The following is a 72089-nucleotide window of genomic DNA, read 5'->3' on the forward strand; positions in this document are numbered from 1 at the left end:
TTATATATGCGATTCCAATCCTTATGAATTTCACTTGGAGGGTAGAACTTAGAATAAAACCGGGGCACAATATCATTCCATTCAAGAGAATCCCCAGTATCCAGTAATTTATACCAATACGCCGCTTTACCAGACAGCGATAAAGAGAATAGTTTCTTCCTCACTTCATCCATAGCAATACCTGCACACTTGAATAAACCGCATAATTCATGTAAAAACAGTAAATGATCACCGGGATGAACAGTTCCATCCCCTTCATAGCGGTTATCCATAACACGTTCAATAATTTTCATAGGTATTTTATATGGTATCACTTCCTCACCTGGCGCCTCATCTACTACCGTTGCAGTAGTAGTAGATTTCCCAAATAGAAATTGAAGAGAAGATCTCTCCATAATGACTTATAGCAGCAGGCAGAAATAAAATCAGCACAACAGTAAAGGTTTTCCTTACCAATTCCACTTACCAATAGCGCTTCACTCCCCGGCAACGGCGCCAGAAAATAGTCTTGATGACCCACAAGTATAGGGGGTGTATCGTAGTATTTTCGATAAGTAAGAATGTCGATCCCAACGAGGAGCAGAAGGTGTTGACAAGCAGTTTCGATGAAGGATTCACTGTAAATGCTCACAGACAAGTATTCAGGGGGTTTTGATGTAACAGTTGAATAAAGTACGAGTAAGTAAAGTGCGAGAGTAATAATTGCAGCGAGTGGCCCAATCCTTTTTAGCACAAAGGACAAGCCGGTTTGTTTACTTATAATGACCAAACGTTCTCGAGGACACACGGGATTTTAGTCTAGTGCTTTCGCTATATACGGCTAAATAATCTTCATTGTTATGATAAGTGTTGTGTGGGTGAACCTACGCTAATGTACCGCCCTTCCTAGGACTAATACATACTTGTGATTATACCCCTTGCAAGCATCCGCAACTACAAGAAAGTAATTAAGAATAAATCTAACCACAGCCTTAAACTCTGAGATCCTGCGATCCCTCCTGCATCGATATACCAACGGGGGTTTAGGTTTCTGTCACTCCGGCAACCCCGCAATTAGCAAACGAATACAAGATGCATTCCCCTAGGCCCATAAATGGTGAAGTGTCATGTAGTCGACGTTCACATGACACCACTAGAAGAATAACACCACAACTTAAATATCACACCATTGAATATTACTCAACCATAGTTCACTACTAACATTTAGACTTCACCCATGTCCTCAAGAACTAAACGAACTACTCACGAGACATCATATGGAACATGATCAGAGGTGATATGATGATGAATAACAATCTGAACATAAACTTGGTTCAATGGTTTCACTCAATAGCATCAACAACAAGTAGAGATCGATACCGGGAGAGTTTCCCCTATCAAACAATCAAGATCAAACCCAAATTGCTACGGCGGTGACGGTGTCCAGCGGTGGAGACGGCGGTGATGATGGTGGAGATGATGATGATGGTGATGGAGATGATGTCCAGCTCGATGACGGTGACGATGGCGTCGATTTCCCCCTCCCGGAGGGAATTTCCCCGGCGGATTCCTGCCCGCCGGAGAGCTCTTTTCTCTCTGGTGTTCTCCGCCCCGCAGAGGCGGCTGTAACTCTTCGCGAGGTACCCTCTGTGGCTTAGGTTTTCGGGACGAAGGATTTCGCGAAGAAAAGGATGCGAAAGGGGTCGTGGGCCCCCCAAACCACATGGCGGCGCGGCCAGGGCATGGGCCGCGCCGCCCTAGGGTGTGGGCCCACCCTGGGTCCTCCTGGCCCCTCCTTCTGGCTTCCTTCGTCATCTTGAAAAATAGAATTTTTGGTATAATTTCCTCCCACAGTTGATCTTCCAAAATATTGCGTTCTGACGGTGCTTTTTCCAGCAGAATCCTGGCTCCGGTGCTTGATCCTCCAATAATGATGAAACATGCAAAATAGATGAAATAACATAAGTATTGTGTCCCAATATGAAATATATCAATGAATAACAGCAAATTATGATATAAAATAGTGATGCAAATTGGACGTATCAGCTGCCTACCGTCGTCTTCAACGCCATCTACTTCGACCCGTCGTCCCTGTCGTCAACAACGTTGTCATCAACAACGTTACTGCTGCGACATCATCTGCTACACCTCCACCGCCACCTCCACCAGATCGGTACGTGCGACATATCTCGATCTGTTTAGCGATGGATGTTGTACTGTTTGCTCTGCTACTGTTCATGTTGATCACTACATCTAGTATGTTTGAGTTTCACATGTTAGTAGTTACTGTCGTCATGCTTAATATTCTAGAATTAATCATGGAAATTGTGCCTAATTATCCAACAATCCAAAAACCTAATTGTAGGCAATTTCCTGAGTTAACAATGGCTGGTTTTTTCGATGCACTGAGGCCGGATAAGTTTACCGGTGTGCACTTTAAGAGGTGGCAGTATAAGGCCATGCTCTGGCTTACTCATCTGAAAGTGTTCGAAGTTACTGATGGTTTACCTGAAGGAACTATATCTAACCAAGATCAGAACAAGTTCAAGGAAAACAATACTCTCTTCGTCGGATGCGTTCTGAGTATTCTTGCTGATCGTCTGTGTGATGTGTACATGCACATAACAGATGGTAAAGAGCTCTGGGAGGCACTGAATGCTAAGTTCGGTGCAACCGATGCACGATGAAGCGTACATCATGGAGAACTTCCATGACATCAGGATGGTTAACAACCGTTCTGTTGTCGAACAAGCTCATGAGATACAGTGCATTGCGAAAGAGCTTGAACTCCTTAAGTGTGCCTTACCTGACAAGTTTGTGGCTGGATGCATCATCGCTAAGTTGCCCCCTTCATGGAGGAACTTTGCCACAACTCTCAAACACAAGAGACAGGAGATATCAGTTGAAAATCTGATAGCATCTCTTGATGTTGAGGAGAAAGCTCGGGCTAAGGATAATACTGAGAAAGGAGAGGGTCAGTCTAGCGCCAACATGGTGCAGAAGAAACCCTACAGCAAGAACAAAGGGAATAACAAGCCCTCCTTCAATAAGCCTATGAAGACTACAACCTTCAAGAAGAAGAAGATGATAAACAAAGCAGATCTGAGCTGTTTTACATGTGGAGAGACTGGCCACTTTTCTAAGGACTGTCCAGAGAGGGCAGACCGCAAGAAAAAGGCGAGGCAAGTCAACACGGTGACCGCTAGCAATGTTGATGGGTACTGTAATCTCTTTACTGTTCTTTCGGTATTTCAATCTCCATGTTGGTGGATTGATACAGGTGCTAATGTTCATGTGTGTGCTGACATATCCATGTTCACTTCTTACCAGGTCGCCCGGGATTCTTCCGTCTTGATGGGGAATGGGTCACATGCTTCTGTTCGTGGTGTTGGCACGGTAGATCTGAAGTTCACTTCGGGAAGATCGTGCGGTGAGGAACGTGCAGCATGTCCCTACTATGAACAAGAATCTCGTTAGCGGCTCCCTTCTATGCAGAGATGGGTTTAAGGTTGTTTTAGAGTCGAATAAAGTAGTTGTTTCCAAGTTTGGACAATTTATTGGTAAAGGCTATGAGTGCGGAGGCTTGTTCCGCTTTTCGCTTTCTGATTTCAGTAATAAGTCTGTGAACCATATATGTGGCAATGTTAGTGATGATACCAGTGTTTGGCATTCTCGTTTATGTCACATTAATTTTGGTTTAATGTCTCGGCTACCCAGTTTAAGTTTAATTCCGAATTTCACCATTGCCAAAGGTTCTAAGTGCCATAGTTGTGTGCAATCAAAGCAACCTCGGAAGCCTCACAAGGCGGCCGAGGAGAGAAACTTGGCACCTCTAGAACTCATACATTCTGATCTATGCGAGATGAATGGTGTGTTGACAAAAGGTGGAAAGAGATATTTCATGACATTGATTGATGATGCGACTAGATTTTGCTATGTTTATTTGTTGCGAACTAAAGATGAAGCTTTAGACTACTTTAAAATTTATAAGGCTGAAGTTGAAAATCAACTAGAGAGAAAGATCAAGCGTCTTAGGTCGGATCGTGGTGGCGAATATTTTCCTAAAATCTTTGATGAATTCTGTGAGGAACATGGCATATTCATGAGAGGACGCCTCCCTATTCACCCCAATCAAACGGGGTTGCCGAGAGGAAAAACCGCACGCTGACTGACTTGGTGAATTCCATGTTAGCCACTGCTGGTTTATCAAAGGCATGGTGGGGGAGGCTTTGTTGACTTCATGTCATGTCCTGAATAGAGTTCCTAACAAGAATAAAGATAAAACCCCTTATGAGGAGTGGGCTGGGAGAAAACCATCACTTTCGTATTTGCGCACATGGGGATGTTTGGCGAAATTCAATATTCCAATTACTAAGAAGCGCAAACTTGGACCAAAGACAGTGGATTGTATCTTTCTAGGTTATGCTCCTCGGAGTGTAGGATATAGATTTTTAGTAGTTCAATCCGAGGTACCTGATATGCATGTTGATACTATTATGGAATCTCGTGATGCAACATTTTTTGAGAATATGTTTCCTATGAAAGATATGCATAGCATTGCTAGAATTTCTACTGAGATAATTCCTGAGTCCAGTACATCTAATGAGTATTTTGAACAATCACATGAGAATTGTTCTGAGAAGGATGACAATGAAGCTCCTAAACGGAGCAAGAGACGAAGGATTGAAAAATCCTTTGGTGATGATTTCATTGTGTACCTTGTGGATGATACTCCCACGTCCATTGCAGAGGCATATGCATCTCCAGATGCAGATGACTGGAAAGAAGCTGTCCATAACGAGATGGACTCGATTCTTTCTAATGGAACTTGGGAGCTATCAGAACGACCCCATGGATGCAAGCCTGTGGGCTGCAAATGGGTGTTCAAGAAGAAGCTAAGACCTGATGGTACTATTGAAAAGTACAAGGCGCGGCTTGTAGCGAAAGGCTACACACAGAGAGAAGGCGAAGATTACTTCGACACCTATTCACCTGTCGCTAGACTTACCACCATTCGAGTACTACTATCCATGGCTGCCTCCTATGGTCTTATCGTTCATCAAATGGACGTAAAGACAGCTTTCCTTAATGGAGAGTTGGAAGAGGAAATCTATATGGATCAGCCTGATGGGTTTGTAGTAAAAGGTGAAGAAAGAAAGGTGTGCAAGTTGCTGAAATCTTTATATGGCCTGAAACAAGCACCTAAGCAATGGCATGAGAAGTTTGACAGAACTTTAACTTCTGTAGGCTTTGTTGTTAATGAGGCTGACAAGTGCGTTTACTATCGCCATGGTGGGGGCGAAGGTGTTATACTATGTTTGTATGTAGATGATATTCTGATCTTTGGTACAAACATGAGAGTAATACACGAGGTCAAGTCTTTCTTGTCAAAGAGCTTTAATATGAAAGATCTGGGAGAAGCTGATGTGATTCTGAACATCAAGCTGATTAAGAATGAGAGTGGGATTACTCTAACGCAATCTCATTATGTTGAGAAGATCTTGAGCCGGTTCGGCTATATTGATAGCAAGTCTTCTCCAACACCTTATGATCCCAGTGTGACACTACGCAAGAACCGGAGGATTGCCATAGATCAATTGAGATATTCTCAGATCGTTGGCTCACTCATGTACTTAGCGAGCGCGACTAGACCCGACATCTCTTTTGCTGTTAGCAAGTTGAGTAGGTTCATGTCAAACCCGGGTACTGATCATTGGCATGCACTTGATAGGGTCATGCGCTACCTATGTGGTACAATGAGTTATGGGATTCACTATTCAGGGCACCCAGCTGTGCTTGAAGGATATAGTGATTCGAATTGGATCTCAGATGTAGCTGATCTGTATGCCACAAGTGGGTATGTATTTACCTTTGGAGGTGGCGCAGTATCATGGAGATCTTGCAAGCAAACCATATTGACGAGGTCAACTATGGAAGCAGAACTTACTGCTTTAGACACAACCACTGTTGAATCAGAATGGTTGCGTGAGCTCTTGATGGACTTGCCTGTGGTTGAAAAACCTGTTCCGGCAATCCTTTTGAATTGTGACAATCAAACTGTAATTGTCAAAGTGAACAATTCTAAGGATAACGTGAAGTCATCAAGACACGTCAAGAGACGTTTGAAGTCTGTCAGGAAATTGCGAAACTCCGGAGTAATAACTGTTACATATATTCAAACAGACAAAAACCTGGCAGATCCCTTTACAAAGGGACTATCACGTAATGTGATAGAAAGTGCATCGAGGGAGATGGGTTTGAGACCCGTTGATGTTACACCATAGTGGTAACCCAACCTTTGTGATCGGAGATCCCGTGAATTAGGACCTGGGAAGAACAAACTAGTGGTTTAATTGAGGAGAGTATTTTGTAACCCTCTCTATGTGAAGATGCACAACTCTCAATTGCTGTAAGGCAGGTTGGCAACAAGCCTTAATGTGTTTATGTTGGCTATATTAGCAAAGATGCTGTCCTACAGAGCATTCTTGAAATAACACACCTATATGAGTCTGATTGTTAAACGTCGCAATCTATGAGATTTGGGTGATCTCTAGTAAACTCATGAAGAGACCACGAAGTATGACGCATATGCTTCACCCGCGGGGTAGGCTACTGGCAGCCATGTACTGGTCATGACTTTGAGTGAAACCATGTTCACGCAAAACTTGCAATTCAAGGCTTAGTCCATTGTTCAAGTGTGAATGGATGTAGCTTAAGGTTCTAGGCAGAAGTTCAACTTAACAGTCTCCGCTGAAACACTGGTATATAAACAAGCAGTGAGTATTGGTAAATCTCTAAATGGGATTTGAGATCTGGTGGGGGATTGTTGAAATATTGGGCCTACACTTAGTGGCCCATACTATATTTCAGATTTTCCTATAAATCTCAAAGCCCACATAGTGGAAGCCTTGTGAGTTTGAGCCCAAGTTGGTGGCAGCTCACTAGGGAGTGGCAAGAGGTGGGAAGTTTAGTCCCACATGGAAAGTTGGGAGGAAGTTAGACCACCTTATAAGGTGGGTTGTTCCACCACTAGTAAGTGAGTGAGAATAGGAGTGCTACACGCGCGCGCTCCTCCTCCTCCTCGCTCGCTCGACTCGACTCGACTCGACTCGACACGACACGTCACGTCACGACGCGCGCGCCGCGCTCGTGGTGAGTGGATTGAGCCTCGAGCCGAGACTTTCCGAGTCCTAGATGGACGCGTCGCAGTTAGTCGGTTCGGGTCGCTCCCGGATCGTGGGCTATCTGTAACCGACTCGAAACGTTCGTGCGACGTGGGCGTGGCCCACGTTGCCTAGGGTTTCCCGAGCCTATATAATCTCTTGCCCGGCTACCGCAGAATCATACTGAATACACGAGTTAGGGTTTCCACCTCTCTCCGCTTGCGCCGCCATCGTAGCCTACTCCATCCCGCGCGCCGACGTGCATCGGCGAACGGGAGAGCAGGTCTCCGGAACCGCTCGTCCTTGCGATCCTGTACGGGAGAGGGCGAATTAGGTTTTTGGGAAGCGCTCTGCGCGACTGCTCAAGCTCTTCATCACGGGTCGCCTTCCGTCCAAGTCGGGCGGTGCTGCCTACCGTCGTCTTCAACGCCATCTACTTCGACCCGTCGTCCCTGTCGTCAACAACGTTGTCATCAACAACGTTACTGCTGCGACATCATCTGCTACACCTCCACCGCCACCTCCACCAGATCGGTACGTGCGACATATCTCGATCTGTTTAGCGATGGATGTTGTACTGTTTGCTCTGCTACTGTTCATGTTGATCACTACATCTAGTATGTTTGAGTTTCACATGTTAGTAGTTACTGTCGTCATGCTTAATATTCTGGAATTAATCATGGAAATTGTGCCTAATTATCCAACAGCAAATAGTGATGCCTGATGCAAGCTTGCAATTGGCCGCTGGTTTGCCTCTTTATTTAATCGGCTACATTAAGGAGCACACAGCGGGACTAGATTTGTTTTCAATTGGCTCAACCCACTTTGACGAAAAATTTGTTCGGCCAATCGTTGCACACCTTGGTCGCGGTGCAAAAACTTAGAGGTCTAATAAACCGGGACGGAGGGAGTAACATTATTGATGGACCCTGAACAATATTTATGGAGCGACTAGAACAATTTTGTATCACCGCAATACAAAATAAAAGTTAAACATTTAACAAATTCTACAATCAATATAAGTATATAACCAAGTTTTATGGTGATGTATCTAGGGGAAAGTGAACGAGACTTCATAACAAATCAATCTTCTTTGGACATATCATTTGTAGTAGGTTGGGGAGGAAGAGGGTTGTAAGGTGGAGGGGCACGGATTCCCCATGGGCGCCACCATCGATCTACCATATGGAGAGGCTCGTAGGTGGGGGCAGGGATGAGAATTTGGGCAGCGTGGGGTGGACTCGACGAGCGCTATATGGCGCGGATGGTATAGGCAGCCACCCACGAGTTACATGAGGAGGGACGTCCAGGAGCGACACCTCAGTGCAGTGGAGCTTGATGGAGGATAGAGGAGAGCTAGTTGGTCTTCCATGTTAATTTACCTTGCAAAGTGTTTCTTATGGTCAACAACGGTGCATGGAGAGGACCACGGTGGGAGGGTGCCATCTATCTTGGGCATGAAGGGGGTGTTTATATCGTGAGTACTATGTGTCAGCCTCATGAGACGTTAATGGTAAAATTTTGTGTTGCGTGAAAGAAAACGAAACAGAGAGGAGTTTGGGGAGGCAATCGCACAGCACTCCAGGGCCGGCCGTATGCTCTTTATATAATGGTTCAACAGATTACATCTTGTACAACACGAATGACAGCTAACTAGGATAACTACGTAAGTCTATCTCTACATCCGAACTCGTTAGATATTAACAACTAATTTGGTTAGCAACTAACAATATATTCTAACACCCTCCCTCAACCTCAACTGTCTAACAGGTTGAGGTTGCGCTTACACCATTGAAAAGCTGGAAGTGGAAGAGGTTTGGTGAAGACATCAGCAACTTGATCATTGGAAGAGATGAACCGAATCTCCAGTTGCTTCCGACAAACTCTCTCTCGTACAAAGTGAAAATCAACCTCAATATGCTTCGTACGAGCATGAAACACCGGGTTTGCAGAGAGATAAGTGGCACCAATATTGTCACACCACAAAACTGGAGCTCGAGACTGCCGAACACCAAGCTCACCAAGAAGAGATTGCACCCAGATAAGTTCAGCTGTGGCATTAGCAAGTGCTTTGTACTCTGACTCAGTACTAGATCGGGATACTGTAGCCTGTTTGCGAGCACTCCAGGCGATCAAGTTACCACCAAAGAAGATAGCATATCCCCCGGTTGATCGCCGATCATCAACATTGCCCGCCCAATCAGCATCAGAAAATGCAGACAACAAGTCATTGGAGGCAGGGCGAAGCAACAAGCCAGTAGACATGGTGAACTTGATATAGCGAAGAATCCGTTTGACAGCAGACCAATGACTGTCACGAGGAGCATGAAGATACTGGCACACACGGTTGACAACAAATGACAGATCAGGCCGTGTGATGGTGAGATACTGGAGACCGCCAACAATACTGCGGTATAGGGTGGCATCATCAGGTGAAAGGAGCTCACCATCCATCACAGAGAGTTTATCTGAGGCAGACATGGGTGTATGAGCAGGTTTACTTTTAATCATACCAGACCGTCGAAGAAGCTCAGACGCATACTTCCGCTGAGACAACAAAAGACCACCAACAGAGGGACGAATAACCTCAATACCAAGGAAGAAATGAAGCACACCAAGATCCTTGACCGCAAATTCAGCTCTCAACTCCTGAATAAGTGTATCAGGGGCATGTGGGGATGAGCTGACAACAATTATATCATCCACATACACAAGCAGAAAAGTGACCACCTCCTTACGTCGAAAGATGAATAACGAAGAATCAGCAGTCGATGCGGCAAAACCAAGTGTGCGAAGGACAGAGCTGAGACGAGCATGCCAAGCTCGGGGCGCCTGTTTAAGACCATAGAGAGCTTTCTCAAGACGACACAAGTGATGAGGTTTGGATGGATCTTCATACCCAGGTGGTTGCCGCATATACACCTCCTCCTCGAGTACTCCATTAAGGAAGGCATTCTGAATGTCTAGTTGACGAAGATACCAACCCTGAGAAACCGCCAAGGACAAGAGCAATCGAATTGTCGTTGGCTTTACCACTGGACTAAAAGTATCATCATAGTCCAGTCCTTGACGCTGCTTGAACCCTTTCGCCACAAGACGAGCCTTATATCTCTCTATAGAACCATCTGCGTGGTATTTTACCTTAAATATCCATTTGGAGTCGATGACATTGACACCAGGAGGTCGAGGTACAAGCTGCCAAGTCCGATTCTTCAGCAACGCATCAAATTCTGCGTCCATTGCCATGCGCCAGTGCGGCACGCCGAGAGCAACGCGATAGTCACGCGGTTCAGCGCTTGCGGTGGAGATGGCATGTGCCATGCAGCGAGCAAGCCAGGCCACGGTTCCGTCCGTACGCGCACGCGGACAACGAATGTTGTTACGTAGCCTCGTAACTGGTCCAGATGGTGGTGCAGGGGACGCTGTCTCAGTTGGTCCAGATGGTGGTGCAGGGGACGTTGGACCAGTTGAAGACGTTGGCGCAGTCGGTCTGGACGACCGGGAGAGCTCACCAGGTGATGGTGGCTCGTCTGGATAGGACGACCCAGTAGCAGAGCCTGGGCTAGCTGGGACACGCGCGGAGGCCACATCCGGTGAGCCATCAGGCGGATCGACGTGCATGGATGCACTGGATCCCGAAGCAGATGCATGCAACGATGATTCGTCAACGTGAAGCTGCATACCACGACCTGTTCCTGCGCCATAACTAGGAAGTAACACAGGGGAATATGCAGAATCATTAAATTGACCAGGCAGACAGGGAGTGGAGGACGTGGGAATATTGGTGTCAACCGATGGAAGATTAGCAAATGGAAAATTGGACTCATCAAATACGACATCGCGGGAAATGTAAATGCGACCAGTTGGAATATGAAGACATTTGTAGCCTTTGTGAAGAGAGCTATACCCAAGAAAAACACATTTTTTGGATCTAAACTCAAGTTTGCGATTGTTATATGGACGGAGATGAGGCCAACAAGCACACCCAAAAACCTTGAAAAAGGTATAATCGGGAACCTCGCCTAAGAGACGTTCGAGTGGAGTGTTCATGTTAATGACTCGAGTAGGAAGACGATTAATAAGAAAACACGCTGTGGAGAATGCATCACTCCAAAAGCGAAACGGAATCGAAGCATGAGCGAGAAGAGTGAGACCAGTTTCGACTATATGGCGGTGTTTGCGCTCAGCGGTACCGTTTTGTTGATGTGTGTGGGGGCAAGATACTCTATGCACAATACCAAGATCCGAGAAGAATTTGTTGAGCTTAATGTACTCGCCACCCCAATCCGTTTGAACATGTATAATTTTTTGATTCAAAAGACGCTCAACATGCCGTTGGAATTGAAGGAACACTTGAAATACATCAGATTTTTGTTTGAGGAGATACAACCATGTAAAACGACTATAGGCATCAACAAAACTGACATAATATTTGTGTCCACTAACAGAAATTTGGGCAGGACCCCACACATCCGAATGAATTAGCTCAAGGGGAGCTTTTATTACATGACTAGAAAGAGGAAAAGGCAATTGGTGACTTTTACCTTGCTGACATGCATCACAAATTGCATTATTACGACTAGACTCCGAAGGAAGATCACTATGATGTAGAATATGCTGGACCACCTGTGAAGCAGGATGACCGAAACGACAATGCCATTGTTCTCTAGACACTCGAATACTCCCAAAAGCTTGTTTGATTATTGGTGGCTTCAACGGATATAGGCCACCATGACACCTCCCTCTAAGTAGAATTTCCCGCGTTGCTCGGTCCTTCACAAAAATATCATTTGGATGAAATTCCACAAAAACAGGATTATCACGAGTGAGTTTCTTAACGGAAAGAAGACTACGAGTGACGGAAGGAACATGCAACACATTGGTGAGACGAAGGGAGTGAGATGGAGTTGGAAGGATGCCTTGGCCAATATGATGAATTTGCATACCTTCACCGTTGGCGGTGTGAACTTGGTCATGGCCATGGTAGGTCTCCCTCACGGCGAGCTTGTCGAGGTCGTTGGTGAGGTGGTCTGTAGCTCCCGTGTCGGCGTACCAGCTGGGGTCGACGGGGTATGATGGAGTATGTCCGTGGCCTTGTGGAGCATGTGTGGCAGCGGCGACTTGGCGAGAAGTGCCGCTACCATTGTTCCCCACTCCGAGGAAGTCGCGCTTAAAGCGCTTGAAGCAGCGTGAGGCGATGTGCCCCACCTTGTCGCAGAGTTGACACACCGGGCGATTGCCGGTGCCGTTCCCCGACGAGTTGCCGGAGTAGTTTCCGCCGCTGCCGTTGGAGGGAGGTGCTGATGCAGGGGCGCGCCAGTAGCCGCCACCATTGGAGGAGTATCCCCCTCCGCCGCTGCCGTTGAAGGAGTCGCCCCCTCCGCCGCTGTTGGAAGGTGGCTTGATTGGAGGCAGAGAACGACCATCAGAACGGTAGAACTTACCGCCACCACCTGATTGCTTGGAGCCGAAGGAGAGGTTGGCGGAGAAGTGACTGATGTCCGCCGCCTTGCGCCCTTCTATGCGGTACTCGGTGCTGAGGAGCTGCGCATACAGATCACGCAGCTGGATCGGCGTTGCGCGCGGCGCCGTGACGACCTCGACCAAGGGGTCGTAGTCGCTGTCCAAGCCAGCAAGGAGATAGGAGATTATCTCTTCGTCCTCAAGTGGCTTCCCCATCGAGGCCATGGTGTCGCTGAGGGTTTTAACCCGGTTGAAGTAGACGGAGACCGGCATGTCTCCTTTCTTGATCGTGGATAGCCGGAAGCGGAGCTGCATCGAGCGCGCTGTGGACTGCGACGCGAAGGCGTTCTCCAGGATGGTCCAGGCCTCCCTGGCCGTGATGGCGCTCATCAGCATGCCGACAACCGCGTCGTCGGCGTTGGTGAGGATGGCGGAGAGGAGCGCCTGATCTTGCTGCATCCAGGCCCGATACGCAGGGTTCGGGATTTCCTTCGGAGCTCCGGCTTCAGCCGCCTGTGGGTTGGCGATGAGCTGGGACGGACATGGGAGCCGCCCGTTGATGAAGCCCATGAGGAGGTGGCTTTTGAGCACAGGGACGACCTTTGTGCGCCAGAGGAGATAGTTCTCCGCCGACAGCTTGAGGGTGACGACGGTGGCGAAGTTGAACGGGCCACCGGACGATGACGAGCCGCCGCCAGAGCTTGAGGCGAAGTTGCCGGAGAGACCGCTCGAGAAGAAGCTGGTCGCGTCATCAGCAGTTGACGAGGAAGAGGCAGTGGAGAAAGACATTGCGGAAGGCGTGGAGTGGATGCGATCTAGGCTCTTGATACCATGAAAGAAAACGAAACAGAGAGGAGTTTGGGGAGGCAATCGCACAGCACTCCAGGGCCGGCCGTATGCTCTTTATATAATGGTTCAACAGATTACATCTTGTACAACACGAATGACAGCTAACTAGGATAACTACGTAAGTCTATCTCTACATCCGAACTCGTTAGATATTAACAACTAATTTGGTTAGCAACTAACAATATATTCTAACATTGCGGAGCTTCTCCATACAAATCACGGCCGTCGGGAGGTGATCAGATGCACGAGAAAGAAAAACTATCTTTACCACATTCCAGTTTCATTAAAGCATCGCTATTTCAACAGAGTTACTTAACGGAAATTCAATTCGGCTCCCGGGTGCGTATGCTCCCTCTACCAAAAAATCATATTTTGAAATATTGAAAAATTTGGATGAAAAATTCTACATGTACATCTCCATAATATACGTGTGTTCATCAAGTTTCACGAAAAACCAATATTTTGTGTGGTCTATATAAAAAAGAGAAAGTTTATCTTGTGAAAAGCATTATTTTTAGCACTAAATTTTGTCTTTTTTACACACGTCACATGATAAGTCGATTTTTTATGAAACGACTTTGTGAGCACGTAGCACGTGAAGATGTACGTGCAAACTTTTAGTTTCATTTTTTTAAAAAAAAATAAAATGTATGTAAGATGCATTTCGAAATATAGGGAGCATATGCACCCATGTTCCAAAACACCGCTCTTACTTAAACACTACCCACCGATCAAAATCTACTATTTTATATTATTATTTATATGCTGTGTAGGCTATCTATCACGAGATATTCACTTTGGCTCATAGGAGCATTTGCTCCTACTATGTGAATCTATCACAAGGTTTTATTATAGTTTGGGATAGAGGAGCCAATTGCTTTCGAAATGCCAAATATAATGGGTGGGCCGCCCGAATAGACAACCCCACTCCACCAAAAGTGAGAAAAAAGCCCCCTCCTGGCCCGGTTGGTGTGGGCCGAAGCCTTCTTGATAAACCAAGGAGGTCTGTCTGCCTCTGCTCGCTCACTATTCGCCACAACCCCCACTTTCTCACATCCGACGAACGAATCCCAACCCCGACGAGCGGATCTGTTCCTTCCGCCGTCGACGATGGCCTCTCCCAACTCCGGCGGCATCACCATCAAGGTCAGCACCACTTCCTTCCCTCCTCCATTCCTCCCCCGCCAACGACCCAAAACTCCGTGTAACCGAGGCCACGAGCTCGCTTTCAGGATTTAGCCGCCTCCTGCACGATTTCTCTAGACGCCGCAAATTTTGCCGGCCGGCGCTCTTAGACCCAGCTTCCCCTCCTAGGTTTTGCGGCAACACGGGTCTAATCGGTAGACATGGGTCATTTGTGGATTCTGTGTGGTGTTCTCGTCGTCGATTTCATGGCCATCGGGTTGGTTAACCAGGCTCTTGCCGATTTCGCTCATTCAATCCGTTCCTTTGTCAATTGCAGGCCGAACAGGACTCGGACGGCTCGGCCCAGAGCACTGCTGATATGACCGCTTTCGTAAGTACTATCAGATTGAGTTCGTATATATTTGGGTTATGAGGATTGTAGATTTCCAATGCACTTTTTCTATTCTTCTTCTACCTGCTACTGTTTAATCATCATTTGTTTTTTCCCCACTGCTTGCAGGTGCAAAATCTTCTAGTTCAGATGGTGAGCCATTTATAACTTTTGTTAATTATTAATGGTGTACTATGTGCATAGGTCCACTTACTTTGTTGTATCTATCTCCTTGCAGCAAACCAGGTTCCAAGCTATGTCGGAGAACATCATCTCAAAGAATATCCTTATAAGTCAAGCCACTACATACATTGCATCTTGGTTATTTTGATCAATCCAGTCTTTCATTCATGGTTATGTAGGATATAATGATTCTCAATCGCCGGTAGACCATTTGACAAGTACAGCTATTGTTCTGCTTGGTCCACTGAAAAGACTAAAAACAACCGATTTATCAAAACAAAACAAATGATAGAGGTTTTAGATTGCTTGCCACACATGCCATGCTTTAATAGGAGGATAATCCATGTGCAAATTCAAACTCCTACAACATGCAATGTTATTGTTTAACACTGATGCAACTTGTCAAAAACCCTGAAACAAACACTGATGTTTTTTCGTGCTTAGCATCTTAAAGCTAATTTCTGGAACAACTTCTATTAATAAGTGGGACAGGAGAGTGCTAGGAAGAGTAAAATCATCTTTAGCAACAGCATCCACACCATTCATCTATGTTGGAAGCATTCACTCTTTTCGGCCACTTATATGTCCAACGGGATACACATACGTCCTGCTTCTGTCTATGTATAATATCCTTAACCAGTGCTTACTAGACGACATGGGTGCAAGAATCGATGAGCTGGAGCTGAGCATCAATGACCTCAAGGCCGAGATGGGCAGTGATGGTATGACCCCTACCAAGGCGAAGGACGAAGAATCAAAGCCAGCAGGCAGCTCTGCCTGAGTGAAGCAGACTTGGCACTTTGTATGAGTCATGGTCATATGTCGATATCTCCAGGCATTCATCTCTAACAAAGATATTATATGCATGATGGTGTGCATTTGAGAAATACAGTAGCTGTCATGAAAGTTATCTCTTGGCTCGTGATGTTTGTGAGTGATTTACTAGAACAGGTTCTGTCCCCACCTTCCTGTGTCCAATTCCACTAGCCAGTGTTCAGGATTGTACTCCAACTCCGGTTAAGAAACATTTCCGAAATGGGATGCTGTGTTTGGCTCCTAGGAGCATATGCCCCTGATTTTTGAAATGAGTTTTAAATGTATTTTGAAATGTAAAAAAATCCGAAAAAAATGTTGCAGGTACATCTCAATGTTCGTTGTGCTCGCAAAGTAGTTTCACGAAAACAGATATTGTTTCTGTCGGGTAAAAAAGATAACTTCAGTGCTATTTCGCGGGACATATAAAATGTTGGTTTTCCACGAAACTTGCATGTGCACACAAAATGTTGAGATGTAAACGTGAATTTTTTTTGGAATTTTTGAACATTTTTATAAACATTGACCGAGAAGAAGGGGAACGCCTGATAAATATTGACAAGGAAGAAGGGGAACGCCTCTGCCAGCCTTAGGAAAGGCCTCCACTTGGAGGTTGAGTAGACACCGGTAGATGACCATCAGGGTGATAAGAGGAAGATCTTGATCTGTAGAGAAGAACCAAGTCGCAGACCGTAGCACGGACCTTATTTAAGGACATGCTTGCGATGATCTTCTTCCCCACCTTTGACTCCAACCGCTAGAGCTCTGATGGAGATCTGGTCCAAGAGATTCAGCGCACTACTCCTAAGCACTGGCATAAGGCCAAACATCACAAGCATAAATCTAGAATTACTATATACAGTGGATGCTCCAGCACCTCTCCTCCGCCACCACCGGGAGAGGCTCAGGATTGGCCCGATTCTTCACGTGAGACTCTCGGGAAAGTGGGTGGAGAAAGCAGGGGAAGGAAAGTGTTCTCAGCTGTTCGTTCAGTCATAATTCATACAACACATTCCAGTGAAGAAATAAAGCTCTTCTTTTTCTTCTTTTATTAATCAGTCTTGTCTATTACTCCCCCCTCTCCAAAAAAGTATGCCACAAATTTATCTAAATTCAGATTTCTCTAGACACTAGCTCCCTCTATCCCGAAAAGGATGCAAACCTACACATGTTTTTCGGGGCGGAGGGAGCACAACACATCTGAACCTAGTCCAGTTTCATGGGAAACCTGGAACCTGAAACTAACATTTGATTTCCATAATGCCACGCAAATAGTCGTTTTTCACCTAAAGGCAAAGCCTGCAAATACCTGAGCATTTCCCGCAGTTAATGAGACAAGGCAAAAAAAAAATGACTCTGCTACAAATATGTAAAACGCATCTGACAGATTACAACCAAAGACAACTTTTGCCACACTTGAAAGCCTTCATCGGCATGAAAAAAAGAAACTAGTTGATAGGCCAAATAATATCTTCCTGCCTTTCGTTCACGGGCCGAACATGGATACAAATTACAAACAGCACACCATCTGATGCATCAAATGCATATACGGATAGTCTTCTTGCACACTGATAAAAACTTCGCACCACTCAAATACAGAACAAATATTTTACAAAAGAATACCGCTCATCCAAACACCCCGAACGAATGAACCTACAGCACGCATCGAAACCTAACCAATCACTTGATGAAACATAAAGCCCGATAAACAATAAATAATCTCATGTGGATGCTTCACTTCCGCAAAACCTTCTCTACAGCAACCTTTTGTGGGTTTGATAGGCCCTGCACATGATAATCCAATTCAACATTACTATATACCCGTGAAAGTGAGATGCAGTAGGAAGGTGGGGGACAGATCTTGACACATTTTGTAAACACTAACAGTCCAGGACGTCTCACCTGCAACAGATACTCAAAAAGTGGCCGATCACTTTCCCACAGGTTGACAAATGTGTTTGTTAGAAAGTCCAACAACTTCACCTGCAAGGCAAAGGCAATTTATTTACTTGATCGAGTGAACATCAGATTTGTTTTAAACATGGAACTTTGCAGCGAAAGGCTGAAAGCAAACCTCATTAAGAGAGTCAGTTTTTGCCAGATCATCATCGTAACTATCGTCTTCATCCTATAGTACAATTGGAGTAGAGACATAAATAAATACAACAAAATTGTATCACAGCAAGAGCATTAGCTATTACTAGCATACCTCATCAAAAACTTTTGCCATTGCATTTAGGTGCTCAACTGACGGATTAGCATTTGAAGGAACTGATGCTGCATGTAACATATCATGTGGAATCCCATCACCATTCTGAACCTCCTCCCAGTCACTATCCTGTATAGATAAAGACTCTAAGAAGACCGTTCTAGTTTACAATCTTAACTGAGGGAATGAGCAGAAACCTCTTCACAAACGTTGTCAGCATCATCGCCGACTTGTTCCTGGATTTCAGTTAAAGTGTCCGCTAACAGTGAGAAGATCTGCATAATCCATATTCGGGGATGCTAACAGTAAGTGTTATGAGATAACGAAAACACAGCTTGATGTCTGGCCCAACATTTAATAATAGCTACGAAAATATGATCTTGGTGAGAGATTCCTTTCATTTATGCATCTGCACATTAATGTTCCTTCAAAACTAAAATTTCTGAGAGACAAACTATGATTGTGAAATCATTGGTTACCTTAGATGGAAGAGGAATCTTGGTCCAGTGATCAGGAGTTACCCGGGCTTTTGACCGTGTGGTAATACCTGCACTAGTCTGTTTTTTTCGGGGTAAGACTAATGGTACAATAAGGTATGAACTGCTGAGCACCAAATAGACTAAGAATGGGGTAGTACCTTAACAAGATGACCATTGACTTCAATCCTAGATAACTCAGGATGACGGGTACATATGAGAAAAGCTAAGGCCGTAGTTGTTACCTTTATCTGGTAGGCTCCTTGAATTTCACCTATAATATATATTTACCAAGAAACCTCTCATTAGGGGAAACCAACATAAAGATAAAACCATACAATATTATGTTGCATAAGCACTTGCCTTGTAGTTGTGACCATTCTGACATTATATAAGCTAATGAATTTCCATAGCCCTCGGCAGGAATTGCAAGTAAAAGGTTGACAAACTGATCAACATTTGGTGCACTTAGATGTACCTGCAGCAGTTAGAACATGTTGATGCACCTATTATGGATAATGCATTTTAAATACATTTCTGTAATGTACCTCCTAGGAGGCGTGTAACAATTTCTATATTTTCAATGAAATGAAATGAAAAGCAAAGAGTCCTTTGCGTTTTCTCGGAAAAAAAATCCTGAGTGTACATTCAAACATTCTAAGTTCACACACAGTTCCGTGGAACAGAAACATTTTGTGTGGCCTGTGTAAAAAATACAACAAAATGTCTCGTGAAAAATTATTTTGGAGCACCGAAGATTGTCTTTTTACACAGGCCACAAAAAATGTCATTTTTTGTGAAGCTTGGTGTTCAAGCATAAAATGTCCCAATGTATATCCATGTTTTGGAATTTTTATACATTTCAAAATACGTTTTTTGGTCAATGGGTCGATCTACACCTATGAGGCGAAGTGGATTTCCAGTGATAATGGGGTTAAATCCTTTTTGGAGGCAGTGTAACCCATGATGGCACAAATTAAAAAATATTCTTTCAAAAACATGATGGTACACAACAAACAATGGAAGACAACTATGCATCCGTATCATCGACTCCTATGTGAAACATAAATGGCATGTTACCCTAAAGAGGTGCAATGGCATACATAGAAAATCATAAAAAGTGAAGTAGCCAAGAAATGGCAAGTTTTAAGGTGTTACAACCAAATGATGGAGTATCCAAAGAAATACCTAGAATTTTTTCCATTTAAGATAGCATAAAAACCAACATATTACTACATACACCAAGCCTAAATCGAGACTAATCAAGGAGCAAAAGAGGGCAGTAAAACAAACAAAAGTTAAATTAATCATGTTAGACCGCCACACAGACACACACACACACAGAGCGAGAGAGAGAGATGCAACTCACTAATCTGGCTATTATAACAACAAGAGAGCTCTTCAATCCTGCAATGTCACTTGATTGCATACGTCTCACAATAGCAGCAATGAGCTCTGGAATGTGGGGAGATAGGTGCGAAGGTAGATGCAAAATAAGTTGTAGAATGTAACTCCCAACAAAGAGCGATACTGAACTTTCTAACTCTGGATCTAAAAGCCTGTGAAGACGATGAAAGAACCACGATATAAGCATTCAGTTAAAAATGAAACAAACAATTAAACAGTTGAACAAAATGTAGATTGGTTCATCAAAGAGATAGTGTATCTAAACGATGTACTGGCATAGAAGATGTGCAAGAAGCAGTTTACTAGGATTTTCTGAGTCGGCTACAGAAATATGTTTAGTTTGGGAAGCAAACATCAGCTCCTAGCTAGAAGACTAATGGTGTGGTGTTCACTTTCTACAAATTCATCTAGATCGCTGGTGAAGTTTTTGCAATAAATTAAGAAATATGCAATTTGTTTTCTTCCATATCGTGTAAGTGTGAAAAGTAAGAGCAACGCTAAGTTAGATATACATAATCTTGAGTTACCTTGAAGCTGCACTAAGTAGCATCTTCAATGTACTTCCTGGTTCGCCACCCCAAGCAAGCAACTCCTGCCGGCCACCTGATATAAATGCTGCCAAACATTCTGTCGCATTCTGAATTGGCCATAGATCAGCATATTAATGATGTATACACATAATACATCCATGCAAAATAGGTCCACTACACGTGAATCGTTAAAATCAAAAGTTAGCATTTACCTGCATCTCTCCATGGTCATCGCTTTCAAGCGTAATTTGAATGATAAATGTAAAGCATGTGTCAAATACTGCCTTAACGGCAGCAGCTGGGGCATTCTGACATGTACACGGCAGCATTAAGATTAGCATTGACAAGTCAATGAAAATACAAGTTATACGTCATTTTCAGAAATACTATTTGCCTTGAAATTCATAGAACTTAGGAAATGAAGGCATACTTTCAGTATCATCGCCAGGAGGTCTAGCGAACCTGCAACAAGTCCATCTGGCTGGATCTTGGACTAGCAAATGAACAACAAATAAGGCTTGCGTAGAGCAGGCAAATACAGAATAACCATGATAATGACATAAAACTGGTTTTAGCATCTTACTTTTGATAAAATGGACCCAATCGTAGGTAGAATCCGAGATACAAGCGGCTGTAAGCATCCCGGAGCATTCTTGATGGCCTAAAAACTAAGGGATCCTGTTAAGTAGGCTGCAAATAAGGAGCGCAATAACCAAAAAGATCGTAACAAATGTCCTCCAACAAATAATAAGAGATGCACAGACAAAGCTCCTGTGAATTAACTAAAGAAACAAAAACAAGCCATGATAAAGAAAAAAAATGCAGAGCAGATACGCAACAATTGCATACTCATCAGTTATCAAAGTTAATTAAAAATTTAGGAGAAATGTGAGTAGCAAAAAAATCATTCATCCAACAGATCTGATTTTGCTGAATTCCCATGTGCAATCTTAAACATATTGGGACGTGATACTTCCAATTTCCAGGAAAACATAACATCTGCCAGGCGAATTTCAGTGGCAAACTGCAGCAGTCAAATTTCAAAGGTTTTTTGGTGTACATCGATTATCATGTGGTCAATATATGAAGCGGGGTCATTTAATCATGAACTATAATCACATTTGCATGAATACGAGAAATGAAAACATATTTAAGAGAACCACCAACTTCTGATAATAAATTACCTCTAATACTTCTACAGCGTCGATACTAATGAATGGGTCAGCGATGTTTTGGGCCCAAACATCTAGTATGATAGGAGAGATGACTGGTTCAATTGATGTTGATTGTTCACCGCCTACATATCAAGTGGAAAACATCAATCTTAAGGGGAAAAAAGTATCAACAAATTATACACATATTTTGCTACAAGATGCATTGACAAGCAAGCTGAGTCACTGACAGACCAGATTTAATGGCTGATTGGAGTGTTTCTAGAACAAGATGCAGTGTCTCCTCAGATGCCTGTCATAAAACCTCCATGTATTCATTTCCTTCGAAAAGCTAAGGCAGGTTAGATTTACAATTTTATATACAAAATTACCTGCCTCAGAAGATCCACAAGAGATGAGAGTATGCCCATAATGTTTTGCTGAACTGAACTCTGAGTAGATTCCGGCAAAAGTTGGGCCAGTGCCCTACAGGCGCCTACTTTAACTGGGGGTGGCCTGGCAAACAAATATCTGACAGATAAATACAACTCTTCATTTTGTCCGGGATTGTACAACAAGTGAATTCATGGTCTTACACATCAGAGGCGATCGCCTGGGCAGCATTGCATAGATATTGCTCACAGATCCCCTTACTTATCTGACATGTTTTCCCCCAAATCAGCTTGCTGAGCATATAGCAATACATACAAGAAAAGTGAAGGTAAGGAGGTTCACCAGTGAAGAGAACTTAGCCACAACGGAGAATGCGCGCGCATGAAGAAACGGGTACTGCTGCACCCCTAAAAACCACAAGACTAGTAAATAACACAGGGAGATTTACAAAGTTAAAAACACTGGTGATGAAATATACCTGTCCCCATAATGTCAATTACCATCTTCTCGAGTAAATCTCGCACATTGTAACCACAATCCTATTAAATCAGAAAGCACATGATGAATAAGACACTCACAAACGCTAGACCGACTTCTAAAAACGGCAAATAACTGTATTGCATCTGAGGGCATCTGCTTTGCACTTTGGAGAAATAAGGCACTCTCAGATTAGGTATATCATTATTATAAGCTTCTATCTACTATGCACAGATGTTAGAAACTTGCAATCAGGTCCTTCCTTTAGTGTATCAAAAGATAGGTCATGTGTCTCACTGTCTCATTAGATACACCAGCGGGGAGCCCAGGACTCTATGTGAGGCAATAGAACATACATCGACTTCTGTTTACCAAAAAAAAAAAAAAAAAAAAAAAACAAGTGAAGGTATTCCATACTCCAAAAGTTCCGCCACTATGAGCCACTTCCCTCGCTACTACAGAAAACTCATGTCACCACTTTCCACTCTTTAAAGTGTATCTAAAGTGAGTAATTACTTGGTGTCAACAAGTGAAAATTTCGATGGAGTTCTGGACACATTATCCCTACCAATGTAAGTGTTCAATTCTAAGATCTGAGGTACTTAAGTGGCATGGAATACTAATACCTATCAAAATAAAGCACCTGGCTTTTCTTAATGCCAAATGGAGGGATCTAAGGTGCAAGTCTGCCAACAGGAATCAGTGAGCTTGGAACTATTCAGCACAACAACAAAAATTAAACCAACCTGTGCTTCACATAGATGTTCTGAAAGTGAACCTAGAGCAAAAAGTGATGCTTCATGCAGCTGGCAAGAAAATACTGTGTTAGATAGGGTCAACGATAGAAAGACACTACGAGCATAAAATTAGCAGGATCAAGTACAATATTTGGGGGTAAATCTAACAATAAACTAGACAAAAAAAAATATTACAAACTACTATAAACAATACAGACTTAAAGGCAGCAAATTTGAACATTTCTGTAGTTCAAACAAGACTTACCAAAGTAGCTTAGTTTAAATTCATGGCATGTCACCAAAAAGGTACTTAGGAACATAAAGCAAGAGTAAAACTTGATAAAGACAAAATATCGAGGGTTGATTTCCTTTACAACTTTGTCTAAAGCAAACAACTCACCCTCCACCAGTCGGCAGAACCTGCTTGTCTTAATTCACATGATTCACGAAAACAAATCTGTGAAGCTTCCAGAATTGAGTCAATTCCGTAATCCTCGTAGGCAGTGACTATCTCTTCCAGCAAAAGAGATCCTGAAACAATGAAGATTTGAGGAAAACATGGTGTGTCTGACAAATTCCTTAGGAAAAAAAATTCAAACGTGTCTTTTCCAATGAGTATGGTTGTTTAAGCCGCAAACAAAGCTCCAAAGAGGGGGGCAAGCAAAGATATTTTGAGTCTAAATTCCAATGTTGATTGTCTAATATATGCATGACTAGAGTACCAAGATTTTTATTTATGATTAATTGTACTTCCGCATATTTTCAAAATAGGATGGTAATATTTCACCAACAGTATAGACTGAACAGGGTTGGCAAAGAAGCAAAACAGAAGCTCATACCAGACACACGACAGCTATAAGTTACATCATCCTCATCGGCAACATACTGGTTAGCATCACGTGACCAGTTTTGTACCTAGAATAACAAAATAAACAGATGCATAAGAATTTCCTAGCAAAAACCTAACAGGCAAATGATTTGGCTACGTAATAACCAGTTCATGTACCTGTTCTTCAGTTATCTGTTGAAAGGATATAGTGTAGTACGCCAACTCTTTAATGCTTCCTGCAATGACCTAGTGTGATAACAAAAAAAAATTGTTACCAAAAAATGCAGAAAATGTATAGTCGCTAGTAAAAAGGCATACCTTTGCTAACAGAGAATTTCCCACGATAGTTGTCCATAGCTCAAATAACTGGAAAATAAGAGAACGAGGGTAAAAGATACAAAAGCAATGGACTGCAGTACAACAAAAGAGAACAATAAATAGAACAAATGTAGCAATGGAACGGTAAAAAAAAAACAGAATGCATGAAATTACCTGGATCCCAAAGGATTCAATACTTCTTTCACTCCCATCAGAATCGTAGCCAACAGAATCAACATCCTCTGAAGCTTGAATGGTTGACAGGTGATAGACCTTGAAGGATGAAACAAAGGTCTGCCACAACGGCGCAAGAATAGCTGTGTAAAATAGACCCATTATCAGAAAGGCAAAAGACCAAGAGCAATTTAATCTATCCACTTGACGTGGAATTCCAGTTTACAATATAATGTATGAGACTTGCCAGAAATTTTGGCTTCAGGTAGTCTAGGAAAGTTCTGGATAAGCTGAAGTAAACACTTAAGCACCTGATCAACAGACAAGCATAGGCTTCAACAACAATGAAGAATGCATGCATTTGATCCTACAACACAGAATGTATACCTCAAACTGCATACTCCAGTCATCAGGATTTTGGGACAACACCGGTGAATTTAAAATTATAGAAAATTGCTCCATAAGTGGATCAAGCATTGAAGTCATCAAACTGAGTGTCTCTCTCTGCAGCAGAAAATCACCTCAGTTGGTTTAATATGAAGACACAGCAGAATAATACAGCACAAACAAGACAACTACCTTATAAACACCACTCATTGATCCAAGCATGGAAATACATGAATGGACTATTCCAACAGCTTTTGCACGAAGAGAATTTTCATACAGCTGTTTTTTTCAGAACGGGTAAGAACATATTGCGTTATCTCCATAATTATTTAGTAAAGCAAAAGGAGTAAACAGTAACACAAACTTACGTGCGGAGATGATATTATTATGTACAATGATGGGAATAGCTCTGGCACTAATTTTGGAATGCATTCATCATCTAAATCATCTGATAGAAGAGCTAGGCATCTTAATGCTCCACGAACTGCCACAAAATGTAGACCACTTCTTTCAGGAGAAAGATAACTATAAAACACTTCTCATAGATGCTAGTTATTAAAAGAACTTATTTTGCAATAGGAGAACCGGTTGAAAGCTGGGAGCTCCAAGTTTAAGTTGAAGGCTTGCAACCAAGCCTGAATAACCTCATTTGAAAATACTAGGAAGCAATAAAATAGTTATATACCTCCATTCGCATTGCTTTGATCACCAATTAACTTTAAGAGAAAGGACAGTAACTCGGGCCAGTCTTCTGGCCAATCATTCTGCCCAATAGCTGCTACAGCCATGCCAATAGCAGTGCGTATTTTCCCGTTAGAATCACCAAGTGAGGTAAGAAGGAGTTGACGTATAACAACCTGATGAGGAATATGAGTGAGAACAATGTAATACGATAAAAACTCGACAACAATATAAGTTTGCACACTGAGGGATGGTCCCTCTCCCTCAGTACCTTTTCTGAGGCAGACACAACAGGAGGCACGAAATTCTCTTCTTGTTCCTCCCAGTGATGCTTGATGAACTGTTTTAACAATACAGCAGCAAGGTGGTAGGAAGTGAAGGACCAACAAACAACAGAAGGACAGTTCAACATGCAAAGCCAAGGTCTGACAAAAATACAGTGTGCAAAACATAGTTCTGATTTATAAAACAGAAATGAACGATTGTGAGGATATCTGACGTAGCCCAAACGGGATCTCCTTGTTGACTGTGACCTTTGTGAGGGCAGCTCCATATCCTGAGGAAAACATTATAGTAGCAAGAAACGAGGAACTTGTTAGCTGGCAGCAGGGGATTAGGGAGTTAGGGGATGGCTGAGTGAGACTAACCTGGCTGTAGGGAGGCCTGGCGGAGCGACTCCTCGGCGAAGGCGCGGACGTCGCGGGCGGTGTCGAGCGTGGCCGTCAGGCACTCCACCAGCCACCGCTGGTCCCCGTCCGCCGCCGCCGCCATTGCGATCGATTAACCGGCGGCCGCCGCCGACGGCTTGGGCTAGGGTAGGGCTGCGCGGGCGGGATGGAAATTGGTTTGAAAGGGATCGCGCGGGCGGAAATGGTGGGCGGATTCGGGGGTTTTGTGCTGCTTGCTAGGGTTTTTATACGAGAGGCAGAAACGGGGGTGGGAGAGGGTGGTGGCGGCCGGGAAGAGGAGAAGGGAAGAAGACGGCTTGGGACTTTCTTTGGAGCGACCGGGTTGAGAGAATGTTTGCGATGGGCCTGTTTCGTGTGCCGTCGTGCTGATGGCGGGCTGGGCTCACTCGTAACGAAGAAGCGCACATATGGGACAACAAAACCTAGCCCAACGCCTAGCTCTTCACCTCTTTCGTCGCCGCACAAGCCGTCCTCAACTCCTCATACTCAAGCAGGAGGCACTCCAACAGGTTCAGACCACCTCCGTCGGTGTTCCAATAATGTTGCACTAGCCCAGGAAATCACTCACTCTTTTCAGTTATCTTCTTGGGAGCATAAAACTTTCATGCTCAAAATTGATCTTGCAAAAGCTTTTGATAGAATTGAGTGGGATTTCATTGGTAGGGCTCTCGCACGTAAAGGGTTGCATAGTCATTTCATTAAGCTTATCCGTACATGCATCTCAACTGCTACCTTTTCTGGCCAAATAAATTGGTCGCTTTCACAGCAGTCGAGGTATACGACAGGGCTGCCCGTTGTCGTCGTACTTGTTTGTCCTTGCAGTTAATGAGTTATCGCTTTCGATGCATCGGGCTCTGGAATTGACGGATATTGAAGGGATCAGCCTGGGACCTAGCTGCCCACCTATACACTCGCTGATGTTTGCAGATGATCTGATTGTGTGCGGCTCAACTTCCAACAACGATGCGCAAAACATCGCTCAGGTACTTGAGCATTTCTGCTGTCTCTCGGGCCAGACGCCGAACTGGACAAAATCGTCCATTTACTTTAGTAAGCACACTGTGCCACTTGATGTTGCCGCTATCAAAAGTTTCTTTCCTGCTGCTGATATGGATACTTCTACTGTGCATCTTGGTCACCCTCTCATTCTGCCGGGAAGAAATAGACCGGCTGCATATGCCTTTTTGGTTGACATGTTCAAATCTAAACTTACGGGTTACAAAGCAAATAAACTTTCACACGCTGCTAGACTAACTCTTATAAAATCTGTTTTCGCTTCCATACCCGTGTACTACATGTCATCCAGTCTTCTTAGCAAAAAGATACTCTCGGAGCTTACTTCTATAGTCCGCAAGTTTTGGTGGACAGGCATACAACATGATAATAGCTCTAAACCTTTGTGCTTAAGAGCTTGGCATGATATTTGCAAACCTTTACATGAGGGTGGGCTTGGCATTAGAAACCTTTTCATCATGAATAAGGCTTTGTTAGCTATGTCGGTTTGGAGAATTTTAAAAGAACCTGACTCTTTGTTGACTCATGTGTTCAAAGCAAAATATTTCCCTACTACTGCTGTTTGGAGAGCTAATCATACACTTCCAAAATCCGCCTTTTGGTCTTCAGTTTTAAGTGTTACGCATGAGATGGAAAGCTCATGTCAACTTCAGATTGCAAGAGGTAATTCAAGCATTTGGTCAACTCCATGGTGTCAGGACTGGAAGGAGATCTATGACCATCTGATTTCTCAACCAGGTACAATCTGTCCTAGCACAATTAGTGATCTATGGCACCAAAATTCTAAGAGTTGGGACAATACCAAAATTTCTCTGCATTTTGACAATCATATGAGAGATAAGATTTTGCAGGTTCCAATTATTAACGCTGAGTTTGATGATGAATTATGTTGGAAGCATACCCCTAGTGGACAGTGCACAACAAAGAGTGCGTACAAGACCTTTATGGAGGAACAATCCATTGTTGCACCGACCTCCAGACAAGGTTTAACACAAATAGAGATAGAGATTCTTATGCAGGCCTGGAAGAACGCCATACTTCCTCCAAGGATCAAGACTTTTGCTTGGAGACTGATTCGACGGGCATTGCCTTCAGGTTCGAGAGCTTCTCGCTTCTCATCTCATATTAAAAAAGAATGCTCTAGATGTGGTCTTCCGGAGACTGATATTCATTTGTTTTTTCATTGTTCCTTTGCTAGAGCGGTGTGGTTTACTTCTCCTTTAGGCTTTAGAACTGATAGTTTTGATCCTAGCTGTTATCCCTCAAATGTCATTCAGTTCTTGCTCGCAAGTTCACATGCTGTAGTTTCTTTACAATATGTGTTTGCAATCATGTGGATGATTTGGAAAGCCCGAAATGATTTGCTCTTCAATGCGAAACGTTGGTCTTTGTCACAGGTTCTTTGTGCTGCCAACGCTCTTCTTACTGTAGGTAATGACGAACAGAAAATATTGGCTGCCAGCAAGCAGTCACATGTTCCTTCTGTTCCCATGCCACATCCTACGCAACCTGTTTTCTCTTTGCCTGCAGGACCAATTGCCTACTGTGATGCAGCATTCAACCCTATAATGGACACAAGGACCGCTGGACTGGGTGTGTACTTGCACAATCCTGATCGTAACGCCAAGATCTTCATCCAGGGCCGTCTCTTGCACGGCTTCTTCGATGTTACAGGCGAAGCACATGCCTTATTGCCGGCTGTTCGGGTGGTGTACATCTTATTTGGGATGGTGGAGTTTCTTTCCTCTCGACAACAAAATGCTTGTTGACGCAGCCTCAAGAATGATTTACTCTCGGCTACAGGCCCTTTGGTCGATCAGACCAGTCCTTGCTGATGTGTTCAATCGCAGGAATCAGTTTGCTGAAAGAATTATCAAAGTTCCTCGCTCCGAGAACAAGGTGGCTCATGCGCTTGCTAAGCGCGCCTTTCGGGATCATTCAGATTCCCGCAGTTTGTTCAGATGTAAATCAAACCTGTTGTCTCCTTCGCTTTGTTTATGCAGGAATTCTCTTTGTAATCTCAGTTATCCCTCTGGGAGGCTGCTGGCAGTTCACTGCCAGGCGTGTTAAATAAAGCATCAGTTTGCCAAAAAAAAAGAGACAAGCTTGGTGCTCGTATGAGTATTTTTCTTTCTCGCGAATTCCGTAATCACTTCGGAATTCCAAGTATAATTCCGGGTAATTCGGAATCGTCCGAGTTCCCTTCGAATTCAGTCTTAATTTTTGTATTGCTCGGAATTTGACTTGGAATTTCAAACTGGTTCCGTGTTTCACGAAAACTGACCTAAAGGTCACTTTTCTTGAAGGGTATAAAAGCCGCCTTCTTCCCCAATGTTTCTAGCTAGGGTTCTTAGAGCACAAAAATACACCTTGTTGATATTCCTCAAAAGTTGATTCCTTCCCATCCCTCATATGATTCTTTCATCTTTTTGAGGGATTGGAAGAGGAGATATAGATCCACAACTCCACCAATCAATTCCTCTTATAAATAATGGGAATCATTGGGATCTAGATCTTGGAGTCATTTGTTGGTCTTCGTTGTTGTTATTTTTTTGACCGACATCCGCCTTTGTTCTTCCTAAATAATTCCTCTATAGCACTTGTTGCTTCAATGAGATTTGAGTATGAGGAATTTCAACACCTTTGGTGTTCTTTATTAGTATCATTGCATAGTGTTGAGATTTGCATTATGATTTGTTAGAGAAAGAGACCCGTGAGCTTGTTACTATTGTAAGGTAACTTTCTATTTGGCTTGGCAGTTGGTGCTCCGTTGACCTCTTCATGGAAAATTGTGAAGACGTTCGGGTTTCTCCTTCGTGGAGCTTATGAAGTGGTTGTGGAGCTTTCCATATCCGGAGTGGAGGAAAAGTAGCCATAAGGAAAGGCCCTTGTCTTTATGAGGGGACTTGGAGGAGAAGGTAAGCCTTCGTGGCGTTCGGGAGACCTGCTGGCAACCCGCACATCTCCAAAGTGACATACCTTAGTTCGTGTAAGGGAACACGAGAATACATCTTCGTCTCTACGCTTCTCGATTATCTCTATATCCGAGTTTAATTTCCCGGTGATAGCCATCGAGCTTGAAGTGCTTATATATCTTGTTTATCACTTGTGTCTTATATATCTTGTGCTATCTTGATTATCTTAAATTGTTGGTTGCACATTAATTAGTTGAGCTTAGCTTATTTAGGTTTTATGCTTATAAAATAGACGTTAGTTTAATTCCGCATTCTTACAAACCAAGTAATTGTTTAAAACGCTGATTCACCCTCTCTAGGGGACATCTTGTCCTTTCAGGCGCCAACGATCGAATAGGAAGGCCACAGTTGATGGGATGTCCCGGCGCCGAGCATGCCTGGACGTAGAGTCGAGCGCGTGTATCGCCCGTCGCGCTAGAGATGACACGGAGATGGTGGAGGCGGAGAGGGAAGACGCGCAAGGCACCGCAAGGGAGGCTAAGTGTCGATGTGCGTGCGCGGCCAAGTCCGTGAGGAGGAAGGTAGCCATAGAGAGATCCAACGGGGCAGCGCATCCAACTAGGGTACAAAGCCTCGGCCAGAATGGCGACAAGGCCTAGGTGTAGTATGCCTAGGAGTAATATAGTAGTAAAAAATATGTTTATTTTAATGAAACCCATGGATTCACCCACTCACTTATGAGCGACTCCTCGGCGAAGGCGCAGACGTCGCGGGCGGTGTCGAGCGTGGCCGTCAGGCACTCCACCAGCCACCGCTGGTCCCCGTCCGCCGCCGCCATTGCGATCGATTAACCGGCGGCCGCCGCCGACGGCTTGGGCTAGGGTAGGGCTGCGCGGGCGGGATCGAAATTGGTTTGAAAGGGATCGCGCGGGCGGAAATGGTGGGCGGATTCGGGGGTTTTGTGGTGCTTGCTAGGGTTTTTGTTTTTATACGAGAGCCAGAAATAGGGGTGGGAGAGGGTGGTGGCGGCCGGGAAGAGGAGAAGGGAAGAAGGCTTGGGACTTTCTTTGGAGCGACCGGGTTGAGAGAATGTTTGCGATGGGCCCGTTTCGTGTGCCGTCGTGCCGATGGCGGGCTAGGCCCACTAGTAACGAAGAAGACCCAGCCCAACGGGCCCGACATAAACGGATCAATATGGTCGTGGTGACCCATTTCAATCTTAAATTCGGATTTAAATGCGTCAGCGTGGAGAGCAACCGCATGCGCGCGCGTACCCTTCTTGTATTTACTCCTCCACTTGCATTTCACCGTGGATGGAAACGGAGCAGGCCGAGGAGACGAAGAAGTGCGGTGCCCGACGAGTCACCGTGAGGGCAAAGAAGGCCCAACTAGCAACCGCCGCTGCGAAGGCCATCGCTGAGCTAGCCATGGTCATTCAGGCCAACGCCCAGCTCTTCACCTCTTTCGTCGCCGCACGTGTCATCCTCGTAATCAAGCAGGAGGCACTCGAACAGGTCCAGACCACCTCCATCGGTGCCTCTTCGACAAGCTCGTTGACTTCCTATCGTTTTTCGTATGAGTATTTTTTTGTCTCGCGAATTTCGGAATCACTTCGGAATTCCAGGTATAATTTCGGGTAATTCGGAATCGTCCGAGTTTCCTTCGAATTCATTCTAGATTTCAATATTGCTCGGAATTTGACTTGGAATTCTGAACTAGTTCTGAATTTCACGAAAACTGGCCTAAAGGTCACTTTTCTTCAAGGGTATAAAAGTCGCCTTCTTCCCCAATGTTTCTAGCTAGGGTTCTTAGAGCACGAAAATACACCTTGTTGATATTCCTCAAAAGTTGATTCCTTCCCATCCCTCGTATGATTCTTTCATCTTTTTGAGGGATTGGAAGAGGAGTAGATCCACAACTCCACCAATCAATTCATCTTCTAAATAAGGGGAATCAAAGCGGTACCACAGCGGTACTGCCGTAACTCGTTACGGTACTTGAGCGGTACCGTGAGCGGTACTACCGCTTGCAAGCGGTACTACCGCTCATGGTACCGCAGAGGTACCGTAACTAGTATTGTGGGTCAATTCCAGCGCAGAACTCAGAGCGGTACCGTGGGGCGGTACCAATAGGGGTAGCGGTACTACCGCTACTGGTACCGGTAGTACCGGCCTGGCTAAAACTGGTTTTCTCCCCTTTTTCTCTCCAACCATGTCACCTCGCTAAACGCACACAAAACCAGAAAACCTATAAGCTACGCTTCAGTCCTCCGGTCCTGACGTGTCCAGCGAGGTCACCGTGCATTTGCAAATCTAACAAGGATACTCAAAGTACACGGTGAGATTATTCGAGTGTTGTCATCAAACACACAAAACCCGGCGTTTAGACTTTGCTCTTTCAATCTCCCCATTTTTGGTGTTTGATGACAACACAAGACTTTGCAATGGCATATGATATTATGATGAGACTTAGATTTGCAAGAGCTCGACGGAGCTCCCCCTAAGCATGTGCATATTTTGAATATGAGTTTGAATACAAATGCACATGACTTAGAGGCATAACTCCCCCTAGATCTTACAAACCAAGCACATATGCAACAAGGATACTTGACATGTTCAAAAAGCATATGCGCAATATGGAGGCAACACAAGGTCATGCAAGGAGTTTTGGGTGAAGTTATCATACCTTTGCCTTGAGAAAATCCAAAACTCACCATAAGATGCCTCCATAGAGTTGATGTAGCCACAAGAGACGATAAACAAGGAGGGCCAAGAGGCTACAAACAACGAAAGTCCCCATGCAAAAGACCCATTCGAATAGGAACTTCTCCCCCTTTGGCATCGAAACACCAAAAAGGAGGGAAGGAAGCTATAAGGATGGTAAGAGAGAACATGCAACCAAGCTTGCAAAAACCAAAAGGAAAACAAAGCTTGAATGAGGCTCCCCCAAAGAAAACATGGAGAAAAAGATAACAAAGAAGAAGGACAAAAAGAAGGTCACAAAGAAACACAAAGAACCGAAAAACTCCTCAAGGAGGAGGTTGGTGGCCGAAGCCACCGTGTAAGAGTATAGTAGTGTGAGGTCGCGTAGATGTATCTAGGACTCACGACTACAACTCAACATGAAGCTCATTAGTCACTTGATTGACAAAAAGCATATGCTTTGGATTTCTTTATGCATTATGGGGGGAGGGTGTGGTGACCCGGCATACCACTGCATGGTGTAGTATGCAAGTCTGATATAACACCAATGAAACACCGTTCCACTAGTATTATATCGCTCAGAGTGGTACAATAGAAACATATGCGGGTCCAAGGCATGTCTATAGAATTACAACATTGACTCTATTACATAAGATCATCACAGCCTCCTACTTTACAATGAGGTAATCTGCAAACAAACTCCAGAAGAGCGACTCGTAGTCTAATCCTATCACGAACTCTATTTGTAGAGTATTTGACTAGTGATGTCTACGCCCCCTCCTTTTCCTGTAGACAGTGTTGGGCCTCCAAGAGCAGAGGTTTGTAGAACAGCAGCAAGTTTTCCCTTAAGTGGATCACCCAAGGTTTATCGAACTCAGGGAGGAAGAGGTCAAAGATATCCCTCTCATGCAACCCTGCAACCACAAAGCAAGAAGTCTCTTGTGTCCCCAACACACCTAATAGGTGCACTAGTTCGGCGAAGAGATAGTGAAATACAGGTGGTATGAATAAGTATGAGCAGTAGCAACGGCACCAGAAAAGTGCTTTGCCCAGGACAGTAAACAAGCAGTAGTAACGCAGCGGTAGTAACGCGGTAAAACGGTAAACAAGCAGCGATAGCGATATTTAGGAACAAGGCCTAGGGATCATACTTTCACTAGTGGACACTCTCAACTTTGATCACATAACAGAATAGATAAATGCATACTCTACACTCTTGTTGGATGATGAACACCATTGCGTAGGATTACACGAACCCTCAATGCCGGAGTTAACAAGCTCCACAATTCAATGTTCATATTTAAATAACCTTAGAGTGCATGAAAGATCAATAAGACTAAACCAAGTACTAACATAGCATGCACACCGTAACCTTCACACTATGAAAGGAGGAATAGATCGCATCAATACCATCATAGTAATAGTTAACTTCATAATCTACAAGAGATCACAATCATAGCATAAACCAAGTACTTCATGATGCACACACTGCCAACATTACATCATGGAGGAGGAATAGACTACTTTAATAACATCACTAGAGTAGCACATAGATGAATTGTGATACAAAACTCATATGAATCTCAATCATGTAAAGCAGCTCATGAGATTATTGTATTGAGGTACATGGGAGAAAGATGAACCACATAGCTACAGCGGAGCCCTCAGCCTCGGGGGTGGATTACTCCCTCCTCATCATGGAGGCAGCGATGACGGTGAAGATGGCGGTGAAGACGGCGGTGGAGATGGCTCCGGGGGCAATTCCCCGTCCCGGCAGGGTGCCGGAACAGCGACTTCTGTCCCCCGAATTGGACTTTCGCGATGGCGGCGGCTCGGGATGGTTTTCTCTGTTTCCGTCGAACTGGTCGATGTTTTTAGGTCAGGGACGAATATATAGGCGGAGAGGCGGCGCAAGGAGGCGGCTGGGCCCCCCACACCATAGGCTGGTGCGGCCAGGGGGCCACCCGCGCCGCCTTATGGTGTGGGCCCCCTGCTGCCCGCCTCCGACTCTCCTTCGGTGTTCCGGAAGCTTCCGGGAATTCTAAGACTTTCGGTGTTGATTTCGTCCGATTAGAAAATATTTCCTTACTAGGATTTCTGAAACCAAAAACAAGACTTGACAAGCGGCCTTTCGGCATCTCGTGAATAGGTTAGTTCCGGAAAACGCATAAAAATGATATAAAGTGTGAACAAAACATGTTGGTATTGTCATAAAACAAACATGGAACATCAGAAATTATAGATACGTTGGAGACGTATCAGCATCCCCAAGCTTAGTTCCTACTCGTCCTCGAGTAGGTAACGATAAAAGATAATTTCTTAGGTGACATGCTACCAACATAATCTTAATCATACCATTGTAAAGCTTATGAGATGAATGCGGCGATTCGAAACAATGTAAATGCAATGAGTAAACAATTGAATCATATAGCAAAGACTTTTCATGAATAGTACTTTCAAGACAAGCATCAATAAGTCTTGCATAAGAGTTACTCATAAAGCAATAAATTCTTAGTAAAAGGTATTGAAGCAACACAATGGAAGATTAAGTTTCAGCGGTTGCTTTCAACTTGTAACATGTATATCTTATGGATAGTTGTCAATGCAAAGCAATATAACAAGTGCAATAAGCAAGTATGTAAGAATCAATGCACAGTTAACACAAGTGTTTGCTTCTAAGATAGAGAGAAATGGGTAAACTGACTCAACATAAAAGTAAAAGAAAAGGCCCTTCGCAGAGGGAAGCATTGATTGCTATATTTGTGCTAGAGCTTTGGTTTCGAAAGCAAGAAACAATTTTGTCAACGGTAGTAATAAAGCATATGTATCATGTAAATTATATCCTACAAGTTGCAAGCCTCATGCATAGTATACTAATAGTGCCCGCACCTTGTCCTAATTAGCTTGGATTACCGGGATTATCGCAATGCACATGTTTTAACCAAGTGTCACAAAGGGGTACCTCTATGCCGCCTGTACAAAGGTCTAAGGAGAAAGCTCGCATTGGATTTCTCGCTATTGATTATTCTCAACTTAGACATCCATACCGGGACAACATAGACAACAGATAACGGACTCCTCTTTTATGCATAAGCATGTAACAACAATTAATTTTCTCATATGAGATTGAGGATATTGTCCAAACTGAAACTTCCACCATGAATCATGGCTTTAGTTAGCGGCCCAATGTTTTTCTCTAACAATATGCATGCTTAACCATAAGGTGGTAAATCGCCCTTACTTCAGACAAGACGAACATGCATAGCAACTCACATGATATTCAACAAAGGGTAGTTGATGGCGTCCCCAGGAACATGGTTATCGCACAACAAGCAACTTATAAGAAATAAAATGCATAAGTACATATTCAATACCACAATAGTTTTTAAGCTATTTGTCCCATGAGCTATATATTGCAAAGGTAGAGGATAGAAATTTAAAGGTAGCACTTCAAGCAATTTACTTTGGAATGGCGGAGAAATACCATGTAGTAGGTAGGTATGGTGGACTCGAATGGCATAGTGGTTGGCTCAAGGGTTTCGGATGCACGAGAAGTAATCCTTCTCGATACAAGGCTTAGGCTAGCAAGGTTGTTTGAAGCAAACACAAGCATAAACTGGTACATCAAAACTTACATAAAAGACATATTACAAGCATTATAAGACTATACATCGTCTTCCTTGTTGTTCAAACACCTCACTATAAAATATCTAGACTCTAGAGAAACCACTCATGCAAACCAAATTTTAACAAGCTCTATGTATTTCTTCACTAATAGGTGCAAAGTATATGATGCAAGAGCTTAAACAAGAGCACAACAATTGCCAAGTATCAAGTTATTCAAGACATCATACCAATTACTACATGTAGCATTTTCCAATTCCAACCATATAATAATTAACGAAGCAGTTTCAACCTTCGCCATGAAAATTAAAGGCTAAGAACACATGTGTTCCTATGAACCAGCGGAGCGTGTCTCTCTCCCACACAAGTATTTATTCAAACAAAAACAAAAACAAGAGCACACAGACGCTCCAAGTAAAGTACATAAGATGTGACTGAATAAAAATATAGTTTCAAGAGAAAGAACCTGATAATTTGTCGATGAAGAAGGGGATGCCTTGGGCATCCCCAAGCTTAGATGCTTGAGTCTTCTTGAAATATGCAGGGATGAACCACCGGGGCATCCCCAAGCTTAGACTTTTCACTCTTCTTGATCGTAGTATATCATCCTCCTCTCTTGACCCTTGAAAACTTCCTCCACACCAAACTCGAAACAAACTCATTAGAGGGTTTGTGCATTATCAAAATATACATGTTCAGAGGTGACATAATCATTCTTAACACTTCTGGACATTGCACAAAGCTACTGAAAGTCAATGGAATCGAAATATCCATCGAACATAACAAAACTGGCAATGCGAAATAAAAGGCAGAATCTGTCAAAAACAGAACAGTTCGTATTGACGAATTTTATTGGGGCACCAGACTTGCTCAAATGAAAATGCTCAAATTGAATGAAAGTTGCGTACATATCTGAGGATCACTCACGTAAATTGGCTTAATTTTCTGAGTTACCTACAGAGAATTTAGCCCAGATTCGTGACAGCAAAGAAATCTGTTTCTGCGCAGTAATCCAAATCTAGTATGAACTTTTCTATCAACGACTTTACTTGGCACAACAAAACACAAAACTAAGATAAGGAGAGGTTGCTACAGTAGTAAACAACTTCCAAGACACAAATATAAAACAAAGTACTGTAGCAAAATAATACATGGGTTATCTCCCAAGAAGTTCTTTCTTTATAGCCATTAAGATGGGCTCAGCAGTTTTGGTGATGCACCCGCAAGAAATAGTATTTGAAGCAAAAGAGAGCTTCAAGAGGCAAATTCAAAACACATTTAAGCCTAACATGCTTCCTATGCAGAGGAATCTTGTACACAAATGAATTCATGAAGAACAAAGTGACAAGCATAAGAGGATAAAACACGAGTAACTTCAAGATTCTCAACATAAAGAGGGGAAACTTAATGTTATTAAGATGCATATAACCATATTTCCCTCTCTCATAATAACTTTCAGTAGCATCATTGATGAAATCCACAATATACCCATCACTTAAAACATTCTTATCATGGTTCATATGCATAGAAGTATCATTAATTTTGGCATAAGGAGAGTTCTTTTCATTAATAGTAATTGGAGCAGGATTATTATCAAGAATTTGAACATGGTAAACAAGTTGCATATTAAGGGAATTGTTTTTGGTAACCCAATCATGACTATGACAAGTTTCATAAGGGTAGTTATAACCTATATCATAGCATTCTTTATAATAATCATCAAAGATCGGAGGCACAGTGTCATCATAAGAAATAGAATAGTTATCTTTCACAGTCGGTTTATCTATGACCATACCATCGTTGTTATTAGAAAGAGATGTATCAAACACATAATGATCAGTAGCAAAAGGATTTTCAAACACCTCTTCCCCAAGCTTAGAGCTTTCTATATCATTATGGGAGGAAGCATGGATAGCACTGACACTATGGCAATTATTATCATCATCATTTTCAGAATTAGTTTCCCAGAGATTTGCAATATCAAAAATAGTGTGCTCATTCAATTCATGATCTCTAATGTATGTAAAGGGCATAGGAAGATCATCATATTTAGATTCATTATCACAATAATCATTAGGAGCAACATACTTACGGTTACTTAGCGTTATCTCATTCACGCGGGGATACGCCGTTACCTCTTTCTTTTTATTCTCCTTCTTCTTCTTCTTCTTCATTCCCTTCTTCTTCTTCTTCTTCTTCTCTTCCTTCTCCTCATTTCCTTCTTTAGGAGGAAGAGGCTTGAAGGGTGGCTTGTCCGCATAACCTGATTTACTTTTAGAAACAATAGAAGAAACTTGGGAGGATTCCTCCTTTTCATTAATTAGTTCAAAACACATGGCGGTCCTATCATATTTTGGCAAGGTGTCGTCTTCTAAAATATTTTGTATGTAAGTATTTGTATGGCTATTATCAATGCAATAAGAAAAACACCCATGCAGGACATCATCAATATCAAGATCACTCATATGTAACAAAGAGATTTTTCTCGACAGCTCTTCACACCCCAAAAATAAAGTAAGTTCATCATGCTGATTAGGAGTAATTTCATCATCACAATACAAATTTGCAGCATTCATTGGGTTCAAATTATCATTGGAGGAGCATTGAAAATTAAAATGACCCACTTCATGGCAAACTTCACAAATAAAAGGATAGAGGACACAAACTTTTTTACCAAGATCATCTAGCGCCCTAGACCACTTTCTAGTTTTTTCATTAGTATGATGGATACAATATTCATCTTTGATTTGATTAATTCCACAAGGTCTATGTATTCCACAAAAATTAACATGCTTATAGGAAATAGCATTCTTAGGAGTTTGAGCATGCTTATTGCAATAATTAACAACAATTTCATTCTTCATGCAAGCCTCTTTAAAAGGTTCATGATACTTATCAAAATTCTTTTTAGGCAATTCAAAATGAGAAGCAAAGGCTTTATAAAGATTTGCAGCAACTTGAGAGTCAAGACCATAAGTAGCACTCATATTTCGAAATTTATCGGTATCCATAAAAACTTCAATGCATTCATAATCATAATTTATACCTGACTCTTTACCTTCATTGTTCTCCCATCCTTCAGCGTTCTCCTTAATCCGATCAAGAAGATCCCACCTAGCTTCAACCTCCTTGCTTGTGAAAGATCCCTCCGAACACGCGTCCAGATAGTCCTTGTGTTGTTCTGAAAGCCTCGCATAAAAATTGTTAACAATAACATTACGGGGGAGCTCATGAATGGGACATTTGAGCATTAGTGACTTCAGTCTCCCCCACGCTTGAGAAATACTCTCTCCATCACGAGGATAAAAGTTATAAATATAATTCCTATCAATATGCACTTCACGAGGAGGATAAAATTTAGAATAAAAGAGAGATGCAATTTCCTCCCAACCAAGAGAATGTCTATTCTCCAACAATTTATACCAATGAGCCGCTTTACCGTACAAATAAACAGAGAATAGCTTCTTCCTCACTTCATCCATAGAGATACCTGCACACTTGAATAACCCGCATAATTCGTGCAAAAACAGTAAATGATCTCTAGGATGGACAGTTCCATCCCCTTTATAGTGGTTGTCCATAACACGTTCAATAATTTTCATAGGTATTTTATACGGAATACTTTCAGCAGGTGGTTTTAAAATATCAGAAGCATCATTAGAGTTATCGCATATGGGAGATAAAGCATTATCAGAGCAAAATATTTCTTCCAAAGCTGAGGAGCAAAAAAGATTATTTTTATATAAACTAGCTTCCCCAAGCTTAGACTTATCCATAGTATTAGCAGTAATTGCATTCATACTAATAACATCGCTACTAGCATGCAAATAAGGTTCCATAGGTTTTTTAATTTTCGCATCAAACAATTCTAAATCAGGAAAAAGATTAAAAAGATCACCAATTTTTTTGTTGTTTTCCATTATGCCTAACTAGTGAAAATAAAAACAAGAAACAAAAAGATGCAATTGCAGAATCTAAAGGAAATAGCTTCGAGTACTTACAACGGCGCCGGAAAATAGCTTAGTAGCCGAGATCCGGAGTGTGAGTACCTTTTACCTTTCCTCCCCGGCAACGGCGCCAGAAAATAGCTTGATGTCTACGCCCCCTCCTTTTCCTGTAGACAGTGTTGGGCCTCCAAGAGCAGAGGTTTGTAGAACAGCAGCAAGTTTTCCCTTAAGTGGATCACCCAAGGTTTATCGAACTCAGGGAGGAAGAGGTCAAAGATATCCCTCTCATGCAACCCTGCAACCATAAAGCAAGAAGTCTCTTGTGTCCCCAACACACCTAATAGGTGCACTAGTTCGGCGAAGAGATAGTGAAATACAGGTGGTATGAATAAGTATGAGCAGTAGCAACGGCACCAGAAAAGTGCTTTGCCCAGGACAGTAAACAAGCAGTAGTAACGCAGCAGTAGTAACGCAGTAAAACAGTAAACAAGCAGCGATAGCAGTATTTAGGAACAAGGCCTAGGGATCATACTTTCACTAGTGGACACTCTCAACTTTGATCACATAACAGAATAGATAAATGCATACTCTACACTCTTGTTGGATGATGAACACCATTGCGTAGGATTACACGAACCCTCAATGCCGGAGTTAACAAGCTCCACAATTCAATGTTCATATTTAAATAACCTTAGAGTGCATGAAAGATCAATAAGACTAAACCAAGTACTAACATAGCATGCACACCGTAACCTTCACACTATGAAAGGAGGAATAGATCGCATCAATACCATCATAGTAATAGTTAACTTCATAATCTACAAGAGATCACAATCATAGCATAAACCAAGTACTTCATGATGCACACACTGCCAACATTACATCATGGAGGAGGAATAGACTACTTTAATAACATCACTAGAGTAGCACATAGATGAATTGTGATACAAAACTCATATGAATCTCAATCATGTAAAGCAGCTCATGAGATTATTGTATTGAGGTACATGGGAGAAAGATGAACCACATAGCTACAGCGGAGCCCTCAGCCTCGGGGGTGGATTACTCCCTCCTCATCATGGAGGCAGCGATGACGGTGAAGATGGCGGTGAAGACGGCGGTGGAGATGGCTCCGGGGGCAATTCCCCGTCCCGGCAGGGTGCCGGAACAGCGACTTCTGTCCCCCGAATTGGACTTTCGCGATGGCGGCGGCTCGGGATGGTTTTCTCTGTTTCCGTTGAACTGGTCGATGTTTTTAGGTCAGGGACGAATATATAGGCGGAGAGGCGGCGCAAGGAGGCGGCTGGGCCCCCCACACCATAGGCTGGTGCGGCCAGGGGGCCACCCGCGCCGCCTTATGGTGTGGGCCCCCTGCTGCCCGCCTCCGACTCTCCTTCGGTGTTCCGGAAGCTTCCGGGAATTCTAAGACTTTCGGTGTTGATTTCGTCCGATTCCGAAAATATTTCCTTACTAGGATTTCTGAAACCAAAAACAGCAGAAAACAGCAACTGGCCTTTCGGCATCTCGTGAATAGGTTAGTTCCGGAAAACGCATAAAAATGATATAAAGTGTGAACAAAACATGTTGGTATTGTCATAAAACAAACATGGAACATCAGAAATTATAGATACGTTGGAGACGTATCAGCATCCCCAAGCTTAGTTCCTACTCGTCCTCGAGTAGGTAAACGATAAAAGATAATTTCTTAGGTGACATGCTACCAACATAATCTTAATCATACCATTGTAAAGCTTATGAGATGAATGCGGCGATTCGAAACAATGTAAATGCAATGAGTAAACAATTGAATCATATAGCAAAGACTTTTCATGAATAGTACTTTCAAGACAAGCATCAATAAGTCTTGCATAAGAGTTACTCATAAAGCAATAAATTCTTAGTAAAAGGTATTGAAGCAACACAATGGAAGATTAAGTTTCAGCGGTTGCTTTCAACTTGTAACATGTATATCTTATGGATAGTTGTCAATGCAAAGCAATATAACAAGTGCAATAAGCAAGTATGTAAGAATCAATGCACAGTTAACACAAGTGTTTGCTTCTAAGATAGAGAGAAATGGGTAAACTGACTCAACATAAAAGTAAAAGAAAAGGCCCTTCGCAGAGGGAAGCATTGATTGCTATATTTGTGCTAGAGCTTTGGTTTCGAAAGCAAGAAACAATTTTGTCAACGGTAGTAATAAAGCATATGTATCATGTAAATTATATCCTACAAGTTGCAAGCCTCATGCATAGTATACTAATAGTGCCCGCACCTTGTCCTAATTAGCTTGGATTACCGGGATTATCGCAATGCACATGTTTTAACCAAGTGTCACAAAGGGGTACCTCTATGCCGCCTGTACAAAGGTCTAAGGAGAAAGCTCGCATTGGATTTCTCGCTATTGATTATTCTCAACTTAGACATCCATACCGGGACAACATAGACAACAGATAACGGACTCCTCTTTTATGCATAAGCATGTAACAACAATTAATTTTCTCATATGAGATTGAGGATATTGTCCAAACTGAAACTTCCACCATGAATCATGGCTTTAGTTAGCGGCCCAATGTTTTTCTCTAACAATATGCATGCTTAACCATAAGGTGGTAAATCGCCCTTACTTCAGACAAGACGAACATGCATAGCAACTCACATGATATTCAACAAAGGGTAGTTGATGGCGTCCCCAGGAACATGGTTATCGCACAACAAGCAACTTATAAGAAATAAAATGCATAAGTACATATTCAATACCACAATAGTTTTTAAGCTATTTGTCCCATGAGCTATATATTGCAAAGGTAGAGGATAGAAATTTAAAGGTAGCACTTCAAGCAATTTACTTTGGAATGGCGGAGAAATACCATGTAGTAGGTAGGTATGGTGGACTCGAATGGCATAGTGGTTGGCTCAAGGGTTTCGGATGCACGAGAAGTAATCCTTCTCGATACAAGGCTTAGGCTAGCAAGGTTGTTTGAAGCAAACACAAGCATAAACTGGTACATCAAAACTTACATAAAAGACATATTACAAGCATTATAAGACTATACATCGTCTTCCTTGTTGTTCAAACACCTCACTATAAAATATCTAGACTCTAGAGAAACCACTCATGCAAACCAAATTTTAACAAGCTCTATGTATTTCTTCACTAATAGGTGCAAAGTATATGATGCAAGAGCTTAAACAAGAGCACAACAATTGCCAAGTATCAAGTTATTCAAGACATCATACCAATTACTACATGTAGCATTTTCCAATTCCAACCATATAATAATTAACGAAGCAGTTTCAACCTTCGCCATGAAAATTAAAGGCTAAGAACACATGTGTTCCTATGAACCAGCGGAGCGTGTCTCTCTCCCACACAAGTATTTATTCAAACAAAAACAAAAACAAGAGCACACAGACGCTCCAAGTAAAGTACATAAGATGTGACTGAATAAAAATATAGTTTCAAGAGAAAGAAAATGATAATTTGTCGATGAAGAAGGGGATGCCTTGGGCATCCCCAAGCTTAGATGCTTGAGTCTTCTTGAAATATGCAGGGATGAACCACCGGGGCATCCCCAAGCTTAGACTTTTCACTCTTCTTGATCGTAGTATATCATCCTCCTCTCTTGACCCTTGAAAACTTCCTCCACACCAAACTCGAAACAAACTCATTAGAGGGTTTGTGCATTATCAAAATATACATGTTCAGAGGTGACATAATCATTCTTAACACTTCTGGACATTGCACAAAGCTACTGAAATTCAATGGAATCGAAATATCCATCGAACATAACAAAACTGGCAATGCGAAATAAAAGGCAGAATCTGTCAAAAACAGAACAGTTCGTATTGACGAATTTTATTGGGGCACCAGACTTGCTCAAATGAAAATGCTCAAATTGAATGAAAGTTGCGTACATATCTGAGGATCACTCACGTAAATTGGCTTAATTTTCTGAGTTACCTACAGAGAATTTAGCCCAGATTCGTGACAGCAAAGAAATCTGTTTCTGCGCAGTAATCCAAATCTAGTATGAACTTTTCTATCAACGACTTTACTTGGCACAACAAAACACAAAACTAAGATAAGGAGAGGTTGATACAGTAGTAAACAACTTCCAAGACACAAATATAAAACAAAGTACTGTAGCAAAATAATACATGGGTTATCTCCCAAGAAGTTCTTTCTTTATAGCCATTAAGATGGGCTCAGCAGTTTTGGTGATGCACCCGCAAGAAATAGTATTTGAAGCAAAAGAGAGCTTCAAGAGGCAAATTCAAAACACATTTAAGCCTAACATGCTTCCTATGCAGAGGAATCTTGTACACAAATGAATTCATGAAGAACAAAGTGACAAGCATAAGAGGATAAAACACGAGTAACTTCAAGATTCTCAACATAAAGAGGGGAAACTTAATGTTATTAAGATGCATATAACCATATTTCCCTCTCTCATAATAACTTTCAGTAGCATCATTGATGAAATCCACAATATACCCATCACTTAAAACATTCTTATCATGGTTCATATGCATAGAAGTATCATTAATTTTGGCATAAGGAGAGTTCTTTTCATTAATAGTAATTGGAGCAGGATTATTATCAAGAATTTGAACATGGTAAACAAGTTGCATATTAAGGGAATTGTTTTTGGTAACCCAATCATGACTATGACAAGTTTCATAAGGGTAGTTATAACCTATATCATAGCATTCTTTATAATAATCATCAAAGATCGGAGGCACAGTGTCATCATAAGAAATAGAATAGTTATCTTTCACAGTCGGTTTATCTATGACCATACCATCGTTGTTATTAGAAAGAGATGTATCAAACACATAATGATCAGTAGCAAAAGGATTTTCAAACACCTCTTCCCCAAGCTTAGAGCTTTCTATATCATTATGGGAGGAAGCATGGATAGCACTGACACTATGGCAATTATTATCATCATCATTTTCAGAATTAGTTTCCCAGAGATTTGCAATATCAAAAGTAGTGTGCTCATTCAATTCATGATCTCTAATGTATGTAAAGGGTTTTAATCCTAGGGTCAAAGCATTTGCTCTGATACCAACTGTGGTGACCCGGCATACCACTGCATGGTGTAGTATGCAAGTCTGATATAACACCAATGAAACACCATTCCACTAGTATTATATCGCTCAGAGTGGTACAATAGAAACATATGCGGGTCCAAGGCATGTCTATAGAATTACAACATTGACTCTGTTACATAAGATCATCACAGCCTCCTACTTTACAATGAGGTAATCTGCAAATAAACTCCAGAAGAGCGACTCGTAGTCTAATCCTATCACGAACTCTATTTGTAGAGTATTTGACTAGCTACAGAGGCTATGAATAGATTCTTAGCTAAGAAGGAGCTAGGTTTAGGAAGCTAGTTCCATTCTATGGCTAAACTAGGTTTTCTCCTTGTTGGATGTGGTATCTGACTCCTCTGACAGGGTCCTGTTTCTTGAAGTAGTTGTTGAATCCTCGGCCTTCGAGTTGCACTGTAGATCCTCCTTCGATGCCTCCATATCTAAGCAGGGGATTTAAGAGTGGGATGAGTACGAGCGTACTCAACAAGTTCATTATAGGAAAGAAGTGTTTAATGCACTAGCTACAGCATTAGACCAGAAAGTCTAATACCAATGCAAGTTTTCATAACCATTTCTTCAAAATGTTGCTTTTATTCAGAAGAACTATGTCCGTCAGCCTTCACCGGTTTACTAGAACTTCATGGAGCTCCTTTCCGGCAGCGTTCGCAGTTCCAAATCCCGGAACAGGGAGTGACAGGTCACGATTCATTACACTCTGCAGAGGTGTGTTGCTTTACCCATAAGAGATCTTATCCTTGTTGCCAACCGAGTTGCAGGCTCGTCCACACTTCCTTTGGTGTGAGGTCAGGAGTAAGGTCATAGCCAATCATATTCCTCCGCTACCTCGCACACCCACCCTTTGTTGCAAACCCCGACCCTGGGTCCTCGTCGGTCCACTTACACCATTTAAGGACGGACCCCGACCACGACAACAGTCTGGGATCGAACCAAACTCCTTCGCCGGTAGCTGCAACCCATCATAGACCACATTACCGTGGGGAATTAGAGTGGGATCCCCACCCTCAAGTTGTTCCGCAAGCCGCAACCGCTACGGTATGCACAGCATAACCGTGGGGACTTAGAATGGGTTCCCCACCCACAAGTTGCTCCGCAAGATACAACTGCTACGGTAAGCGCATCCGTTGATGTACAAGAGGTGGAAATACGATTGACTAGTCCGTCCCATTCCAGATCTTATGGTTAACACGGGTATTACGGCACAAGAATCACTGGCGACATTTGTTGTTTAATCCTAGGTGGATATAAACCCTTGCAATGGAACCTCCACCATATCAACACAATCCATGGTTCCATTGCCCACCACATAGTCATATTCATAGTTATGAAAATAGTGGTTTTGGTTTTTATGCAATAGTGATAATCATAGTACTTTGCAAGTAATTTGATAAAGATACTCAAATGACATGAGCAAGTGATGAACTTGCCTTTCTTGACTGCAAGATTATGCAGACAAGGTCTTCGATACGCAATAACTCCAAATTCTGAAATAGCATCATCGTCCGGTAAGGACGACGTTTAAAAGATTGGCAAGGATGCAATAATGCATAAGTATGAGATGCAATCGCTCTAAGCGTGACCTAACCCCGATGATTTAGGATCAGTGAGTTGTAATGATGAGTTCAGGGTGTGTTGCACTTTTAGAGTGATTCACAAACAAGGTTCTTATTCAGGTAGGATTACTTGGTATTATAAACAGGTAGGTCATAAAGCATAATAATCAATTGAGTACACAAAGAATGATAATTGGCATAATGTTATCAAGTAAAGAACAGTGGTTAGTTTTAACACTATATGGCATGGTTAATGATTAATTATCATATACTTCAAAAGAATAACTTTTGAAGAACATGTTCTTAATTAAAGAACAAGTATGATAATTAGGTTGGTGGATTCTATGGTTAACTATGGTTCTAATTGGTTGGAGTAGATATTAGATGGATCCAAACAAGGTTGGATTCATCAATACCAGTGGAGTTATGCCTAGGCATCCTAAGCAATTAATTATACATGAGTGCTATCAAGGTTGATGCTACTTTGCTGGTGATAGATGGCTATTGTCTATAGGTTCTATTAGGCAGGTTTGATGATGATTCTTTATTTACTTCAAAAGAATAACTTTTGAAGAACATACTTCTTAAATAATAAGAAGCATATCAATTAGGATTGAGATTGTCTAGGGTTTGTTATTTGATTTACTAAGTAAGGAATGATTGTCTCCTAAATAGAATGGTTGATATGTATCCAACACTAGTAGGGTTTAGTGGAGTAGGGTATGTAAGGTAATCATCAATCATGGTTACTGTGAGGGTTCATCACAACGGTGTGATGCTAAATAGGGATAAACAAGGATGATTGTTTTGGTACTAGGATCTAGGGTTTACACTTGGTTAACCCTACTCGATCAACTAGGTTTAGTGATATGCATACATGGAATACTAAATTGCTAGTGATAGGGTTCTACATTTTATGTAGACATAGGTATGTCTTTTAGTTGCTAATGGTGGCTCTATGATTTGAATTAAAGTACTCAGATCACCTGTCCTAACCTTGGGTTTAGGTTAGAAGCAAATTAGGGTTCACATGTAATAATAGAACTAGGGTTTCTAATTGAATTAGGTTTTTGGTTTTCACATGAAATGATAGGGTTGTAATATCATTCCATATGGAATTAGGGTTTGATATCTACCATATAGTTCTATAATTAATAACTTCATTTTAAAGTTGAAGTTATTAGTAACTTGGAAATAAAAATAATATTGAATTTGGCATTTTATTATTTTTAAACAATTAATAATTAAGGTAATTATTATTTAGGGTTGTAAATCCTCCTAATAAGGATTTAATAAGTTAATAGTAAAGGAAAATTAATTTTATTGTTTTCCTTATTTACTTACTGGTTTTGATTTAATTTCAAAAGTTTTTCCAATATTTGAATTTTTATTGAATTTGGAATTAATAAATAAAGCTTAAATAACAAGTATTAAATAATTGAATTTTTATTAAAAATAAAAATTTGATTCTGTATTATTATTGGATAGATTTTTCTTTTCTAAGAATTTTGATATCTTATTTGTATTTTTCTGAGTTAATATGAATTTTATATAAATTCTCAAAGTTGCAGTAATTATTGAATTGAAATAAAAACAGAATCTACTAGAGTTACCCGGTTGCCTAACCCACACAGTCACTGACTGGTGGGGTGATACGTCCAATTTGCATCACTATTTTATATCATAATTTGCTGTTATTCATTGATATATTTCATATTGGGACACAATACTTATGTTATTTCATCTATTTTGCATGTTTCATCATTATTGGAGGATCAAGCACCGGAGCCAGGATTCTGCTGGAAAAGGCACCGTCAGAACGCGATATTTCGGAAGATGAACTGTGGAAGGAAATTATACCAAAAATCCTATTTTTCAAGATGACGAAGGAAGCCAGAAGGAGGAGCCAGGAGGACCCAGGGTGGGCCCACACCCTAGGGCGGCGCGACCCATGCCCTGGCCGCGCCGCCATGTGGTTTGGGGGGCCCACGGCCCCTTTCGCCTCCTTTTCTTCGCGAAATCCTTCGTCCCGAAAACCTAAGCCACAGAGGGTACCTCGCGAAGAGTTACAGCCGCCTCTGCGGGGCGGAGAACACCAGAGAGAAAAGAGCTCTCCGGCGGGCGAGAATCCGCCGGGAAATTCCCCTCGGGAGGGGAAATCGACGCCATCGTCACCGTCATCGAGCTGGACATCATCTCCATCACCATCATCATCATCTCCACCATCATCACTGCCGTCTCCACCGCTGGACACCGTTACCGCCGTAGCAATTTGGGTTTGATCTTGATTGTTTGATAGGGGAAACTCTCCCGGTATCGATCTCTACTTGTTGTTGATGCTATTGAGTGAAACCATTGAACCAAGTTTATGTTCAGATTGTTATTCATCATCATATCACCTCTGATCATGTTCCATATGATGTCTCGTGAGTAGTTCGTTTAGTTCTTGAGGACATGGGTGAAGTCTAAATGTTAGTAGTGAACTATGGTTGAGTAATATTCAATGGTATGATATTTAAGTTGTGGTGTTATTCTTCTAGTGGTGTCATGTGAACGTCGACTACATGACACTTCACCATTTATGGGCCTAGGGGAATGCATCTTGTATTCGTTTGCCAATTGCGGGGTTGCCGGAGTGACAGAAACCTAAACCCCCGTTGGTATATCGATGCGGGGAGGATCGCAGGATCTCAGAGTTTAAGGCTGTGGTTAGATTTATTCTTAATTACTTTCTTGTAGTTGCGGATGCTTGCAAGGGGTATAATCACAAGTATGTATTAGTCCTAGGAAGGGCGGTACATTAGCATAGGTTCACCCACATAACACTTATCATAACAATGAAGATTATTTAGCCGTATGTAGCGAAAGCACTAGACTAAAATCCCGTGTGTCCTCGAGAACGTTTGGTCATTATAAGTAAACAAACCGGCTTGTCCTTTGTGCTAAAAAGGATTGGGCCACTCGCTGCAATTGTTACTCTCGCACTTTACTTACTCGTACTTTATTCAACTGTTACATCAAACCCCCCTGAATACCTGTCTGTGAGCATTTACAGTGAATCCTTCATCGAAACTGCTTGTCAACACCTTATGCTCCTCGTTGGGATCGACATTCTTACTTATCGAAAATACTACGATACACCCCCTATACTTGTGGGTCATCAAGACTATTTTAAAGCGCCGTTCTTGCAGGGGAGTGAAGCGCTATTGGTAAGTGGAATTGGTAAGGAAAACCTTTCTTGTTGTGCTGATTTTATTTACTTTCTTTGCTATAAGTCATTATGGAGAGATCTTCTCTTCAATTTTTATTTGGGAAATCTACTACTACTGCAATGGTAGTAGATGAGGCGCCAGGTGAGGAAGTGATACCATATAAAATACCTATGAAAATTATTGAACGTGTTATGGATAACCGCTATGAAGGGGATGGAGCTGTCCATCCTGGTGATCATTTACTTGTTTTTGCATGAATTATGCGGGTTATTCAAATGTGCGGTATTGCTATGGATGAAGTGAGGAAGAAACTATTCTCTTTATCGCTGTCTGGTAAAGCGGCGCATTGGTATAAATTACTGGATAATGGGGATTCTCTTGAATGGAATGATATTGTGCCCCGGTTTATTCTAAGTTCTATCCTCCAAGTGAAATTCACAAGGATCGGAATCGCATATATAATTTTTGGCCTCATGATGGAGAGAGTATTGCCCAAGCTTGGGGGAGATTGAAGTCTTTAATGCTCAAATGCCCCATTCATGAGCTTCCTGGTAATGTTATTATTGATAATTTCTATGCAAGACTTTCTTTTCAAGACAAGACCTTGCTGGATACTTCTTGTTACGGATCATTTACACGCAACAAAGAAGAGTTTAAAAGGGACCTTCTTGATCGGATCCAAGAAAATGCGAAGGTTGGGAGAACGACAAGGATAGAGAATCGGTATAATTTATGATTATAAATGCATTGAAGCTTTTATGGATCTTGATAAATTTCGTAATATGAGTGCTACATATGGTCTTGATTCTCAAGTTGCTGTAAATCTTTATAAAGCTTTTGCCTCTCATTATGAATTGCCAAAGAAGAATTTTGATAAGTATCATGAACCGTATAAAGATAAAATTGATTCATCTATTAATAAATGCGTTGTAGTTGAAACTGCTGATCATGTTATTCCCGAAGCTTATATTGAAAAAACTCCTTTCCCTGCTAAAATGAAGGAGTACTCTGTTATAAATAGTGCGGTTCATAAAAGTGAAAAGAAACCTGTAGAACCTGAAGAACAAATAAAAGTTGAACTCTTTGTTGCAATAGTTAAAGATCTTGTGACTGAAAATGTGGAGGATGGTCATATTATTTTCTGTGAAGATGCTTCTAACATTGTTTCACATCCTAATAAACCCAAACAAGCTAGTGTTCCTATGCTATCTGTTAGAATTGGTGATCATTGCTATTATGGATTATGTGATATTGGTGCAAGTGTTAGTGCTATTCCTTATGAGCTTTACATGGAGATTATGCATGAAATTGATTCTTGTGAACTTGAAGAAATTGATGTGGTTATTCAGCTGGCTAATAGAGAAACTATTTCTCCAATCGGTATTGTTCGAGATGTGGAAGTATTATGCGGTAAGATTAAATATCCTGCTGACTTTTTGGTACTTGGTTCTGCTGCTAGTGATTATTGTCCTATTATTTTTGGTAGACCTTTTCTAAATACTTGTGGAGCTATTATAGATTGCAAGAAAGAGAAAATTTTGACTAAATTTGCTGGTGAATCTTATGAGTTTAACTTCTCTAAATTTACCAAAACTCCTTATAAAGCTGACTTGCCTAGTAATGATTTTAAAATGGAGCAATGTGCATCTATTGTTCTTGTTCCTAACAATCCTTTGCAGCAACATTTGGAGGATAGCGAGAGTGAAGTTTTTAGGAAAGAAAGAGATGAGCTTGAGGAAATTTTTCTTCGCCAACCTATTCTCAAGCATGATTTACCGGTGGAAGATTTGGGTACAACACCTCCACCAAAGGAAGATCCTGTTTTTGATTTAAAGCCTTTGCCTGATAATCTTAAATATGCTCATATTGATGATAAGAAAATATATCCTGTTATTATTAGTTCTAAGCTTTCAGAGATTGAGGAAGAAAGGTTATTGGAAATATTGAAGAAGCACCGAGGAGCTATTGGCTATACTCTTGATGATTTGAAGGGGATTTCTCCGTCTATTTACCAACATGCTATTAATATGGAAGATGATGCAAAGCCTGTTGTTGAACATCAGCGTCGTCTAATTCCAAAGATGAAGGAAGTGGTAAGGAATGAGGTATTAAGACTTCTTGAAGCAGGTATTATATATCCTATTGCTGATAGTAGATGGGTTAGTCATGTGCATTGCGTTCCCAAGAAAGGAGGAATGACTGTTGTGCCTAATGATAATGATGAGCTCATTCCTCAAAGAGTAGTTGTAGGGTATAGAATGTGCATTGGTTTTCGAAATGTTAATAAAGTTACTAAGAAAGATCATTACCCTTTACCATTTATTGATCAAATGCTAGAAAGATTGTCTAAAAATACTCATTTTTGTTTTCTTGATGGTTATTCTGGGTTTTCACAAATTGCTGTTAAAGCTAAAGATCAAGTGAAAACCACCTTTACTTGTCCCTATGGAACTTATGCTTATAGACGTATGCCTTTTGGTTTATGTAATGCTCCTGCTACTTTTCAAAGATGCATGTCTGCTATTTTTCATGGTTTTTGTGAAAGTATTGTAGAGGTATTCATGGATGATTTTTCCGTCTATGGGAATTCTTTTGATAGTTGCTTGCGAAACCTTGATAAAGTTTTGCAGAGATGTGAAGAAACTAACCTTGTTCTTAATTGGGAGAAATGCCACTTTATGGTTAATGAAGGAATTGTATTGGGACATAAAATTTCTGAGAGAGGTATTGAAGTTGATAGAGCTAAAGTTGAAGCAATTGAGAAGATGCCCTATCCGAGGGATGTTAAAGGTATTCGTAGTGTTCTTGGTCATGCTGGGTTTTATAGGAGATTTATTAAAGATTTCTCCAAGATTTCAAAGCCTCTTACTAATCTTCTTCAAAAAGATGTACCGTTTGTTTTTGATGATGATTGTAAGGAAGCTTTTGAAACTCTTAAGAAAGCCTTAACAACTGCTCCTATAGTTGAACCTCCTGATTGGAACTTACCCTTTGAGATTATGTGTGATGCTAGTGATTTTGCTGTAGGCGCTGTTCTTGGACAGCGAGTAGATAAAAAACTGAATGTTATTCATTATGCTAGTAAAACTCTTGATGCTGCTCAAAGAAATTATGCTACAACTGAAAAAGAATTATTAGCTGTAGTCTTTGCTTGCGATAAATTTAGATCTTATATTGTTGATTCAAAAGTTACTATTCATACTGATCATGCTGCAATTAGATACCTTATGACAAAGAAAGATGCTAAGCCGAGGCTTATTAGATGGGTACTTCTTTTGCAAGAATTTGATTTACATATTGTAGATAGGAAAGGTCTTGATAATCCTGTTATTGATAACTTGTCTAGATTGGAAAATATTGCTTATGATCCTGTTCCTGTTAATGATAGTTTTCCAAATGAACAATTGGCTGTAATAAAGGTGAGCTCGCGAGACAGTCCTTGGTATGCTGATTATGCTAACTTTATTGTTTCCAAGTACTTGCCTCCAACCTTTTCAGCTCGGCAAAGGAGGAAATTCTTTTATGACTTGAGGCATTATTTCTGGTATGACCCACACTTATATAAAGAAGGAGTGGATGGTATTATGCGAAGATGTGTTCCCGAATATGAACAACAAGAGATATTGAGTAAATGTCATGGTAGTGCTTATGGAGGACATCACGCCGGAGAAAGAACCGCGCAAAAGGTTCTACAATCAGGTTTTTATTGGCCAACTCTCTTCAAAGATGCGAGAAAGTTTATTTTATCTTGTGATGAATGCCAAAGGGTTGGTAATATCTCCAGACGTAATGAAATGCCTATGAATTATACTCTTGTTATTGAACCGTTTGATTGCTGGGGATTTGACTTCATGGGACTTTTTCCGTCTTCAGAAGGTAACACTCACATACTTGTTGCTGTTGATTATGTTACTAAATGGGTGGAAGCTATACCTACAAAAAGTGCTGATGGTGAAACCTCTTTAAGAATGCTTTTAGATATTATTTTTCCTAGATTTGGAGTGCCTAGATATATTATGACTGATGGAGGTTCTCATTTTATTCATGGAGGTTTTAGAAAAACTCTTGCTAAGTATGGTATTAATCATAGAATTGCTTCCGCTTATCATCCTCAAACTAGCGGTCAAGTAGAATTATCAAATAGAGAGATTAAATCTATTTTGGGAAAGACCGTTAATAAAACTAGAAAGAATTGGGCTAGTAAATTGAAGGATGCACTTTGGGCTTATAGAACTGCTTACAAAAATCCCATGGGAATGTCACCTTATAAAATGGTTTATGGGAAAGCTTGTCATTTACCTTTAGAACTAGAGCACAAAGCTTATTGGGCTGTTAGAGAATTAAATAAAGATCCTAAACTTGCCGGTGATAAGAGGTTGTTACAATTAAGTTCTCTAGATGAATGGAGAAGTGAAGCTTATGAAAATGCTAAACTCTTTAAAGAGAAAGTTAAAAATGGCATGATAGAAGGATTATCAAAAGAGAATTTAATATTGGGGATAAAGTCCTATTGTATCGGTCTCGCCTCAGATTCTTTGCAGGGAAATTACTCTCGAAATGGGAAGGACCATATGTTGTCGAGGAGGTGTATCGTTCAGGAGCAATCAAAATTAGCTCTCTCCAAGGCAATGCTACGCAAGTGGTGAATGGACAAAGACTCAAGCATTATATCTCAGGTGATTCCTATAATGTTGATGTTGATATTATTCAAGTGGAAACACCGGAGGCTTTCATCAAAGGGCAAATTGACAGTCCGCCAGAACTCGACTTTGAATAGGTAACAGTACTGGTAATGAAAAGTATGCAATTTACTTTCCGAACAATATTTTTGCTGTTTTTGGAAAATATTAAAAATTACGAGTTCGAAACGGAGTGGAAAGGACGCACGAGGGGGCGCCACCATAGGCCGACGCGGCCAAGCCTGGGCCCGCGCCGCCCTATGGTTTGGCCGCCCCGTCGCCCCTTTCCGACTCTGGTTCGATCTGGTACTTTCCTTGTGCCGTGAAAATTTTTGCTATATAATCCCCCGGACCCCTGGAGGTCCGTATATCGTGTTCTCGACGTGTTTTGTTTCGAGTTGTTTCTGCCAGGATTTGCTTCGCATCTAGAGCCATCATGTCTTCGTCGGAAACTCCGAAGGACAGCTCCAGCAAGGATGTTGGCAACTTGTACATGGAGGAGATGAGGATGCACCCCAAGGAGTTGCTGCTCGTTGAAGGAGAACTGCAGGTCAAGGATGTCCAGGGTCCTAAAGGAGAAGGAAGCTTGGAAGACAGGATGGAGAAGCTAGAACAGGAGGTTTTCAAATACAAGAAGATGGCTGAGCGTGAGGTGGATATTTTCCACAGGATTGTGTCTGAACTCATTGCTGAACATGAGAAGGAAACTGCAAAGCTTTGGAGCGACATCCTCTCACTTCACGACACCACCAACAAGCTCCAAGCACAACTCTATGATGTTCATAATCAGAACTGTGAGTATGAAAACAGGTTTAAATACATAAGCCGTGCTGCTAGTTTCAGGATTCCCGAGACCAAGATGTCGTTTCTTGATGGAGAGCCTCTTCCTTGGAAGTTTGATGAAGGGAGTTCATCACCACCATCACCGCAGGAGTAATTCATCATCGGTATTGGCATCCCCTTGGTTTGTTCCAAGCTTGGGGGAGTGCCGCGGTATCACATTATCACTACCTTTTACTTTTATTGTCAAGTAGTGTCATATCATGAGTAGGGAAGTTATCATATAAGATGGGTTGCAGTTTGGAAGTATCTCTCCTTTAGTTGGTTATCTATGTATCCCTTGGTGTGAGTTATCGTTATGGAATATTAATGAGAAGTCTTATCATTTATATATTGCACATCTTATTCTAGTTTGCAATCTCTATTATATGATTTACTTTGTTGTTAGTATTGGTATCACTTTGGGAGCATTGAATAAATCTATTTGGTTTTGGCAAACTTAGCATTGGTCAATAGCAACAACACTTTGAGGTTTAAATAGAAAAGAGAAATACATGTAGATGTTTCATTGTCTTTCTTTCTTGTTAGCTCATAGCTTATTATTCTGAAGATTAAAATTGTTTGCGCTTACAAGGAAGATGCATGATTGTTTCTATCACATGTATATTTGTTTGTTTCCCTCAACTCTTATGCTTGCTAATTAACCTTGCTAGCCAAAGACCTGTACTGAGAGGGAATACTTCTCGTGCATCCAAACCTTAACCCAAACCTATGTCATTTGTGTCCACCATACCTACCTACTACATGGTATTTTCTGCCATTCCAAGTAAATACTTTATGTGCTACCTTTAAACAATTCAAAACTTAGTATCTCTTATTTGTGTCAATGTTTCATAGCTCATGAGGAAGTATGTGGTGTTTTATCTTTCAATCTTGTTGGGCAACTTCCACCAATGGACTAGTGGCTTCATCCGCTTATCCAATAATTTTGCAAAAAGAGCTGGCAATGGGATTCCCAGTCCCAAATTAATTAAACTAAATAGACACTCCTCCATGGTATGTGATTGATGGACGGCACCCGAGGATTCGGTTAGCCATGGCTTGTGTAAGCAAAGGTTGGGGGGAGTGTCATCATCATAATAAAGCTAAGATAAAAAGGCACTCCTTCATGGTATGAGATTGTTGGCAGGCACCGGAGGATTCGGTTAGCCATGGTTTGTGAAAGAAAAGGTTGGAAGGAGTGCCACACAAAATGAAAATAATATGGGAGCCGCTCTTTGGAGGTTGTTTGGCAAGGGGGTTAGAGTACCCGCTACTGATCGTTGACAACAACAAACACCTCTCAAAATGTTACTTTTATTCTCTTTATATGATTGCAAAACTGAAAAAGCTCTAGCACATGATTTAATCCCTGCTTCCCTCTGCGAAGGGCCTATCTTTTACTTTATGTTGAGTCAGTAAACCTATTTCCCTCCATCTCAAGCAAGCATTTGAGTAGTTGTGATCAAACCATTATATTGTGATTTGCTTTATCATGTCTTTTATTCTTCCTTGTTTAGTACAAGTTTTATCTGAATGAATATAGCTTTGCGAGTTATCAATGATTATGAAAAGACCATTATGATTGAGTATGCAAGTTGTGCCTTATAAACTTTAACATGAGAGCGCTGCTCAATGAGATAAATATAATCTGTTAATTGTTCTCTGACCAAGAACGAAGTTTGCCATCACCAATTATGATTTCTTATGCACCTTTACTTGTGATTACCTTATACTTGTTTCAAGTTGAATTATAAGAGGGTGTTTACTATAATGTCTTGTGTGAATGAATATGATGCTTCTTGTCCGTATTTTATTTATCGACTCTTCACTCCATAAACATGTGGTCCTGTCTATCGAGCTCAGTTTCGCTTGGGGACAAGCGAAGTCTAAGCTTGGGGGGAGTTGATACGTCCAATTTGCATCACTATTTTATATCATAATTTGCTGTTATTCATTGATATATTTCATATTGGGACACAATACTTATGTTATTTCATCTATTTTGCATGTTTCATCATTATTGGAGGATCAAGCACCGGAGCCAGGATTCTGCTGGAAAAGGCACCGTCAGAACGCGATATTTCGGAAGATCAACTGTGGAAGGAAATTATACCAAAAATCCTATTTTTCAAGATGACGAAGGAAGCCAGAAGGAGGAGCCAGGAGGACCCAAGGTGGGCCCACACCCTAGGGCGGCGCGGCCCATGCCCTGGCCGCGCCGCCATGTGGTTTGGGGGGCCCACGGCCCCTTTCGCCTCCTTTTCTTCGCGAAATCCTTCGTCCCGAAAACCTAAGCCACAGAGGGTACCTCGCGAAGAGTTCTGACCGCCTGCGCGGGGCGGAGAACACCAGAGAGAAAAGAGCTCTCCGGCGGGCAGGAATCCGCCGGGAAATTCCCTCCGGGAGGGGAAATCGACGCCATCGTCACCGTCATCGAGCTGGACATCATCTCCATCACCATCATCATCATCTCCACCATCATCACCGCCGTCTCCACCGCTGGACACCGTCACCGCCGTAGCAATTTGGGTTTGATCTTGATTGTTTGATAGGGGAAACTCTCCCGGTATCGATCTCTACTTGTTGTTGATGCTATTGAGTGAAACCATTGAACCAAGTTTATGTTCAGATTGTTATTCATCATCATATCACCTCTGATCATGTTCCATATGATGTCTCGTGAGTAGTTCGTTTAGTTCTTGAGGACATGGGTGAAGTCTAAATGTTAGTAGTGAACTATGGTTGAGTAATATTCAATGGTATGATATTTAAGTTGTGGTGTTATTCTTCTAGTGGTGTCATGTGAACGTCGACTACATGACACTTCACCATTTATGGGCCTAGGGGAATGCATCTTGTATTCGTTTGCCAATTGCGGGGTTGCCGGAGTGACAGAAACCTAAACCCCCGTTGGTATATCGATGCAGGAGGGATCGCAGGATCTCAGAGTTTAAGGCTGTGGTTAGATTTATTCTTAATTACTTTCTTGTAGTTGCGGATGCTTGCAAGGGGTATAATCACAAGTATGTATTAGTCCTAGGAAGGGCGGTACATTAGCATAGGTTCACCCACACAACACTTATCATAACAATGAAGATTATTTAGCCGTATGTAGCGAAAGCACTAGACTAAAATCCCGTGTGTCCTCGAGAACGTTTGGTCATTATAAGTAAACAAACCGGCTTGTCCTTTGTGCTAAAAAGGATTGGGCCACTCGCTGCAATTGTTACTCTCGCACTTTACTTACTCGTACTTTATTCAACTGTTACATCAAACCCCTCTTAATACCTGTCTGTGAGCATTTACAGTGAATCCTTCATCGAAACTGCTTGTCAACACCTTCTGCTCCTCGTTGGGATCGACATTCTTACTTATCGAAAATACTACGATACACCCCCTATACTTGTGGGTCATCATGGGGTTAGTCCACGTCAACCGCCACGGTGGCACGACGTGGCAAGCTTGGCCCTCACCGGCGGCAGTGGCGATGGTCGCCGGCGGTGTGGTGCTTCCCCGGGCAAATCTCCTACGCCAATCGATTTAACTCGCCGCGGTGAACTCTATGGTGCCAGCGCCACCCAAAAATGGTCGCCGGAGCTCGCTCGCCGGCGAGGCCGAACGGCGGCGGACACGGGTACACGCAGTGAAGATGCTACGGGCGACGATTTGCTGCAATAAGTGGCTCAGTAGGTGCGTGGGCTCACCGTGAGCACGACGGGCATGCCGGCGAGGTCGCTGGAGGTCTAGTTCGCCGGAATCCATGGCTCCGGCCGTCGGAGGGAACGAGCTCAATGGAGAAGCTACGGATCGCTAGGGCTCGATTCCTTCTGCACGATGGCCATGTCGAGGTCGGCGATCACAGTGGTGGTCACGGCTTGGCCAGGGGAGGTCCCCACCGGCGGCGATGGTCGGAGGCAGGGTTGCTAGGGTTTCGGAATTGGGGAAAAATGGGGCGGGGAAGAAGAAGAGCTTGAAGCTGGTTCCGTTCGGGGCCTTTATACGGCGCTGTGGAGGTCGCCACGCCACACTGCCGAAGAAGGAGAAGCTGCCAGCGAGAGGGAGAAGAGAGACACGGCGTCGCGGTGGCCTCAGTGCACGGAGGGGATGAGGACGACTTCGTTTTATTTTTTTCTGTTGAAGGGGTACGTGGGATGGTGTTGGGCTGTGCTGGCCTGGTGATGGTGGGCTGCTTCTGGACCTCTCTTCTTTGATTTCTTGCGTGAGGTAAGTCCAGGTAAGCCTTCTTCCTTTATTTCTTTTATTCATTTTCTGTTTTATTCCTTATTTTGAATTCTGGTTTTTAATTCAGATTTTAATTGCAAGTTTCTTACTTTGTTATTTCCATTAAGTTGTATAGCAGTGATTGTTAAACCATTCTTTCCTTTTGGAACAAGTATTTTATATTTGAATTATATTACATCCTTGTGTTTAATTCAAAATGGCAATTAAACATGAATTTATATCCTCATTTTATTTTTATGTTTTTCTTGTGTATCAACCTGTTTGAAGTATTAGAGTTGGTACTTTGAACTCAAAGTATTTCAGAGATTGTTATTAGGGTTTTTATTAGGGCTTGGTTTCTATTTGAGGATTTTGTCACTTGCATATGATTTTATGTGAGCACATATTTATTAGGGTTTTATCATTTCTAGTACAACCCCTTGTTAAGGTTAATACTATCACTACATTTGAAAGGATCTCAGTAGGGATTGTTTCCATCATGGTTTATCTTGGTTACAAAGGTAAATGTTTGATCACTACACATATGGTTTACTTATAGGATTTAGCATTAGGTGGCTCTTATGTTTTATAATTGAAACATTGTATTTAATTAATGAACCATTAGGGTTCTAACGATATTTACCTAATGGCAATTGGTTGGAATCTCAATTGTGGTCTGGGTTTACATTATGATTACCATTGTGATACATAAACTAAGGTTGAGATTTAATTCTAGGTTATAGAGATGGGATGACACCATATTGCATGTGCTAGGGTTTAACCTCCCCTAACCATGATAAGGTGGTTACTTGCTGGATATTTCATGAGCTTCCCTAATTACTTAAGGATTTGAGAATTGGTTTTATCTTCTACCAATTAACTTCTTTTATTATCACCAATTTATCATTAAAGTAACTACACTGGTTATAGTTCTTTTTATAGTTAACTTTGGTCATATAGATTAATGGTTCCTCACTATATAAGGTATAGAGTTTAACTCTAAGGTTTGCTTAGGTTCTTTAATCTATGGAATGTTGATGTGTTAGGATTCTACTTATGATCACCAAGTGATTCACAAGTTAAGGTTGGAATATAAGTCTAGGATTGCTTACTAGTGATCTCCCCATGATTTCATGTGATGAATAATATCTACTGATCATATAAGTGTTAGCATTTGGATTATACTCCTATTTCTCCAGGAGCATGGTCATGGATTAGGCATGATCCACTTGTTCTTAATCTCCTTACCTCAAGTTCTTAGGGTTTATGATCATTACCCAATTTGTAATGATCAAAGGTTTGGTTTCCTAAAGTATCTTTCATGATCTAAGTTTCTCACTTCTAAGATCAAGTATTGTCTTGATCACCTAGGGTGTAGTACTTCTATTTTATTTTCCTGGATGGTCCTACTATGGTTGTCTCAATAGATTAAATCCCAGGAGAATTCCTGAGGTAATTACTTAGAGTTCTCTCAAGGATTGATGGTTTAACCACTTGAATATATAATAGGTCTCTCCCTTGAATCCAAGTGTTTCCTCAACTAACTTGAGGGTAACACCATAGCTTGAGTTCTCTTATACAGGAATAGTTATTCTAGGGTTTATGGTATACTCCTAATATTTATTTAGGTAGCTGAGCTAAAGATTCAATTGTCTAACTTAGTTGGAATAATCTCTTCCTTACTTTATCAATTCATGGATATGGTATTATTTCATGTGGTATTAGGTTATCTCACCACTCCAAGGGAAATGGTTTACAACCTAATACTTTAGTTCAAAGATTGTCCTTTATGCATTAATAGGTAAAGCTAGAATTGGTATGAGTGGTCTCTCTCTCATTTGGGGAAGGACTTTAATACTAACCTATGTTTTAGGCTCCATAGAAATTGATATAATCACCATTATCTATGTTCCACATAAATGTTGTCTCTCTCTATGGAATGTCTTTAATAATACTCTAGGGTTCCTTTTAAAGATGATGATTTGAATACTGGGATGTATATCCAAGGTTTAGCTCCAGGTTTGTTATTGCTTTTCTAATAAATAATATAGAACTCTCACCTCTCTGGGTTTGATGTATAATAATTTGGAATAGAGAAGAATATATTCCTTAGTTGGATCTCCTTGTCTTGTTTCCAAGATTCAAGTAGAATGGATATCATAGGGTTTTTGATAAGTGCATGGATTAGTTTAAGACATAGAAAAGATAGCCAAGAATGGTTTCTCCATTTTATTGATACTTGGTCTGCAATTGAATTGATGTTCATATGTTATGACAAGGATTGCCATATTATAAGATTTTATAATATCAAGTCATTGATCATTGGGTAAAGTGTTGTTGTGTTGATTATCAGTTCCATTTGATCTAACCCCTTAGATCAAACTATCTCTACCCAAAGCAAGGTTTTAGCAAAGTCACTTTGAGGTTTATAGCGCTTGACTTGATGAGCTACTTCAATTCCACCAAGGTCAAGTGAAACTTCAGTTACTGTGACTGTTTTACTTTAAAGTGCGAAAATTCCCCAGATTTTCTATGCATGAATGCAATGCACACATCTGTTTCCTCTATTTTTGTAACCCCAATACCTGGGATATTACAGTCTCTACCCCTTAAACTAAACTTCGTCCTCGAAGTTTGATCTCTCTCACGTTTCGGAGTGTGGTTCTGACTTATGCAGACTTAAACTTTTCTCGAACTCCGTAGTGATCTCACTGGATATAATTGAATATATCCCTTGTCCAGATTCTTCCTGGAATCCATTAAGGTTTGCCTCTGAACCATGGTTCTTACTTTGATTATTTGATTTCTTTCAACTCTATATGCTTGTTTCCCTTCTCACTAAAAAATCAATGATGGGACTTTTTGGTCTTTGCTAGTCTTAACTGAGGACTAATTTGATAATAAACTCCTAATTGATAAACAGGTCTTTGTTTTCCCTTACTACCAAAACTGCAATAATGGTACTTGGTAAGGTACTAAACATGGAATGGTCGTGATGGTTTATTTTCCTAAGAATGGATTAGACTAATTTAGTCCATCCAATCATGGTTTATAGTTGATACCTATAACTATTTTGGGTTATTTAGGTTCCATGAAAGGAATCATTCTATTAGTCTTTGATATTGGTATGTTCAATCTTCTTCATTCTTTTACCATCTTGGGATTTATTTGGTCTATGGTAGTTTCTTCGTCCAACTTCTTTATGCTTGACTTACTTGAGCTTTCGTACTTCTGAGTAAATATTACTCACTTTCTCAAGTTATAGTCCACTTCTTACTTCCTCGAGGTATGAACCTCGGCTTCTGGTCTGACATCCATCTGAAAGTATTGTTCCACAATCTTATGAAAATAAGATTGAACTTCCTCTCAATTCAGACCTTCTGCTTCTATCTAGCTTGAAGTATTGAGTTATTGTACGTCTATCTCAATCTTTACTCTACCCCTTTGAGTTTTCTTATGGTCTTCAACTCCTTTTATTCCAACCATTGAATTGATGGTTAGAATTTTGGTCTTGGTGTAGCTTATGGTTTATATTCTTCTTAGGTCTTACGAAGAATACTTGTGATGTATTGATGGCGTGTAACTCACACGTTCGTTGGGAACCCCAAGAGGAAGGTATGATGCGCACAGCAGCAAGTTTTCCCTCAGAAAGAAACCAAGGTTTATCGAACCAGGAGGAGCCAAGAAGCACGTTGAAGGTTGATGGCGGCGGGATGTAGTGCGGCGCAACACCAGGGATTCCGGCGCCAACGTGGAACCTGCACAACACAACCAAAGTACTTTGTCCCAACGAAACAGTGAGGTTGTCAATCTCACCGGCTTGCTGTAACAAAGGATTAACCGTATTGTGTGGAAGATGATTGTTTGCAGAAAACAGTAGAACAAGTATTGCAGTAGATTGTATTTCAGTAAAGAGAATTGGACCGGGGTCCACAGTTCACTAGAGGTGTCTCTCCCATAAGACAAACAGCATGTTGGGTGAACAAATTACAGTTGGGCAATTGACAAATAAAGAGGGCATGACCATGCACATACATATCATGATGAGTATAGTGAGATTTAATTGGGCATTACGACAAAGTACATAGACCGCCATCCAGCATGCATCTATGCCTAAAAAGTCCACCTTCAGGTTATCATCCGAACCCCCTCCAGTATTAAGTTGCTAACAACAGACAATTGCATTAAGTATTGCGCGTAATGTAACTAGTGACTACATCCTTGAACATAGCACCAATGTTTTATCCCTAGTGGCAACAAAGACATCCATAACCTTAGAGGTTCTTGTCACCCTCGATTCACGGAGACATGAACCCACTATCGAGCATAAATACTCCCTCTTGGAGTTACTAGCATCAACTTGGCCAGAGCATCTACTAATAACGGAGAGCATGCAAGATCATAAACAACACATAGACATAGCTTTGATAATCAACATAACAAGTATTCTCTATTCATCGGATCCCAACAAACGCAACATATAGAATTACAGATAGATGATCTTGATCATGTTAGGCAGCTCACAAGATCCGACAATGATAGCACAATGGGGAGAAGACAACCATCTAGCTACTGCTATGGACCCATAGTCCAGGGGTAGACTACTCACACATCACACCGGAGGCGACCATGGCGGCGTAGAGTCCTCCGGGAGATGATTCCCCTCTCCGGCAGGGTGCCGGAGGCGATCTCCTGAATCCCCCGAGATGGGATTGGCGTTGGCGGCGTCTCTGGAAGGTTTTCCGTATCGTGGCTCTCGGTACTGGGGGTTTCGTCACGGAGGCTTTAAGTAGGCGGAAGGGTAGGTCAAGAGGCGGCGCGAGGGGCCCAGACCATAGGGCCGCGCGGCAGGCAGGGCCACGCCGCCCTATGCTCTGGCTGCCTCGTGGCCCCTCTTCGTTTCGTCTTCGGACTTCTCGGAAGCTTCGTGGAAAAATAGGCCCTGGCGTTGATTTCGTCCAATTCCGAGAATATTTCCTTACTAGGATTTCTGAAACCAAAAACAGCAGAAACAAAGAATCGCACTTCGGCATCTTGTTAATAGGTTAGTTCCAGAAAATGCACGAATATGACATAAAGTGTGCATAAAACATGTAGATAACATCAATAATGTGGCATGGAACATAAGAAATTATCGATACGTCGGAGACGTATCATGTATCCACCCAATTGTGAACATCCAATGTGAATCCTTCGACTAAATGATTATAGGTCATTGTTATTTGGCTAACAAAGTTTTATTTGTTCACAATTTCTTGGTACAAATAATCCAATTATGGACTACTTGATATCAATTGTGGCTATTTTTTATCTAAAAAAATGTACTCTATTATATGTTTTGATCAACTGAACGAGACATCTTCTACTTTATCTCGCAATATTGATCCTATACCAATTGTGGTCTTCTGATATCAACTATGGTCTTCTTATATCTGCTATGGTTTCATATATCATCTTCCTTCTTTCAGGTTTATTTTGCAAGAAAACCACTAGCTGACACTATGAATATAGTATCTGAAGTGATTTCCCATGCATTCCCTCTTCTATGTTGACTATGGATCTGCTTCAGCTTCACCATAATCACCAGATTTCTCACCTTCATGCTTCTTATGTACAAAAGTACTCCTCTGTCGAGGTTAAGCATGAGTTTCTGATTGTACTTCCTTCAGGATATTGTGGTTACTTCCCACAACTTTGTTTCCTTCTTCTGATTAATCTTCATCTTGTCTTCGGAATATTCCAGAATTCGTCGCTTCCTCACACGAATACTATTACCCTCTAGATCTATAACATCAAGTAAGCACTTGATATTGCAACATGCATTTGCATATCAACGTCAAACTTCATGTATGGATCTAGTCAAACAATGAAAATCCAATAAAATCCAAGAAGATTCAGCTTTGTGTTTATAATACACACCATCATAAGCCTGAATAAAATAGTTGAGTAAGACATCTCTAAACATCAGGCTCTGATGCGTAGTATATAACACCACATAAGATAGGTTTATATCGTGACACTTAGTACAAATAGGTGGATTTCTACTATTTGTCTCAACATTTACCTTAATTGCACATTTGCAATGAGATAAACTTGAAACAAGGTGGTCTAGGATAGCTAAGGTTAACCTAGTTTTGTTTGGAAGTACTAACAAAGTATTATACCATATATAAGTGCTATTGAGGACCACTTCCTATGATACATTGAGTTCTAACACATGGCTACTCTGAATACATATTTATTAAGATATATTTCTTATACTTCCAAGTGTTTCTATCATAAAACTATGGTCATGCTGTGCTTGGCACAATTCCCATTATTTTGGAACACAATTCTTGCATTACTGTTTAGCACTTGACTTCTGCTTGTACTTACTTTAGATGTTCATCACATAAGGATCCTCAAGTGAATCATATATGATTTCTATCTCTACCCTGTAAGTAGGCATATTTTATTCCTATCTCTCCTCCTTACCTCCCATGATTGACTCATCATGGTCTATACTACCTCATATAACTCAGAGTTATCACTTACTATCAATTGTTTCACATGTCTAGATAATTTTACTTATTCATTATTTATCTGGGTCTACATCTTCTATTAGGACATCTTAATTATCTTCATCACTTGATATTACTTCTAGTGCAGGTCTGATTAATTCTTATTTAACTATAACATGTGTTGGTACACATCTTCCAATAGGATATCTTCCTTATGGTTGTATCCTCTCTTTGGACTACCATGTATTGTATACCAATTGTGATCTACTCATCTATTGTTTTAAGGACTTATTGATGTCCTACATGTTTGGGATTAGCTAACTAACTTTACTTAGAAAAGATAGGTAAGAAAGATTGACTCAAGTGTGTCAGGATTATTCTCAAGTGAATATCCATCTCAAGTCATAAGAAGATTTGGTTTAACTAAGACAACTTCCTATAGACACTACCAATCCTATAGGTCTCCTTTAAAGGGTTTTAATCCTAGGGTCAAAGCATTTGCTCTGATACCAACTGTGGTGACCCGGCATACCACTGCATGGTGTAGTATGCAAGTCTGATATAACACCAATGAAACACCATTCCACTAGTATTATATCGCTCAGAGTGGTACAATAGAAACATATGCGGGTCCAAGGCATGTCTATAGAATTACAACATTGACTCTGTTACATAAGATCATCACAGCCTCCTACTTTACAATGAGGTAATCTGCAAATAAACTCCAGAAGAGCGACTCGTAGTCTAATCCTATCACGAACTCTATTTGTAGAGTATTTGACTAGCTACAGAGGCTATGAATAGATTCTAGCTAAGAAGGAGCTAGGTTTAGGAAGCTAGTTCCATTCTATGGCTAAACTAGGTTTTCTCCTTGTTGGATGTGGTATCTGACTCCTCTGACAGGGTCCTGTTTCTTGAAGTAGTTGTTGAATCCTCGGCCTTCGAGTTGCACTGTAGATCCTCCTTCGATGCCTCCATATCTAAGCAGGGGATTTAAGAGTGGGATGAGTACGAGCGTACTCAACAAGTTCATTATAGGAAAGAAGTGTTTAATGCACTAGCTACGACATTAGACCGAAAGTCTAATACCAATGCAAGTTTTCATAACCATTTCTTCAAAATGTTGCTTTTATTCGGAAGAACTATGTCCGTCGGCCTTCACCGGTTTACTAGAACTTCATGGAGCTCCTTTCCCAGCGTTCGCGATTCCAAATCCCGAACGAGGAGTGACAGGTCACGATTCATTACACTCTGCAGAGGTGTGTTGCTTTACCCATAAGAGATCTTATCCTTGTTGCCAACCGAGTTGCAGGCTCGTCCACACTTCCTTTGGTGTGAGGTCAGGAGTAAGGTCGTAGTCAATCATATTCCTCCGCTACCTCGCACACCCACCCTTTGTTGCAAACCCCGACCCTGGGTCCTCGTCGGTCCACTTACACCATTTAAGGACGGACCCCGACCACGACAACAGTCTGGGATCGAACCAAACTCCTTCCCCGGTAGCTGCAACCCATCATAGACCACATTACCGTGGGGAATTAGAGTGGGATCCCCACCCTCAAGTTGTTCCGCAAGCCGCAACCGCTACGGTATGCACAGCATAACCGTGGGGACTTAGAATGGGTTCCCCACCCACAAGTTGCTCCGCAAGATACAACTGCTACGGTAAGCGCATCCGTTGATGTACAAGAGGTGGAAATACGATTGACTAGTCCGTCCCATTCCAGATCTTATGGTTAACACGGGTATTACGGCACAAGAATCACTGGCGACATTTGTTGTTTAATCCTAGGTGGATATAAACCCTTGCAATGGAACCTCCACCATATCAACACAATCCATGGTTCCATTGCCCACCACATAGTCATATTCATAGTTATGAAAATAGTGGTTTTGGTTTTTATGCAATAGTGATAATCATAGTACTTTGCAAGTAATTTGATAAAGATACTCAAATGACATGAGCAAGTGATGAACTTGCCTTTCTTGACTGCAAGATTATGCAGACAAGGTCTTCGATACGCAATAACTCCAAATTCTGAAATAGCATCATCATCCGGTAAGGACGACGTTTAAAAGATTGGCAAGGATGCAATAATGCATAAGTATGAGATGCAATCGCTCTAAGCGTGACCTAACCCCGATGATTTAGGATCAGTGAGTTGTAATGATGAGTTCAGGGTGTGTTGCACTTTTAGAGTGATTCACAAACAAGGTTCTTATTCAGGTAGGATTACTTGGTATTATAAACAGGTAGGTCATAAAGCATAATAATCAATTGAGTACACAAAGAATGATAATTGGCATAATGTTATCAAGTAAAGAACAGTGGTTAGTTTTAACACTATATGGCATGGTTAATGATTAATTATCATATACTTCAAAAGAATAACTTTTGAAGAACATGTTCTTAATTAAAGAACAAGTATGATAATTAGGTTGGTGGATTCTATGGTTAACTATGGTTCTAATTGGTTCTGGAGTAGATATTAGATGGATCCAAACAAGGTTGGATTCATCAATACCAGGTGGAGTTATGCCTAGGCATCCTAAGCAATTAATTATACATGAGTGCTATCAAGGTTGATGCTACTTTGCTGGTGATAGATGGCTATTGTCTATAGGTTCTATTAGGCAGGTTTGATGATGATTCTTTATTTACTTCAAAAGAATAACTTTTGAAGAACATACTTCTTAAATAATAAGAAGCATATCAATTAGGATTGAGATTGTCTAGGGTTTGTTATTTGATTTACTAAGTAAGGAATGATTGTCTCCTAAATAGAATGGTTGATATGTATCCAACACTAGTAGGGTTTAGTGGAGTAGGGTATGTAAGGTAATCATCAATCATGGTTACTGTGAGGGTTCATCACAACGGTGTGATGCTAAATAGGGATAAACAAGGATGATTGTTTTGGTACTAGGATCTAGGGTTTACACTTGGTTAACCCTACTCGGTCAACTAGGTTTAGTGATATGCATACATGGAATACTAAATTGCTAGTGATAGGGTTCTACATTTTATGTAGACATAGGTATGTCTTTTAGTTGCTAATGGTGGCTCTATGATTTGAATTAAAGTACTCAGATCACCTGTCCTAACCTTGGGTTTAGGTTAGAAGCAAATTAGGGTTCACATGTAATAATAGAACTAGGGTTTCTAATTGAATTAGGTTTTTGGTTTTCACATGAAATGATAGGGTTGTAATATCATTCCATATGGAATTAGGGTTTGATATCTACCATATAGTTCTATAATTAATAACTTCATTTTAAAGTTGAAGTTATTAGTAACTTGGAAATAAAAATAATATTGAATTTGGCATTTTATTATTTTTAAACAATTAATAATTAAGGTAATTATTATTTAGGGTTGTAAATCCTCCTAATAAGGATTTAATAAGTTAATAGTAAAGGAAAATTAATTTTATTGTTTTCCTTATTTACTTACTGGTTTTGATTTAATTTCAAAAGTTTTTCCAATATTTGAATTTTTATTGAATTTGGAATAAATAAATAAAGCTTAAATAACAAGTATTAAATAATTGAATTTTTATTAAAAATAAAAATTTGATTTTATATTTTTATTGGATAGATTTTTCTTTTCTAAGAATTTTGATATCTTATTTGTATTTTTCCAAGTTAATATGAATTTTATATAAATTCTCAAAGTTGCAGTAATTATTGAATTGAAATAAAAACAGAATCTACTAGAGTTACCCGGTTGCCTAACCCACACGATCCATCGACCGGTGGGGTTAGTCCACGTCAACCGCCACGGTGGCACGACGTGGCAAGCATGGCCCTCACCGGCGGCAGTGGTGATGGTCGCCGGCGGTGTGGTGCTTCCCCGGGCAAATCTCCTACGCCAATCGATTTAACTCGCCGCGGTGAACTCTATGGTGCCAGCGCCACCCAAAAATGGTCGCCGGAGCTCGCTCACCAGCGAGGCCGAACGGCGGCGGACACGGGTACACGCAGTGAAGATGCTACGGGCGACGATTTGCTGTAATAAGTGGCTCAGTAGGTGCGTGGGCTCACCGTGAGCACGACGGGCATGCCGGCGAGGTCGCTGGAGGTCTAGTTCGCCGGAATCCATGGCTCCGGCCGTCGGAGGGAACGAGCTCAATGGAGAAGCTACGGATCGCTAGGGCTCGATTCCTTCTGCACGATGGCCATGTCGAGGTCGGCGATCACAGTGGTGGTCACGGCTTGGCTAGGGGAGGTCCCCACCGGCGGCGATGGTCGGAGGCAGGGTTGCTAGGGTTTCGGAATTGGGGAAAAATGGGGCGGGGAAGAAGAAGAGCTCGAAGCTGGCTCCGTTCGGGGCCTTTATACGGCGTTGTGGAGGTCGCCACGCCACACTGCCGAAGAAGGAGAAGCTGCCAGCGAGAGGGAGAAGAGAGACACGGCGTCGCGGTGGCCTCAGTGCACGGAGGGGATGAGGACGACTTCGTTTTATTTTTTTCTGTCGAAGGGGTACGTGGGATGGTGTTGGGCTGTGCTGGCCTGGTGATGGTGGGCTGCTTCTGGACCTCTCTTGCTGGGCTGCTGCGGCAGGTAAGTCCAGGTAAGCCTTCTTCCTTTATTTCTTTTATTCATTTTCTGTTTTATTCCTTATTTTGAATTCTGGTTTTTAATTCAAATTTTAATTGCAAGTTTCTTACTTTGTTATTTCCATTAAGTTGTATAGCAGTGATTGTTAAACCATTCTTTCCTTTTGGAACAAGTATTTTATATTTGAATTATATTACATCCTTGTGTTTAATTCAAAATGGCAATTAAACATGAATTTATATCCTCATTTTATTTTTATGTTTTTCTTGTGTATCAACCTGTTTGAAGTATTCGAGTTGGTACTTTGAACTCAAAGTATTTCAGAGATTGTTATTAGGGTTTTTATTAGGGCTTGGTTTCTATTTGAGGATTTTGTCACTTGCATATGATTTTATGTGAGCACATATTTATTAGGGTTTTATCATTTCTAGTACAACCCCTTGTTAAGGTTAATACTATCACTACATTTGAAAGGATCTCAGTAGGGATTATTTCCATCATGGTTTATCTTGGTTACAAAGGTAAATGGTTGATCACTACACATATGGTTTACTTATAGGATTTAGCATTAGGTGGCTCTTATGTTTTATAATTGAAACATTGTATTTAATTAATGAACCATTAGGGTTCTAACGATATTTACCTAATGGCAATTGGTTGGAATCTCAATTGTGGCCTGGGTTTACATTATGATTACCATTGTGATACATAAACTAAGGTTGAGATTTAATTCTAGGTTATAGAGATGGGATGACACCATATTGCATGTGCTAGGGTTTAACCTCCCCTAAC

The 72089-nt window shown here is 41.5% G+C and overlaps 2 protein-coding genes and 1 non-coding gene across 3 annotated transcripts; 1 reads left to right on the top strand and 2 right to left on the bottom strand.

Moving 5' to 3' along the window:
* Window positions 1-12670: 12670 nt before the first annotated feature.
* On the bottom strand, window positions 12671-12812 carry LOC127318207 (small nucleolar RNA Z247). Its single transcript, XR_007861761.1, has one exon. It is a non-coding gene; the product is annotated as a small nucleolar RNA Z247 (small nucleolar RNA).
* Window positions 12813-14441: 1629 nt separating this feature from the next.
* LOC127317268 (heat shock factor-binding protein) lies at window positions 14442-16189 on the top strand. The gene is made up of 5 exons (XM_051347796.2): window positions 14442-14600; window positions 14917-14970; window positions 15100-15123; window positions 15209-15251; window positions 15801-16189. The coding sequence occupies exons 1-5, from the start codon at window positions 14565-14567 to the stop codon at window positions 15932-15934; spliced, it is 291 nt and encodes a 96-aa protein (XP_051203756.1). The 5' UTR covers window positions 14442-14564; the 3' UTR covers window positions 15935-16189.
* Window positions 16190-17401: 1212 nt separating this feature from the next.
* Window positions 17402-26713, bottom strand: LOC127317267 (uncharacterized). The gene is made up of 33 exons (XM_051347795.2): window positions 26383-26713; window positions 26230-26291; window positions 26007-26099; window positions 25740-25911; window positions 25423-25538; window positions 25247-25333; window positions 25055-25171; window positions 24915-24978; window positions 24668-24810; window positions 24494-24541; window positions 24353-24421; window positions 24186-24261; window positions 23747-23877; window positions 23356-23415; window positions 22611-22671; window positions 22475-22539; window positions 22336-22397; window positions 22132-22255; window positions 21995-22052; window positions 21773-21885; window positions 21172-21249; window positions 21019-21081; window positions 20801-20896; window positions 20586-20695; window positions 20021-20210; window positions 19015-19129; window positions 18813-18925; window positions 18655-18732; window positions 18373-18450; window positions 18176-18304; window positions 18041-18094; window positions 17869-17949; window positions 17402-17751 (listed from the first exon to the last, which is right to left on the bottom strand). Exons 1-33 carry the CDS (start codon window positions 26504-26506, stop codon window positions 17701-17703), a joined length of 3081 nt encoding a protein of 1026 aa, XP_051203755.1. The 5' UTR covers window positions 26507-26713; the 3' UTR covers window positions 17402-17700.
* Between the last annotated feature and the right edge of the window lie 45376 nt (window positions 26714-72089).

This window comes from Lolium perenne, chromosome 7, assembly GCF_019359855.2.
Source record: "Lolium perenne isolate Kyuss_39 chromosome 7, Kyuss_2.0, whole genome shotgun sequence".
In the NCBI taxonomy this organism is placed as follows: domain Eukaryota; kingdom Viridiplantae; phylum Streptophyta; class Magnoliopsida; order Poales; family Poaceae; genus Lolium; species Lolium perenne.

What these genes read in the sequence shown, in the direction of transcription:
- LOC127317268 (XM_051347796.2), top strand. Translation starts at nt 14,565, where the DNA reads ATGGCCTCTCCCAACTCCGGCGGCATCACCATCAAG. An exon ending in CTGCTGATATGACCGCTTTC is followed by an intron (nt 14,971 to 15,099) that starts GTAAGTACTATC and finishes CACTGCTTGCAG; the next exon opens with GTGCAAAATCTTCTAGTTCA. An exon ending in GGAGAACATCATCTCAAAGA is followed by an intron (nt 15,252 to 15,800) that starts ATATCCTTATAA and finishes ACCAGTGCTTAC; the next exon opens with TAGACGACATGGGTGCAAGA.
- LOC127317267 (XM_051347795.2), bottom strand. Translation starts at nt 26,506, where the DNA reads ATGGCGGCGGCGGCGGACGGGGACCAGCGGTGGCTGGTGGAGTGCCTG. An exon ending in TGGCTAAGTTCTCTTCACTG is followed by an intron (nt 22,398 to 22,474) that starts GTGAACCTCCTT and finishes AAAACATGTCAG; the next exon opens with ATAAGTAAGGGGATCTGTGA. An exon ending in TTGTGGATCTTCTGAGGCAG is followed by an intron (nt 22,053 to 22,131) that starts GTAATTTTGTAT and finishes GTTTTATGACAG; the next exon opens with GCATCTGAGGAGACACTGCA.